The 72,089-nt window shown below is 46.7% G+C and overlaps 2 protein-coding genes across 5 annotated transcripts; both read left to right on the forward strand.

Moving 5' to 3' along the window:
• Positions 1-266: 266 nt before the first annotated feature.
• Positions 267-29,394, forward strand: LOC118944837 (leucine-rich repeat-containing protein 24-like). 4 transcript variants are annotated; one of them, XM_090226055.1, is made up of 11 exons: positions 508-593; positions 663-716; positions 6,940-7,035; positions 9,087-9,284; positions 9,529-9,793; positions 14,690-14,968; positions 16,014-16,182; positions 16,413-16,570; positions 21,379-22,221; positions 23,855-24,094; positions 29,029-29,394. In XM_090226055.1, the coding sequence occupies exons 5-11, from the start codon at positions 9,533-9,535 to the stop codon at positions 29,050-29,052; spliced, it is 1,974 nt and encodes a 657-aa protein (XP_090082181.1). In that variant the 5' UTR covers positions 508-593; positions 663-716; positions 6,940-7,035; positions 9,087-9,284; positions 9,529-9,532; the 3' UTR covers positions 29,053-29,394. The 4 variants fall into 4 exon arrangements, with proteins under 4 accessions (XP_090082182.1, XP_090082181.1, XP_090082179.1 ...); XM_090226056.1 differs by lacking the exons at positions 663-716; positions 6,940-7,035 and having other exon boundaries at positions 267-593; XM_090226053.1 differs by lacking the exons at positions 508-593; positions 663-716; positions 6,940-7,035; positions 9,087-9,284 and having other exon boundaries at positions 9,344-9,793.
• Positions 29,395-41,182: 11,788 nt separating this feature from the next.
• Positions 41,183-64,325, forward strand: LOC110509176 (E3 ubiquitin/ISG15 ligase TRIM25). Its single transcript, XM_036966712.2, has 7 exons — positions 41,183-41,862; positions 48,178-48,273; positions 48,531-48,764; positions 49,239-49,398; positions 49,717-49,782; positions 50,730-50,852; positions 63,943-64,325. Exons 1-7 carry the CDS (start codon positions 41,272-41,274, stop codon positions 64,011-64,013), a joined length of 1,341 nt encoding a protein of 446 aa, XP_036822607.1. The 5' UTR covers positions 41,183-41,271; the 3' UTR covers positions 64,014-64,325.
• The last annotated feature ends 7,764 nt before the right edge of the window (positions 64,326-72,089 follow it).

Genomic DNA, 72,089 nt, shown 5'->3' on the forward strand with positions numbered 1-72,089 from the left:
AGCGACAGAGAGAGACAGAGACAGAGAGAGACAGAGACAGAGAGAGACAGAAAGAGAGACAGAGACAGAGACAGAAAGAGAGACAGAAAGAGAGACAGAAAGAGAGACAGAAAGAGAGACAGAGAGAGACAGAGACAGAGACAGAGAGACAGAGACAGGGAGACAGAGAGACAGAGAGAGAGACAGAGACACAGCGAGAGAGAAAGGATAAATAAAATAAAATACAAAAGGGGGAGGAGTCAACTGCTGCTGGCGACAAACAAGTCAAACAACAACAACTAGTGGAGTTGTCTGGTGGTCCAACTCTGTCCTTATAACATCAATGTGTTGTTGTCATCCTGTTAATAGTGTTCCTAGCCTATTTCATTCTGACATTTCACTGTTAGGATCTCCATCTAGGATGGAGCAGCAGCTGTAGAGTTTTAGCAGAGTTAGAGGACGGACCAAATGTTACTGCTGGATTAAACAGTACCGTGTACTGTACAGTCTGTGGCTCGTAATATTTTCATCCTAAATCCGTCTGGTGAGAGGCGAGAGAAGCCGAGGCCAAGGGAAGATTGGATCTCATCTCGTCTGTGTTGAATATACAACAGGTAAGTATAGCTTAGCTATTATTGTAAATCTGCCATCTAAGCCATGGGACAATACTAATGTCTCCATAGGGATGAATCTGTCCTCAATGCAACTCCTCTCTGAAGTTCAGGATTGATTTCTGGGTAAGTTTTCTGTTCTTCTGAGTTTTTTATTATTATTATAATATATACAACTAACCCACTGGGTGGACGAAACATTAGGAACACCTGCTCTTTCCATGACAGACTGACCAGGTGAATCCAGGTGAAAGCTATGATCCCTTATTGATGTCACTTGTTTAAATCCACTTCAAATCAGTGTAGATGAAGGGGAGGAGACGGGTTAAAGAAGGATTTTTAAGCCTTGAGACAATTGAGTTATGGATTGTGTCTGTGTGCCATTCAGAGGGTGAATGGGAAAGACGAAAGATTTAAGTGACTTTGAACAGGGTATGGTAGTAGGTGCCAGGCGCACCGGTTTGTGTCAAGAACTGCAACACTGATGGGTTTTTCATGCTCAACCGTTTCCTGTGTGTATTAAGAAAGGTCAACCACCCAAAGGACAAAAGTCAACTTGACACAACTCTGGGAAGCATTGGAGTCAACATGGGCCAGCATGTTGTGGAACGCTTTCGACAATTTGTAGAGCCCATGCCCTGATGAATTGAGGCTGTTCTGAGGGGGAAAGCGGGTGCAACTCAATATTAGGAAAGTGTTCCTAATGTTTTGTACTCTCAGTGATTTACTGTCATACATACAGTGCCTTGCGAAAGTATTCGGCCCCCTTGAACTTTGCGACCTTTTGCCACATTTCAGGCTTCAAACATAAAGATATAAAACGGTATTTTTTTTGTGAAGAATCAACAACAAGTGGGACACAATCATGAAGTGGAACGACATTTATTGGATATTTCAAACTTTTTTAACAAATCAAAAACTGAACAATTGGGCGTGCAAAATTATTCCGCCCCTTTACTTTCAGTGCAGCAAACTCTCTCCAGAAGTTCAGTGAGGATCTCTGAATGATCCAATGTTGACCTAAATGACTAATGATGATAAATACAATACACCTGTGTGTAATCAAGTCTCTATATAAATGCACCTTCACTGTGATAGTCTCAGAGGTCCGTTAAAAGCGCAGAGAGCATCATGAAGAACAAGGAACACACCAGGCAGGTCCGAGATACTGTTGTGAAGAAGTTTAAAGCCGGATTTGGATACAAAAAGATTTCCCAAGCTTTAAACATCCCAAGGAGCACTGTGCAAGCGATAATATTGAAATGGAAGGAGTATCAGACCACTGCAAATCTACCAAGACCTGGCCGTCCCTCTAAACTTTCAGCTCATACAAGGAGAAGACTGATCAGAGATGCAGCCAAGAGGCCCATGATCACTCTGGATGAACTGCAGAGATCTACAGCTGAGGTGGGAGACTCTGTCCATAGGACAACAATCAGTCAGTCGTATATTGCACAAATCTGGCCTTTATGGAAGAGTGGCAAGAAGAAAGCCATTTCTTAAAGATATCCATAAAAAGTGTTGTTTAAAGTTTGCCACAAGCCACCTGGGAGACACACCAAACATGTGGAAGAAGGTGCTCTGGTCAAATGAAACCAAAATTGAACTTTTTGGCAACAATGCAAAACGTTATGTTTGGCGTAAAAGCAACACAGCTGAACACACCATCCCCACTGTCAAACATGGTGGTGGCAGCATCATGGTTTGGGCCTGCTTTTCTTCAGCAGGGACAGGGAAGATGGTTAAAATTGATGGGAAGATGGATGGAGCCAAATACAGGACCATTCTGGAAGAAAACCTGATGGAGTCTGCAAAAGACCTGAGACTGGGATGGAGATTTGTCTTCCAACAAGACAATGATCCAAAACATAAAGCAAAATCTACAATGGAATGGTTCAAAAATAAACATATCCAGGTGTTAGAATGGCCAAGTCAAAGTCCAGACCTGAATCCAATCGAGAATCTGTGGAAAGAACTGAAAACTGCTGTTCACAAATGCTCTCCATCCAACCTCACTGAGCTCGAGCTGTTTTGCAAGGAGGAATGGGAAAAAATTTCAGTCTCTCGATGTGCAAAACTGATAGAGACATACCCCAAGCGACTTACAGCTGTAATCGCAGCAAAAGGTGGCGCTACAAAGTATTAACTTAAGGGGGCTGAATAATTTTGCACGCCCAATTTTTCAGTTTTTGATTTGTTAAAAAAGTTTGAAATATCCAATAAATGTCGTTCCACTTCATGATTGTGTCCCACTTGTTGTTGATTCTTCACAAAAAAATACAGTTTTATATCTTTATGTTTGAAGCCTGAAATGTGGCAAAAGGTCGCAAAGTTCAAGGGGGCCGAATACTTTCGCAAGGCACTGTATGTCTGTCCGAGTTACAGTGACTTATTCCACATTTTGTTACGTTACAGCCTTATTCTAAAATTGATCAAATATTTTTTTCCCTCATCAATCTTAAAACTATACTCCATAATGACAAAGCAAAAACGGGTTTTTAGAAATGATTGAATATTTATTTAAAATAAAAAAAAACTTAAATATTACGTTTACATAAGAATTCAGACCCTTTACTCAGAACTTTGTTGAAGCACCTTTGGCTGCAATTACAGCCTCGATTCTTCTTGGGTATGACGCAACAAGATTGGCACACCTGTATTTGGGGAGTTTCTCCCATTCTTCTCTGCAGATCCTCTCAAGCTCTGTTAGGTTGGATCGGGAGTGTCGCTGCACAGCTATTTTCAGGTCTCTCAAGAGATGTTTGATCGGGATCAAGTCCGGGCTCTGGCTGGGCCATTCAAGGACATTTAGAGACTTGTCCCGAAGCCACTCCTGCGTTGTCTTGGCTATGTGCTTAGGGTCGTTGTCCTGTTGGAAGGTGAACCTTCGCCCCAGTCTGAGGTCCTGAGGTCCTGAGGCTCTGGAGGTCCTGAGGCTCTGGAGCAGGTTTTCATCAAGGTTCTCCCATCTCCACAGAGGAACCCTGGAGCCATTAGGGTTGTTGGTCAACTCCCTGACCAAGGCCCTTCTCCTTAGTTTGGTCAGGCGGCCTCCAGCCCGGAGCCCCCAGTCCAGGGCCCGCAACGAGGGTCCCCGCACTGGAGGTGCCACCACAGTGGGGTGAGCCAGTGGTGGAGCGGAGTCTGCGTCCCGGAGCCGCCACCGCGGATGGATGCCCACCCAGACCCTCCCCTATAGGTTCAGGTTTTGTGGCCGGAATCCGCACATTTGGGGGTGGGTACTGTCACTCCCTGATTGGGAACCATACTTAGGTAGCCCTTTTCCCTCCTTTCTGTGTGGGAAGTTGTCTTTGTTTGTTGGCACTATAGCCCTTAAGCTTCACGGTTGTTTTTATATTGTTTATTGTTTTTGTCGGCGTCATCCTAATAAAAAGGAATATGTATGAGCACCTTGGTCCAGTTCTTTCAACAGCAGAACTTCCCACCACCAAAGGACCGTGGTAAAGAGGTTGTGTTATTTATTTGAGGTACTCTTCACTCTTTTGTTTGGGTTTCTACCCTGTGTTTGTTTTGTCTTCGTCCCCTTGCCTTTACACGGCACGCTGTCATTTGGGAAATAAAACCCCCTATTACGCATCCCTGCTCCTGTCTCCCGATGCATTTATTCCAGTGTGACAGCTGCAGACATTTTTTGGTACCCTTCCCAAGATCTGTGCCTCGACACAATCCTGTCTCGGAGCTCAACGGATAATTCCTTCGACCTCGTGGCTTGGTTTTTGCTCTGACATGCACTGTCAACTGTGGGACCTTATATAGACAGGTGTGTGCCTTTCCAAATCATGTCCAATCAATTGAATTTACCACAGGTGGACTCCAAGTAGTTGAATCATCTCATGGATGATCAATGGAAACAGGATGCACCTGAGCTTAATTTAGAGTTTCATCGCAAAGGGTCTGAATACTTATGTAAATAAGTTATTTTATTTTATATTCTTAAATAAATTTGCCACAATTTACAGAACCAGTCAAAAGTTTGGACAACCCTACTCATTCCAGGGTTTTTCATTATTTTGTACTATTTTTTACATTGTAAAACTATGAAATAACAGATATGGAATCATGTAGTAACGAAAGAAGTGTTAAACAAATCAAAATCTATTTTATATTTGAGATTCTTCAAAGTAGCCCCCCTTTGTCTTGATGACAGCTTTACACACTCTTGGCATTCTCTCAACCAGCTTCATGAGGTAGTCACCTGGAATGCATTTCAATGAACAGGTGTGCCTTGTTAAAAGTTAATTTGTGGAATTTATTTCCATCTGAATGCTTTTGAGCCAATCAGTTGTGTTGTGACAAGGTAGGGGTGGTTTCCAGAAGATAGCCCTATTTGGTAAAAAATACCAAAATCAGTATTATGGCAAGAACAGCTCAAATAAGCAAACAGAAATGACAGTCCATCATACTTTAACACATGAAGGTCAGTCAATACGGAACATTTCAAGAACTTTGAAAGTTTCTTCAAGTGCAGTCAAAAAAAACATCAAACGCTATGATGAAACTGGCTCTCATGAGGACCGCCACAGGAAAGGAAGATCCAGAGTTACCTCTGCTGCAGAGGATAAATACATTAGAGTTAACTGCACTTCAGATTGCTTCCCAAATAAATACTTCACAGAGTTCAAGTAACAGACACATCTCAACATCAACTGTTCAGAGGAGACTGTGTGAATCAGGCCTTCATGGTTGAATTGCTGCAAAGAGACCACTACTAAAGGACACCAATAATAAGAAGAGAATTGTTCGGGCAAAGAAACACAAGCAATGGACATTAGACCGGAGGACATTAGACCGGAGGACATTTTTGGTTCCAACCGCTGTGTCTTTGTGAGAAGCAGAGTAGGTGAACGGAGGATCTCCGCATGTGTGGTTCCCACCATGAAGCATGGAGGAGGAGGTGTGCTGGAGTGAGGGTGCATTGCTGGTGACACTGCCAGTGAATTATTTAGAATTCAAGGCACACTTAACCAGCATGGCTACCACATAATTCTGCAGTGATATGCCAATCACATCTGGTTTGGGCTTAGTGGATCTATCATTTGTTTTTCAACAGGACAATGACCCAAAACACAACTCTAGGCTGTGTAAGGGCTATTTGACCATGGACAGTGATGGAATGCTGCATCAGATGACCTGACCTCAACCCAATTGAGATGGTTTGGGATGAGTTGGACCGCAGAATGAAGGAAAAGCAGCATATGTGGGAACTCCTTCAAGACTGTTGGAAAAGCATTCATGAAGCTAGTTGAGAGAATACCAAGAGTGTGCAAAGCTTTCATCAAGGCAAATGGTGGCTACTTTGAATAATCTCAAATCTACTTGTTTAACACATTTTTGGTTACAACTTGACTTCATATGTTTTATTTCATAGTTTTGATGTCTTCACTATTATTCTACAATGTAGAAAATAGTAAAAAATAAAGAAAAACCCTGGAATAAGTAGGTGTGTCCAAACCGTTGACTGGTACTGTATAAAAACCTGTTTTCGCTTTGTCATTATGGGTTATTGTGTGTAGATTGATGAGGAAAATGTTTTCTTTAATCAATTTTAGAATAAGGCTGTAACATAACCAAATGTGGAATAAGACAAGGGGTCTGAATACTTTCTGAATGCACTGTAAATAGTACAGTTAAACAGTAGAGGTAAACAGTAGAGGTAAACAGTAGAGGTAAACAGTAGAAGTAGACAGTAGAGGTAAACAATAGAGGTAAACAGTAGAGGTAGACAGTAGAGGTAGAGAGTAGAGGTAGACAGTAGAGGTAAACAGTAGAGGTAGACAGTAGAGGTAAACAATACAGTTAAACAGTAGAGGTAGACAGTAGAGGTAGACAGTAGAGGTAGACAGTAGAGGTAGACAGTAGAGGTAGACAGTAGAGGTAAACAATACAGTTAAACAGTAGAGGTAGACAGTAGAGGTAGACAGTAGATGTAGACAGTAGAGGTAGACAGTAGAGGTAGACAGTAGAGGTAGACAGTAGAGGTAAACAGTAGAGGTAAAAAGTAGAGGTAAACAGTAGAGATAAACAGTGGAGGTAGACAGTAGAGGTAGACAGTAGAGGTAGACAGTAGATGTAGACAGTAGAGGTAGACAGTAGAGGTAGACAGTAGAGGTAGACAGTAGAGGTAAACAGTAGAGGTAAAAAGTAGAGGTAAACAGTAGAGATAAACAGTGGATTAGAGGTGTTTTATATTGACATGGTGTTAGCTCTCTCTCTCTCTTTGATTCCCAGCTGTATTGTGTCAGGGTGACAGGGTAAACTGTGTCTGTCTATGTAGAGCAGATTATCTCTCCAGCGTTTGACCGTCAGGATTATAACATGTTTACCACAGGATTACAGATTGCAGGGCGGAGAATGAACAAGTTGGCCTACATCCACCAGCCCAGTGACATCACCAGTTACATCAGGACAGCAGATAACTCTGGTGGTAGGGCACCAACACACAGCCTTCATTGACAACAGTTACATCCAGGGGAACCTGGTCCCCCAACACACAGCCTTCATTGACAACAGTTACATCCAGGGGAATCTGGTCCCCCAACACACAGCCTTCATTGACAACAGTTACATCCAGGGGAACCTGGTCCCCCAACACACAGCCTTCATTGACAACAGTTACATCCAGGGGAATCTGGTCCCCCAACACACAGCCTTCATTGACAACAGTTACATCCAGGGGAATCTGGTCCCCCAACACACAGCCTTCATTGACAACAGTTACATCCAGGGGAATCTGGTCCCCCAACACACAGCCTTCATTGACAACAGTTACATCCAGGGGAACCTGGTCCCCCAACAGCAGGCCCTACTTTACTACTGCCTATGTGATTGTGTTGCAGCAGGCCCTACTTTACTACAGGCCTATATGATTGTGTTGCAGCAGGCCCTACTTTACTACAGGCCTATATGATTGTGTTGCAGCAGGCCCTACTTTACTACAGGCCTATATGATTGTGTTGAAGCAGGCCCTACTTAACTATATGATGTGTTGCAGCAGGCCCTACTTTACTACAGGCCTATATGATTGTGTTGAAGCAGGCCCTACTTAACTATATTATGTGTTGCAGCAGGCCCTACTTAACTATATTATGTGTTGCAGCAGGCCCTACTTAACTATATGATTATGTTGCAGCAGGCCCTACTTAACTATATTATGTGTTGCAGCAGGCCCTACTTAAATATATGATTATGTTGCAGCAGGCCCTACTTAACTACAGGCCTATATGATTGTGTTCCAGCAGGCCCTACTTAACTATATGATTATGTTGCAGCAGGCCCTACTTAACTACAGGCCTATATGATTGTGTTCCAGCAGGCCCTATTTAACTATATGATTGTGTTGCAGCAGGCCCTACTTTACCATATGATTGTGTTGCAGCAGGCCCTACTTTACTACAGGTCTATATGATTGTGTTGCAGCAGGCCCAACTTAACTATATGATGTGTTGAAGCAGGCCCTACTTAACTACAGGTCTATATGATGTGTTGCAGCAGGCCCTACTTAACTACAGGTCTATATGATGTGTTGCAGCAGGCTCTACTTTACTACAGGCCTATATTATTGTGTTGCAGCAGGCCCTACTTTACTATATGATGTGTTGCAGCAGGCCCTACTTAACTATATGATGTGTTGCAGCAGGCCCTACTTTACTATATGATGTGTTGCAGCAGGCCCTACTTTACTATATGATGTGTTGCAGCAGGCCCTACTTTACTATATGATGTGTTGCAGCAGGCCCTACTTTACTATATGATGTGTTGCAGCAGGCCCACACATTTCAATATTTGATGTGTTGCAGCAGGCCCACACATTTCAATATTTGATGTGTTGCAGCAGGCCCTACTTTACTATATGATGTGTTGCAGCAGGCCCTACTTTACTATATGATGTGTTGAAGCAGGCCCTACTTTACTATATGATGTGTTGCAGCAGGCCCTACTTTACTATATGATGTGTTGCAGCAGGCCCTACTTTACTATATGATGTGTTGCAGCAGGCCCTACTTTACTATATGATGTGTTGCAGCAGGCCCTACTTTACTATATGATGTGTTGCAGCAGGCCCTACTTTACTATATGATGTGTTGCAGCAGGCCCTACTTTACTATATGATGTGTTGCAGCAGGCCCTACTTAACTATATGATGTGTTGCAGCAGGCCCTACTTTACTATATGATGTGTTGCAGCAGGCCCTACTTTACTATATGATGTGTTACAGCAGGCCCTACTTTACTATATGATGTGTTACAGCAGGCCCTACTTTACTATATGATGTGTTACAGCAGGCCCTACTTAACTATATGATGTGTTGCAGCAGGCCCTACTTTACTAGAACCCAATCACCATTCACTCTCCTCTCTTCCTCTTCTCTTCCCCCTTCCTCCTCTCTTCCCCATTCCTCTTCTCTCCTCTCTTCCTCTTCTCTCCTCCCTTTCTCTTCTCTCCTCCTTTTATCTTCTCTCCTCTCTTTCGCGACAGCCTGCCCCGGCCAAACCCTCCCCTAACTGGCAGACGCTGGGCCAATTCTGCGCCGCCCTATGGGACTCCCGATCACGGCCGGTTGTGATATAGCCCGGGATCGAACCAGAGTCTGTAGTGACGCCTCTAGCACTGAGATGCAGTTCCTTAGACCACAGGGCCACTCGGAAGCCTATATACTGCATCACTAGAACCAAGGTTAACTATCACTGTGTAGAGCATCACTAGAAACAAGGTTAACTATCACTGTGTAGAGCATCACTAGAAACAAGGTTAACTATCACCTTGTAGAGCATCACTAGAAACAAGGTTACCTATCACCTTGTAGAGCATCACTAGAAACAAGGTTGGTTTGGAACACTCTGGGGGCTTTTTCTATGCTTATGTTGATCTCCCATTCTTTACTCTCCACTCCTCTCCTCTGCCCCTCCTCTCCTCTCAGTGTGATGGTTCTCCTTCAGTTCCCCGGGCTGCGCCTGCGCCTGCTCCTCCCCCTCCTCCTCTCTTCCTCCTCCTCCTCCTCCTCCTCTCCTCTCAGTGTGATGGTTCTCCTTCAGTTCCCCAGGCTGCCCCTGCTTCTCCTCCCCCTCCTCCTCCCCCTGTCCTGTGATGCCTGTCCATCAGGATGTCACTGCTACAGCCTGACTGTAGAGTGTGGATCTCTAGGACTCAGAGAGATCCCACAGAGAGTTCCTGACACAACACAGGTAAATATATTGTAAAACACAGGTTTGTTTCGTTATAAATATTCACTTACCTTTGATGATCTTCATCAGAATGCACTACCAGGAATCCCAGCTCCAAAATACATGTTTTGTTTTGTTCGATAAAGTCCATCATTTATTTCCAAATACCTCCTTTTGTTAGCTTTTAGTAATCAAATCCAAACTCACGAGGCGCGGGCAAGTCCAGGCAAAAGTTCAGACGAAAAGTTCAAAAATGTATATTACATTTCGTAGAAACATGTCAAACGATGTATAGAATCAATCTTTAGGATGTTTTTAACATAAATCTTCAATAATGTTCCAACCGGAGAATTCCTCTGTCTTTAGAATTGCAATGGAACGCAGCTACCTCTCACGTGAGCGCGTGTGATCAGCTCATGCCACTCTGGCAGACCCCTTACTCAAACAGTTCTCATTTGCCACCACTTCACAGCAGAAGCCTCATACAAGGTTATATAGACTGTTGACATCTAGTGGAAGCCGTAGGAAGTGCAATATGACCCCATAGACACTGTATATTTGATAGGCAATGAGTTGTAAAACTACAAACGTCAGATTTCCCACTTCCTGGTTGAATTCTTCTCAGGTTTTCACCTGCCATATGAGTTCTGTTATATTCACAGACATAATTCAAGTGTTCGAGTGTTTTCTATCCAATACTACTAATAATATGCATATATTCGCATCTGGGCTTGAGTAGCAGGGAGTTTTCTCTGGGCACGCTTTTCATCCGAACGTGAAAATGCAACCCCCTATCCCAAACAGGTTTTAAGGATCCGCCCCTTATTCAATTTTCGCCTAAAATGACTTGGTAGACTGGTAGACTATAGCAGCTAAATTCTCCTCAGTGTAGTAATGACATGGTAGACTACAGCAGCTAAATTCTCCTCAGAGTAGTAATGACATGGTAGACTACAGCAGCTAAATTCTCCTCAGTGTAGTAATGACATGGTAGACTACAGCAGCTAAATTCTCCTCAGAGTAGTAATGACATGGTAGACTACAGCAGCTAAATTCTCCTCAGTGTAGTAATGACATGGTAGACTACAGCAGCTAAATTCTCATCAGTGTAGTATTGACTTGGTAGACTGGTAGACTACAGCAGCTAAATTCTCCTCAGTGTAGTAATGACTTGGTAGACTGGTAGACTATAGCAGCTAAATTCTCCTCAGTGTAGTAATGACTTGGTAGACTGGTAGACTACAGCAGCTAAATTGTCCTCAGTGTAGTATTGATTTGGTAGACTGGTAGACTATAGCAGCTAAATTGTCCTCGGTGTAGAATTGACTTGGTAGACTGGTAGACTATAGCAGCTAAGTTCTCCTCAGTGTAGTAATGACATGTAGACTATAGTAGCCAAGTTCTCCTCAGTGTAGTAATGACTTGGTTGACTGGTAGAATATAGCAGCTGAATTCTACTCAATGACTTGTAGACTATAGCAGCTAAGTTCTCCTCAGTGTAGTATTGACTTGGTAGACTGGTAGACTATAGCAGCTAAATTGTCCTCAGTGTAGTAATGACTTGTATATTATAGCAGCCAAGTTCTCCTCAGTGTAGTAATGACTTGTAGACTATAGCAGCTAAATTCTCCTCAGTGTAGTATTGACTTGGTAGACTGGTAGACTATAGCAGCTAAATTGTCCTCAGTGTAGTAATGACTTGTAGATTATAGCAGCCAAGTTCTCCTCAGTGTAGTAATGACTTGTAGACTATAGCAGCTAAATTCTCCTCAGTGTAGTATTGACTTGGTAGACTGGTAGACTATAGCAGCTAAATTCTCATCAGTGTAGTAATGACATGGTAGACTGGTAGACATGTAGACTATAGTAGCCAAGTTCTCCTCAGTGTAGTAATGACTTGGTTGACTGGTAGAATATAGCAGCTGAATTCTACTCAATGACTTGTAGACTATAGCAGCTAAGTTCTCCTCAGTGTAGTATTGACTTGGTAGACTGGTAGACTATAGCAGCTAAATTGTCCTCAGTGTAGTAATGACTTGTAGACTATAGCAGCCAAGTTCTCCTCAGTGTAGTAATGACTTGTAGACTATAGCAGCCAAGTTCTCCTCAGTGTAGTAATGACTGGTAGACTACAGCAGCTAAATTCTCCTCAGTGTAGTAATGACTTGTAGACTACAGCAGCTAAATTCTCCTCAGTGTAGTAATGACTTGTTGACTACAGCAGCTAAATTCTCCTCACTGTAGTAATGACTTGTAGACTATAGCAGCCAAGTTCTCCTCAGTGTAGTAATGACTTGTACACTATAGCAGCTAAATTCTCCTCAGTGTAGTAATGACTTGTAGACTATAGCAGCCAAGTTCTCCTCAGTGTAGTAATGACTTGTAGACTACAGCAGCTAAATTCTCCTCAGTGTAGTAATGACTTGGTCGACTGGTAGACTATAGCAGCCAAGTTCTCCTCAGTGTAGTAATGACTTGTACTCTATATCAGCTAAATTGTCCTCAGTGTAGTATTGACTTGGTAGACTGGTAGACTATAGCAGCTAAATTGTCCTCAGTGTAGTAATGACTTGTAGACTATAGCAGCCAAGTTCTCCTCAGTGTAGTAATGACTTGTAGACTGTATCAGCTAAATTCTCCTCCGTGTAGTAATGACTTGTAGACAGGTAGACTATAGCAGCTGAATTCTCCTCAGTGTAGTAATGACTTGTACACTATAGCAGCTGAATTCTCCTCAGTGTAGTAATGACTTGTAGACTATATCAGCTAAATTCTCCTCTGTGTAGTAATGACTTGTAGACTGGTAGACTATAGCAGCCAAGTTTTCCTCAGTGTAGTATTGACTTGGTAGACTGGTAGACTATAGCAGCTGAATTCTCCTCCGTGTAGTATTGACTTGGTAGACTGGTAGACTATAGCAGCTAAATTGTCCTCAGTGTAGTAATGACTTGTAGACTATAGCAGCTAAATTCTCCTCAGTGTAGTAATGACTTGTAGACTATAGCAGCTAAGTTCTCCTCAGTGTAGTAATGACATGGTAGACTACAGCAGCTAAATTCTCCTCAGTGTAGTAATGACTTGTAGACTATAGCAGCTAAATTGTCCTCAGTGTAGTATTGATTTGGTAGACTGGTAGACTATAGCAGCTAAATTGTCCTCGGTGTAGAATTGACTTGGTAGACTGGTAGACTATAGCAGCTAAGTTCTCCTCAGTGTAGTAATGACATGTAGACTATAGTAGCCAAGTTCTCCTCAGTGTAGTAATGACTTGGTTGACTGGTAGAATATAGCAGCTGAATTCTACTCAATGACTTGTAGACTATAGCAGCTAAGTTCTCCTCAGTGTAGTATTGACTTGGTAGACTGGTAGACTATAGCAGCTAAATTGTCCTCAGTGTAGTAATGACTTGTATATTATAGCAGCCAAGTTCTCCTCAGTGTAGTAATGACTTGTAGACTATAGCAGCTAAATTCTCCTCAGTGTAGTATTGACTTGGTAGACTGGTAGACTATAGCAGCTAAATTGTCCTCAGTGTAGTAATGACTTGTAGATTATAGCAGCCAAGTTCTCCTCAGTGTAGTAATGACTTGTAGACTATAGCAGCTAAATTCTCCTCAGTGTAGTATTGACTTGGTAGACTGGTAGACTATAGCAGCTAAATTCTCATCAGTGTAGTAATGACATGGTAGACTGGTAGACATGTAGACTATAGTAGCCAAGTTCTCCTCAGTGTAGTAATGACTTGGTTGACTGGTAGAATATAGCAGCTGAATTCTACTCAATGACTTGTAGACTATAGCAGCTAAGTTCTCCTCAGTGTAGTATTGACTTGGTAGACTGGTAGACTATAGCAGCTAAATTGTCCTCAGTGTAGTAATGACTTGTAGACTATAGCAGCCAAGTTCTCCTCAGTGTAGTAATGACTTGTAGACTATAGCAGCCAAGTTCTCCTCAGTGTAGTAATGACTGGTAGACTACAGCAGCTAAATTCTCCTCAGTGTAGTAATGACTTGTAGACTACAGCAGCTAAATTCTCCTCAGTGTAGTAATGACTTGTTGACTACAGCAGCTAAATTCTCCTCACTGTAGTAATGACTTGTAGACTATAGCAGCCAAGTTCTCCTCAGTGTAGTAATGACTTGTACACTATAGCAGCTAAATTCTCCTCAGTGTAGTAATGACTTGTAGACTATAGCAGCCAAGTTCTCCTCAGTGTAGTAATGACTTGTAGACTACAGCAGCTAAATTCTCCTCAGTGTAGTAATGACTTGGTCGACTGGTAGACTATAGCAGCCAAGTTCTCCTCAGTGTAGTAATGACTTGTACTCTATATCAGCTAAATTGTCCTCAGTGTAGTAATGACTTGTAGACTATAGCAGCCAAGTTCTCCTCAGTGTAGTAATGACTTGTAGACTATATCAGCTAAATTCTCCTCCGTGTAGTAATGACTTGTAGACAGGTAGACTATAGCAGCTGAATTCTCCTCAGTGTAGTAATGACTTGTACACTATAGCAGCTGAATTCTCCTCAGTGTAGTAATGACTTGTAGACTATATCAGCTAAATTCTCCTCTGTGTAGTAATGACTTGTAGACTGGTAGACTATAGCAGCCAAGTTTTCCTCAGTGTAGTATTGACTTGGTAGACTGGTAGACTATAGCAGCTGAATTCTCCTCCGTGTAGTATTGACTTGGTAGACTGGTAGAGTATAGCAGCTAAATTGTCCTCAGTGTAGTAATGACTTGTAGACTATAGCAGCTAAATTCTCCTCAGTGTAGTAATGACTTGTAGACTATAGCAGCTAAGTTCTCCTCAGTGTTGTAATGACTTGTAGACTATATCAGCTAAGTTCTCCTCAGGGGCGTAATGTGACTCAGAGTGTGTATTAATGTCGGGCTGTCCCTCTTCTCCACCCAGACAGTATTCCTGCAGGATAATGCTATTGTCCACATCCGTCGTTTGGACCTGTCAGGGCTGGACCGGCTGCTCTACCTCTACCTGCAGAACAACAGCATCTCAGCCTTGGAGCCTGGGGCTTTCCTGGCTCAGGGCCCGCTGATAGAGTTAGCCCTCAATGGGAACCTCATCCACCTGCTAACCCCCGACACCTTCACCGGCCTGGTCCACCTCCGCATTCTCTACCTGGCGGCCAATCAGATCACACGGCTGCATGATCACACCTTTACTGGGCTGCAGGTCAGTCTCAAACCGTGACCCTTGACCTCTAACCCCTGAACCCTACACAAACATGACATTTGAAGGTCTGCAGATCAGTAGGAAACACTACCCTTGGCCCTTAACCCTTGGCCCTTAACCCTTGGCCCTGAACCCTTGGCCCTTAAACCCTTGGCCCTTAACCCTTGGCCCTTAAACCCTTGGCCCTTAACCCTTGGCCCTTAACCCTTGGCCCTTAACCCTTGGCCCTGAACCCTTAACCCTTGGCCCTTAAACCCTTGGCCCTTAACCCTTGGCCCTGAACCCTGAACCCTTGGCCCTTAAACCCTTGGCCCTTAACCCTTGGCCCTTAACCCTTGGCCCTTAACCCTTGGCCCTGAACCCTTGGCCCTTAAACCCTTGGCCCTTAACCCTTGGCCCTTAACACTTGGCCCTTAACCCTTGGCCCAGAACCCTTAACCCTTGGCCCTTAAACCCTTGGCCCTTAAACCCTTGGCCCTTAAACCCTTGGCCCTTAACCCTTGGCCCTGAAACCTTGGCCCTTAACCCTTGGCACTGAACCCTTAACCCTTAACCCTTGTTCTACAATGTCCGTGCCCCATTGTGGAAATCTAATGAATAATAATAAAAAGTTGTCATCCAAATCCGACTGTTTAAACTAGAGATATTTATATCAAACAGCAAAATTATCCTTGGTGGGACTTTCTTAAAACAATTCCATATGTTAGTTTAGAACCGGGATTAGACTGTAGAGAGTTAACCCTACAGAACCCCCCCTCCCTCCAACGGTTTAGAACCGGGATTAGAATGTAGAGGGTTAACCCTATAGAACCCCCCCCTCCCTCCAACGGTTTAGACAGGGATTAGACTGTAGAGGGTTAACCCTACAGAAACCCCCCTCCCTCCAACGGTTTAGACAGGGATTAGACTGTAGAGGGTTAACCCTACAGAACAGAGTCTACACCTGACCCCTAGCCTCTAACCCCCCTCACAGAGTCGACACCTGACCCCTAACCTCTAACCCCCCCACAGTCTACACCTGACCCCTAACCTCTACCCCCCACAGAGTCTACAGGAGCTACACCTCCAGGAGAACAGTATAGAGGTGCTGGGTGACCAAGCTCTGGCTGGACTCTCCTCCCTGGCTCTCCTGGACCTCAGCAGGAACCAGCTCCACACCCTCGGACCAGCCTCCCTACAGCCCCTCGTCAGCCTGCAGGTCCTCAGAGTCACAGGTACAGGGAAGGGCACGTCCTAAACTCCCTCCGTAGCTAGCTTGTAAAATGTTGCTAGTGGTGATATAGCACAACTAGTCCCGGCGGGTCGCCAGGTGTGTTTGTGATCAGAGGACCACTGGTTCAATCCCAGTAAGGGGACAGTGAAGGAATAGAAAGCAGGAATATCATTTTAAACACAACTGACTGGGACCGGAGACAGAATTACATAAATGAACCCTCCTCTACAGAGAACCCGTGGCGGTGTGACTGTGCGCTCCAGTGGCTGAGGTCGTGGATTGATGCTGAGGGTCAGAGGTTTCTGAGCTGGTCAGAGCGTCGTCTGCTGTGTGCCGAACCCCCCCGCCTGGCCTACCTCAGTCTGCTGGAGGTGGCAGCTAACAGCCTGGTCTGTACTACACACACCACACACCTGTACTACACACACCTGTACTACACACACACACACACACACACACACACACACCTGTAGACACACCTGTACACACACCTGTACACACACCTGTACACACACCTGTACTACACACACACACCTGTACACACACACCTGTACTACACACACACACACACACACACACACACACACACCTGTGCACACACACACACACACACACACACCTGTGCACACACACACACACACACACACACACACACACACCTGTGCACACACACACACACACACACACACCTGTGCACACACACACACACACACACACACACACACACACACACACACACACACACACACACACACACACACACACACACACCTGTGCACACACACACACACACACACACACACACACACACCTGTGCACACACACACACACACACACACACACACACACACACACACACCTGTACACACACTCACACCTGTACACACACACACACCTGTACTACACACACACACACACACACACACACACACACACACACACACACACACACACACACACACACACACACACACACACACACACACACACACACACACACACACACACACACACACCTGTACAAACACACCTGTACTACACACACACACCTGTACAACACACACACACACACACCTGTACTACACACCTGTACACACACACACATGTACACACACACACACCTGTAAACACACCTGTACACCAGAGGGCCATCCTCCTCTGTGAATTTCATAAAAATTAAAATTGTGGAATATTTTTTAAGTAATAATTTTTTAGATAAAACCATACTAAATATATTCACATCACCAAATAACTGATTAAAACACTGTTTTGTGATGACGTTCTACAGTAGCCTCAACAGCACTCTGTAGGGTAGCACCATGGCTTGAGGACAGCTAGCTTCCATCCTCCTCTGGCTACATTGACTTCAATACAAAACCTAGGAGGTTCATGGCTCTCACCCCCTTTCAAGGTCCTAAAAAAATATCATAACCGCCATCGATAAGAGACATTACTGTGCAGCCGTATTCATCGACCTCGCCAAGGCTTTCGACTCTGTCAATCACAACATTCTTATTGTCAGACTCAACAGCCTTGGTTTCTCAAATGACTGCCTCGCCTGGTTCACCAACTACAGTGCCTTGCGAAAGTATTCGGCCCCCTTGAACTTTGCGACCTTTTGCCACATTTCAGGCTTCAAACATAAAGATATAAAACTGTATTTTTTTGTGAAGAATCAACAACAAGTGGGACACAATCATGAAGTGGAACGACATTTATTGGATATTTCAAACTTTTTTAACAAATCAAAAACTGAAAAATTGGGCGTGCAAAATTATTCAGCCCCCTTAAGTTAATACTTTGTAGAGCCACCTTTTGCTGCGATTACAGCTGTAAGTCGCTTGGGGTATGTCTCTATCAGTTTTGCACATCAAGAGACTGACATTTTTTCCCATTCCTCCTTGCAAAACAGCTCGAGCTCAGTGAGGTTGGATGGAGAGCATTTGTGAACAGCAGTTTTCAGTTCTTTCCACAGATTCTCGATTGGATTCAGGTCTGGACTTTGACTTGGCCATTCTAACACCTGGATATGTTTATTTTTGAACCATTCCATTGTAGATTTTGCTTTATGTTTTGGATCATTGTCTTGTTGGAAGACAAATCTCCGTCCCAGTCTCAGGTCTTTTGCAGACTCCATCAGGTTCTTCCAGAATGGTCCTATATTTGGCTCCATCCATCTTCCCATCAATTTTAACAATCTTCCCTGTCCCTGCTGAAGAAAAGCAGGCCCAAACCATGATGCTGCCACCACCATGTTTGACAGTGGGGATGGTGTGTTCAGCTGTGTTGCTTTTACGCCAAACATAACGTTTTGCATTGTTGCCAAAAAGTTCAATTTTGGTTTCATCTGACCAGAGCACCTTCTTCCACATGTTTAGTGTGTCTCCCAGGTGGATTGTGGCAAACTTTAAATGACACTTTTTATGGATATCTTTAAGAAATGGCTTTCTTCTTGCCACTCTTCCCATAAAGGCCAGATTTGTGCAATATACGACTGATTGTTGTCCTATGGACAGAGTCTCCCACCTCAGCTGTAGATCTCTGCAGTTCATCTAGAGTGATCATGGGCCTCTTGGCTGCATCTCTGATCAGTCTTCTCCTTGTATGAGCTGAAAGTTTAGAGGGACGGCCAGGTCTTGGTAGATTTGCAGTGGTCTGATACACCTTCCATTTCAATATTATCGCTTGCACAGTGCTCCTTGGGATGTTTAAAGCTTGGGAAATCTTTTTGTATCCAAATCCGGCTTTAAACTTCTTCACAACAGTATCTCGGACCTGCCTGGTGTGTTCCTTGTTCTTCATGATGCTCTCTGCGCTTTTAACGGACCTCTGAGACTATCAGAGTGCAGGTGCATTTATACGGAGACTTGATTACACACAGGTGGATTGTATTTATCATCATTAGTCATTTAGGTCAACATTGGATAATTCAGAGATCCTCACTGAACTTCTGGAGAGAGTTTGCTGCACTGAAAGTAAAGGGGCTGAATAATTTTGCACTCCCAATTTTTCAGTTTTTGATTTGTTAAAAAGGTTTGAAATATCCAAAAAATGTCGTTCCACTTCATGATTGTGTCCACTTGTTGTTGATTCTTCACAAAAAAATACAGTTTTATATCTTTATGTTTGAAGCCTGAAATGTGGCAAAAGGTCGCAAAGTTCAAGGGGGCCGAATATTTTCGCAAGGCACTGTACTTCTCTGACAGAGTTAATTGTGTCAAATCGGAGGGCCTGTTGTCCAGACCTCTTGCACTCTATGGGGGTGCTACAGGGTTCAATTCTCGGGCCGACTCTCTTCTCTGTATACATCAATGATGTCACTCTTGCTGCTGGCGATTATCTGATCCACTTCTACACAGACGACACCATTCTGTATACATCTGGCCCTTCTTTGGACACTGTGTTAACTAACCTCCAGACCAGCTTCAATGCCATACAACACTCCTTCCGTGGCCTCCAACTGCTCTTAAATGCAAGTAAAACGAAATGCATGCGATTCAACCAATCGCTGCCCGCACCTGCCCGCCCGACTAGTATCACTACCCTGGACGGTTCTGACTTAGAATATGTGGACAACTACAAATACCTAGATGTCTGGTTAGACTGTAAACTCTCCTTCCAGACTCACATTAAGCATCTCCAATCCAAAATGTAATTATTTCGCAACAACGCATCCTTCACTCATGCTGCCAAACATACCCTCGTAAAACTGACCATCCTACCGATCCTTTGGCTTTGGCAATGTCATCTATAAAATTGCCCCCAACACTCTACTCAACACATTGGATGCAGTCTAACACAGCACCATCCGTTTTGTCACCAAAGCCCCAGATATTATCCACCACTCTCGTTGGCTGGCCATCGCTTCATACTCGACGCCAAACCCACCCATTCATCTCTCTCCTCCGCCTGTCTGTCTCCCTTTCTATCAGTCTCAATCACATTCACCTCTAGGTGGGCCAGGCTTCCTAATGAGATGCGATAGGGTGGGCCAGGCCTCCTAATGAGATGCGGTAGGGTGGGCCAGGCCCCCTAATGAGATACTGTAGGGTGGGCCAGGCCTCCTAATGAGATGCAATAGGGTGGGCCAGGCCCCCTAATGAGATGCGGTAGGGTGGGCCAGGCCTCCTAATGAGATGCGATAGGGTGGGCCAGGCCTCCTAATGAGATGTGGTAGGGTGGGCCAGGCCTCCTAATGAGATGCGATAGGGTTGGCCAGGCAAACCTAATGAGATGTGGTAGGGTGGGCCAGGCCTCCTAATGAGATACAGTAGGGTGGGCCAGGCCTCCTAATGAGATGCAATAGGGTGGGCCAGGCCCCCTAATGAGATGTTGGACTAATGACTACACCCTAGATCAGCTAGATACAGGTAAGAGTGTGCATGCAGGTATTGAATGTCTCTGTCTGTCATCTCAAATTTGTCTCTCGACCTGTGTGCACCTACGTTGTAAACTTTCATTCATAGGCCAGGTTGTATCAACCTCATGAAGAGTACAGGGAACAGTAGAGTATCATGTAGCAACCTAAACCTATTGATGTTACATTGACCTGGGTGGATATGAATGACAGTAACCTAAATCTATTGATGTTACATTGGACTGGGTGAATGACAGTAACCTAAACCTATCATTGTTACATTGAGCTGGGTGGATATGAATGACAGTAACCTAAACCTATTGATGTTACATTGAACTGGGTGAATGACAGTAACCTAAACCTGTCACTGTTACATTGAACTGGGTGGATATGAATGACAGTAACCTAAACCTGTCACTGTTACATTGAACTGGGTGAATGACAGTAACCTAAACCTGTCACTGTTACATTGAGCTGGGTGGATATGAATGACAGTAACCTAAACCTGTCACTGTTACATTGAACTGGGTGGATATGAATGACAGTCATCCAATATGCTGTAATAGAAATAAGGCCGTGCTCATGAAAACAAGTCTTAAACCGCACTTACCACCACTACTGTACACACACACACACACACACACACACACACACACACACACACACACACACACACACACACACACACACACACACACACACACACACACACACACACACACACGTACACGCACACCTGTACACACACGCACACAGAGAAACACACACACATCCCATAACACACACACACACTTGTACACGTTCCTCCACATGTCATCCATGGTGATCTTGATCCTACAGGTGTGTATCCCTCCTGTGTTACACCTGGAGCCCAGCCATCTCACTGTGCAGCTGGGAGAGAGTCTCAGAGTGGCCTGTCAGGCCTCTGGATACCCCCGGCCCCTGGTCACCTGGAGAAAGATCTCAATGGGCAGGGCACTGCTAGGGCCCAGAGGACTGCTGCAGGAGCTGGGAGGAGAGGGGGACATGAGGAGACAGGAGCTGGGAGGAGAGGGGGTGAAGAGGAGACAGGAGCTGGGAGGAGAGGGGGTGAAGAGGAGACAGGAGCTGGGAGGAGAGGGGATGAAGAGGAGACAGGAGCTGGGAGGAGAGGGGGTGAAGAGGAGACAGGAGCTGGGAGGAGAGGGGATGAAGAGGAGACAGGAGCAGGGAGGAGAGGGGGACATGAGGAGACAGGAAAGAGGAGGAGGGGTAGCAAGGGATGTGCGGGGGCCAGTTGGCGTGGCGACAGAGGACGAAGTGGAGGGGGGAGAGAGGGAGAGCTTCGACCCAGACACAGGAAGTGGAATGCTGTACCTAAGCAACGTGACGGTGGCTCACGCCGGGCACTACGTGTGCGAGGCCTTGAACCCTGGGGGCGTGGCCCATATGACCTTTCACCTCGCCATCAACATGACATCATCAACCGCACTCTGGCCTCGGCTGCACTCCGCCTCGTCGTCCCTCTACCTGGGGGAGGTGGTCGGGGTCAGCCAAGAGCCCCTGTACGAGGTGGGCAGTATGGACTTCTCGGCTCTGGGCCCGGCCACTCAGACAGTCATCGCAGTGAGCATCTCTCTGCTGGTTCTGATTGTTCTGCTTCTACTGCTTATGATCTACAGTCGCCAGCAGCAACACAAACAGGTCTGGACATGTCTTACTACTCAATACACCCTTCAGTATGTAGTACTAACTGCATACTACTCAGTACACCCATCAGTACTTAGTACTAACTGCATACTACTCAATACACCCTTCAGTATGTAGTGCTAACTGCATACTACTCAATACACCCTTCAGTATGTAGTACTAACTGCATACTACACAGTACACCCTTCAGTATGTAGTACTAACTGCATACTACTCAATACGCCCTTCAGTGTGTAGTACTAACTGCATACTACTCAATACACCCTTCCGTATGTAGTACTAACTGCATACTACTCAATACACCCTTCAGTATGTAGTACTAACTGCATACTACTCAGTACACCCTTCAGTATGTAGTACTAACTGCATACTACTCAGTACTCCCTTCAGTATGTAGTACTAACTGCATACTACTCAATACACCCTTCAGTATGTAGTGCTAACTGCATACTACTCAATACACCCTTCAGTATGTAGTACTAACTGCATACTACACAATACACCCTTCAGTATGTAGTACTAACTGCATACTACTCAGTACACCCTTCAGTATGTAGTACTAACTGCATACTACTCAGTACACCCTTCAGTATGTAGTACTAACTGCATATTACTCAGTACACCCTTCAGTATGTAGTACTAACTGCATACTACTCAGTACACCCTTCAGTATGTAGTACTAACTGCATACTACTCAGTACACCCTTCAGTATGTAGTACTAACTGCATACTACTCAGTACACCCTTCAGTATGTAGTACTAACTGCATACTACTCAATACACCCTACAGTATGTAGTACTAACTGCATACTACTCAATACACCCTTCAGTATGTAGTACTAACTGCATACTACTCAGTACACCCTTCAGTATGTAGTACTAACTGCATACTACTCAATACACCCTACAGTATGTAGTACTAACTGCATACTACTCAATACACCCTACAGTATGTAGTACTAACTGCATACTACTCAATACACCCTTCAGTATGTAGTACTAACTACATACTACTCAGTACACCCTTGTGTTAATGTGTGTTGTGTTGATGTGTTTTGCCAAATGTTTGTTATAGAGTGTAAAGCAGAACATGTGCCAGTAGTACTGCAGATCTGGTGTCTGGTTCTACTAAATGAGTTACAGGTGTGGGTCATGGGACAGTTTTAGTGTGTAAACAATTGGGAAAAACTGCAATGTATTAATATGTGTTGTGTTAATGTGTGTTGTGTTAATGTGTGTTGTGTTAATGTGTTAATGTGTTAATGTGTGTTGTGTTAATGTGTGTTGTGTTAATGTGTGTTGTGTTAATATGTTAATGTGTTAATGTGTGTTGTGTTAATGTGTGTTGTGTTGTGTTAATGTGTGTTGTGTTAATGTGTTAATGTGTTCATGTGTGTTGTGTTAATATGTGTTGTGTTAATGTGTGTTGTGTTAATGTGTGTTGTGTTAATGTGTTAATGTGTTAATGTGTGTTGTGTTAATGTGTTAATGTGTGTTGTGTTAATGTGTGTTGTGTTAATGTGTGTTGTGTTAATGTGTGTTGATGTGTGTTGTGTTGATGTGTGTTGTGTTGATGTGTGTTGTGTTAATGTGTGTTGTGTTAATGTGTTAATATGTGTATTACCAGCCATTCTGCAGCAGTAGTAGAAACAGCAGTAAGGAAGAGAGGATCCTGTACGTTAATAACTACTCAGACGGCCCCACCACCTTCTCTCAGCTGGAAGAGTACCGCGACGGCGCTGGACACGAGAGGTACATCCTCAACTGCTCCCGCCCCGGCTCCGCCCTGCCAACACAGGCAGGGCTCCCAGCCAATCAGCAGGGGGTGCTGGTACTACAGGAAGGTATTCATGCCCAGGTTAGGAAGGTAATTAACCTTTTACATTATGCAACAGAAAAGTCCTATAAAATACTCAAAATAGGATTGTTAAACACAGTGGAGCTAAAACTTTTTTTTGGCTTTATATTCTAACATTTTTGGTTTAAGATCAAATGTTTTATATGAGGCGACAGTACAGAATGTCACCTTTTATAAGTGGAAATTTTCATACAAAACTGTTTTACCGTTTAGAGAAGAATGTACTTTATGTGTCTCTCCTTTTGAAGGTGTCATACATGTTTAAAAAATGTATTTATAGCGTTTTACATTTAGTCAAAAGTTTAGTATTTGGTCCTATATTCCTAGAACGCAATGATTGCATCAACTTTCTGACTCTACAAACTTGGATGCATTTGCAGTTTGTTTGTTTGTGTTTTGGATTATGTTGTGCCCAATAGAAATTAATGGTAAACAATGTATTGTGTAATTTTAGAGTACATCTTATTGTAAATAAGAATATAATGTTTCTGAACACTTCTACGTGAATTTTGTTGTTCCCATGATTACAGGTAATCATGAATGAATCATGAATAATGATGAGTGAGAAAGTTAGACGCACAAAGACCATGCCTCCAAAACATGATAACCTCTCACCATTACTAATAACATGGGAGGTTAGCATGTGTATTAATATGGAACCCCATTAGCTACTCTTCCTGGGGTCCACAAAACATACAAAACATGATAACCTCTGACCATTACCAATAACAGGGGAGGTTAGCATGTGTATTAATATGGAACCCCATTAGCTACTCTTCCTGGGGTCCACAAAACATACAAAACATGATAACCTCTGACCATTACCAATAACAGGGGAGGTTAGCATGTGTATTAATATGGAACCCCATTAGCTACTCTTCCTGGGGTCCACAAAACATACAAAACATGATAACCTCTGACCATTACCAATAACAGGGGAGGTTAGCATGTGTATTAATATGGAACCCCATTAGCTACTCTTCCTGGGGTCCACAAAACATACAAAACATGATAACCTCTGACCATTACCAATAACAGGGGAGGTTAGCATGTGTATTAATATGGAACCCCATTAGCTACTCTTCCTGGGGTCCACAAAACATACAAAACATGATAACAAAAGTAACAGTAATATCTAACAATTCACAACTATACACAAGAATCTAAAGTAAAATTATGGAGTTTATATTAAATATTAGGACGAGCAATGTTGGAGGGGCAATGACTAAAATACAGTAGAATAGAATACAGTATATACATATGAGATGAGTAAAGCAGTATGTAAACATTATTAAAGTGACCAGTGATTCCATGTCTATGTATATAGGGCAGCAGCCTCTAAGGTGCAGGGTTGAGTAGCCTGCTAGTGATGGCTATTTAACAGTCTGATGGCCTTGAGATAGAAGCTGTTTTTCAGTCTCTCTGTCCCAGCTTTGTTGCACCTGTACTGACCTCGCCTTCTGGATGATAGCGGGGTGAACAGGTCGTAGCTCCGGTGGTTGATGTCCTTGATGATCTTTTTGGCCTTCCTGTGACATCGGGTGCTGTAGGTGTCCTGGAGGGCAGGTAGTTTGCCCCCGGTGATGCGTTGGGCAGACCGCACCACCCTCTGGAGAGCCCTGCGGTTGTGGTCAGTGCAGTTGCTGTACCAGTGTACGTTATTGTGTGTACGTTATCACAATCACACCATGCGTAACCATGGTAACATCATGAAACATACACCACCACTATTCTTCTTCCTGTCTGCACAATGTACTGAGAACCCAGCTGGCTGTATGGATGGGGACAGTATATCTGGAAAGAGACATGATTCCATGAAACAGAGTATGTTAGTCACAGATGGAAGGAGATCCTCGCCTTGAGCTCATAGACTTTATTGGACTGAACATTAGCGGGTAATATACTTGGAAGCGGTAGATGGTGTGCACACCTCCTGAGTCGGACTAGAAGTCCATTCCGAATACATCGTCTCTGCCGGCGGCGTCTTGGAGAAGCCTCTGGGAGAAAAGTTATTTCCGGCTGTATGTAATAACACAAAAAACATTCTGGGCCAATAATGTAAGAAATAATACGCCAAAAAACGAAATGCTGCAAAGTTTAGGAGCAGAACTGCCATTTTTAGTCGGCTCCATCTTGCACTTCATGGCTCTGTATAAAACTTTGCGTAGCTGTGAATTCGTTTTGGACTTGGGGACTGTGAAGAGACCCCTGCTGGCGTATGTATGGGTGTCTGAAGAGACCCCTGGTGGTATGTCTAGTGGGGTATGTATGGGTGTCTGAGCTGTGTGCCAGTAGTTTAAATGTGTGGGTGTCTGAGCTGAATGTTATCTAATTATGCAGACAATCTGGAATTTTCATCACAGTAATATTTCTCATAAAGTCTAGCAGAGAAGCAGCTCATTTCTCGTCAACCAGGAAAGACTATCATTCATGTTGTTGATGACTTCTGTGTGTGCAGTTAAGGGCCAGGCGTGCTGCTCTGTTCTGAGCCAGCTGCAGCTTTGCTAGGTCTTTCTTTGCTGCACCTGACCATATTACCAAACAATATTTAAGATGGGACAAGACCAGAGTCTGAACAACGAGCACTGTTGATTTTTGTGTCAAAAACACAAAACATCTTTTAATAGCTGACTTACCTCTCCCCCATCTTCACAACAACTTTGTCAATATGACTTGACCATGATGATTGATCATCCAATGTTATACCTAGCAGTTTAGCTTCCTCAACTTCATCAATGGTCATATCCTTTATGCACAACTCCAGTTGAAGTTTAGGTCTAACTGACTAACTCCACATTTAGAATTTCAGTGAGCTCACTGACTTTTGGTACTGACATGTAGATTGGGGAATCATCCGCCTACATAGTAATTCTAGCTTTGTGTAAGACCAGTGACAAATCATTTGTAAAAAAATAAATAATTGATAAGAGTAACGGCCCAAAGCAACTGCCTTGAGGGACGCCGCACTGGATATATCTGATGTTAGAGAAGCTTCTATTGAAGAACATTTTATGATCAATAATATCAAAGGCTGAACTGAAATCTAACAATACAGCTCCAAATATCATCTTATTATCCGTTTATTTTAACTAGTCATCAGTCATCTGAGTGCAAGTTGATTGCCCTTCTCTATATGCACGCTGAAAGTAGGTAGTTACATTTTTCTCAGAATAATATACTGAAGAAAAATATAAACGCAACATGCAACAATTTCCAGGATTTTACTGAGTTACAGTTCATACAAGGAAATCAGTCCATTTAAATAAATCCATTAGACCCACATCTATGGATTTCACCAGTCGGTGGCGTGGTGTGGCTTGTGATCAGGAAGTGAAGGTCCAGACTGTTGTGGAGTTTGTGCATGGTCCACCAGGCACAATACAGGAGCACAAACTTGTTCTTGTTTGGGCCTCTGCAGTTATCACTATTCAGGTCCACACGTGTTTCCCCAACTCCATAGTTGGTGAAGAAATGGTACATGACTGTGCTGCTGCCTTTGCTGGATGACCTTCATCAATCAAGTAGTTGACTTGTTGTGGTATTCCTTCACTTTACCAGACAAGCCACACTTATGAGGATTTAAAAAGTAGATGGGACCTGGCTACATGGGGTCAGAAGGAGAATAGATGGGACCTGGGTCAGAAGGATAGTAGATGGGACCTGGCTGCATAGGGTCAGAAGGATAGTAGATGTGACCTGGCTACATAGGGTCAGAAGGATAGTAGATGGACCTGGCTACATAGGGTCAGAAGGATAGTAGATGGGACCTGGCTACATAGGGTCAGAATGATTGTAGATGGGACCTGGCTACATAGGGTCAGAAGGATAGTAGATGGACCTGGCTACATAGGGTCAGAAGGATAGTAGATTGTTTCCCTGCACTCAGCCCCTCCCAAGCTTCATTATGGCTCCACCCCTCATGTCTCCTTTGTAACTAATGTTCCTATACTTCTGAGTAAAACCATGTTCCAAGTTTAACCCCGAATCCAACAGACGTTAGCAAGTTATTGATTTCATTAACCTTATTTCTACGGCTACATACATTAATATGGGCTGTTTCCAGCCCTTTCCTGTGTAGCTGAGTGTGTGTGTGTGTGTGTGTGTGTTGTTGGGCTGCAGCCACTGACCCTCTCTCATTCCTCCCGGTATTTTGGGAATGAGAGTGGACAATAAGCCTGTCAAAGCTGATGTAAGCAATGTTCCCATGCTCTCTGGCAGCTTTCATAGCTGGGATAATTGATTTTCCTCCTCTGGTGCACAGCTTCAGAGAAGTCCTTGTTGAGGAAGATGTTGGTTCCTCTCAAGTTCTTGGCTCTCTCCAGAACAGCCATCTTGTTTCCCAGACCTGTGGGCGTGCTACACCTCAATCTTGGTATGATTTTATCTGAAGCTCCTCAGTGAACATGTTTCTTACTTTCTCCTCAGACTCGGCCCAGTTATTATATAAAAACTATGCTATGACATCTACAACGATGATATTCCTCCTGGATTGTCCTTCTGCGTTTTCTCAGTCATCTGTAATAACGATTCACAGAGAGTGCTTGGCAGCACTTACAGTTTGTCGTCATCTTGCTGCAAGTGTCTTTGAGGACATCCACCTCTCCCTGGGAGAACTGCACACTGTTCTTCAGGTCCTGGACATCTCTGGTCAGATCGTCTGTTCTTTAATTAGTTGAGTCCACCAGTATTTGGACAAAACTCTAGAAGCTATTTTCCTGTTGTTGTAACAACTGCTTTTAGAAATCCTTTTTGTTTGTTTAAAAGAGTGTTCACCTGTGACAGAGAAACACTCACCACCTTTTGGGTTTGAATGTCATGGTAACAATGTAGGCTCAGGCTACACAGTTCCCCCTATGTAACTTTCTCACTCATCATTATTCACAATTTGTTCATGATTATTTTTAAAGGGACTAGAGACCCACAGTTTCCTCTACCATAAACAGATGGCCTACGAGATCCACTGCTGAGAGGATATCCACTGAGGGGAGAGATCCACTGCTGAGATGAGATCCACTGAGGGGAGAGATCCACTGCTGAGATGAGATCCACTGAGGGGAGAGATCCACTACTGAGAGGAGATTCACTGAGGGGAAAGATCCACTGCTGAGAAGAGATCCACTGAGGGGAGAGATCCACTACTGAGAGGAGATTCACTGAGGGGAGAGATCCACTGCTGAGAGGAGATCCACTGAGGGGAGAGATCCACTGCTGAGAGGAGATCCACTGAGGGGAGAGATCAATGGTAAACATACCCTGAAGAATGGTTAACTCCACAGAATAAATAATGGTTAACTCCACAGAATAAATAAATGCAGCCTCAGGATATGCAGTTGCAGTTTTTACAATCACCAAAGAAAATTATATTGGAGGGTAATGCAGTCGGCATTTGATGGTGAGGTAATCCAATCGGGAGAATATATCCCGAGAGGGCCATGATTCCGTTAAACATAGTATGTTACAGTCCCTGATGTTGCTCTGGAAGGAGATTCTCGTCCTGAGATCTGCTTTATTGTCCAGGGACTGGACGTTAGTGAGTAATATACTCTGAAGCCGAGGATGGTTTATGCTCTACCGTCTACACACACCATCCTATATAACTACTATCCTATATAACTACTGTCTATACACACACCATCCTATATAACCACTGTCTATAGACACACCATCCTATATAACTACTGTCTATACACACCATTCTATATAACTACTGTCTATAGACACCATCCTATATAATTACTATCTATACACACCATCCTACATAACTACTGTCTATACTGTCAATACACACCATCCTATATAACTACTGTCTATACTGTCAATACACATCATCCTATATAACTACTGTCTATACACACCATCCTATATAACTACTGTATATACACACCATCCTATATAACTACTGTCTATACAGTTGTCATGACGTTGGCCTGTTGGGGGAGGTTTATGACCCCCATAAATACCTTTCTCCATTTTCCTCTCTCTACTCTACCAATGTGACTATTGAAAATAATTTTGTTAACATAGAGAGTCTGTTAACATAGAGAGTCTGTGTTCAATGTGAAGGTGACGATCGACACGCCGAAAGGATGAATTGCGACTATACCAGCCAGAATATAGCACAAGCTTAAAAGTATGGCAACTTGGTATGAACTTTGAACTCTTATTTACTCCAGAAGTGATACCTCCTAGCCGTTGAGTTAGCAACAGCCGCTGTAAACATGGGCTAGGAAAGGACGGACGATGTATTGAGTCTAACACACACACAACGATACTACAACGTATCCAGTTTACCACCAGAGACATTCTTCAGAGGACAAGAAATCCCTGCTGGGCAAACCAGCCTTCCATCTACGACCAACCTACTGAAGCGCAGCTTAGAGTAAATATTTCTTGCATTTTCCTTTTCCAAATGGGCGGTTATTTAGAAGGCATAAGATACTGTATTTACGATAGCATGGCTCCTCCCTTTGTTCCTCAGTCTTCCCGCTCTTTCACTCAAAACCCTTTCTTTGTGTAACCAACTGTCATATCTGTTCCGTCCACTAGGGACATTTTCCTTTATGACATAATTTGTAATCAATGTATGATCCATTCGGTGTTTATGTAATTCTGTGTGATTATTTAGGTATTTAGTAAATAAATATTTAAACCAAATTTTGTATTGCTGATTCAACTTGTTAGCCAGGGTTTGTGAAGACCAATAATTTACAACTTTCAGATGAGACTGAATAAGGTGACAATTAAATATTGACTGCTATTGATGTAAAAGTTTACTAGGTCTTTAAGAGTTTATTTGGAAGATAACAGCTCTATAAACATTATTTCGTGGTGCCCCGACTTTCTAGTTAATTACATTCACCTGAGTAGCGTGACCTGGAAATATTACAGAGAAATAATTGTATAGAATAGCGTGTCATATCACATAATCCGGCATAGCCAAAGACACGACACCTTCTATACACACCATCCTATTATAACTACTGTCTACAGACACCATCCTACATAACTACTGTCTATACACACCATCCTATATAACTACTGTCTATACACACCATCCTATATAACTACTGTCTATACACACCATCCTATATAACTACTGTCTACAGACACCATCCTATATAACTACTGTCTATACACACCATCCTATTATAACTACTGTCTACAGACACCATCCTACATAACTACTGTCTATACACACCATCCTATATAACTACTGTCTATACACACCATCCTATTATAACTACTGTCTATACACACCATCCTATTATAACTACTGTCTATACTGTCTATACACACCATCCTATATAACTACTGTCTATACACACCATCCTATTATAACTACTGTCTATACACACCACCCTATTATAACTACTGTCTATACTGTCTATACACACCATCCTATATAACTACTGTCTATACACACCATCCTATTATAACTACTGTCTATACTGTCTATACACACCATCCTATATAAATACTGTCTATAGACACCATCCTATATAACTACTGTCTATAAAAACCATCCTATTATAACTACTGTCTATACTGTCTATAGACACACCATCTTATATAACTACTGTCTATAGACACCATCCTATATAACTACTGTCTATACACACCATCCTATATAACTACTGTCTATACACACCATCCTATATAACTACTGTCTATACACACCATCCTATTATAACTACTGTCTATACTGTCTATACACACCATCCTATATAACTACTGTCTATACACACCATCCTATATAACTACTGTCTATACTGTCTATACACACCATCCTATATAACTACTGTCTATACACAACATCCTATTATAACTACTGTCTATACTGTCTATACACACCATCCTATATAACTACTGTCAATACACACCATCCTATTATAACTACTGTCTATACACACCATCCTATAAAACTACTGTCTATATACACCATCCTATATAACTACTGTCTATACACACCATCCTCTATAACTACTGTCTATACACACCATCCTCTATAACTACTGTCTATACACACCATCCTATATAACTACTGTCTATATACACCATCCTATATAACTACTGTCTATACACACCATCCTATATAACTACTGTCTATACTGTCTATAGACACCATCCTATATAACTACTGTCTATACACACCATCCTATATAACTACTGTCTATAGACACCATCCTATATAACTACTGTCTATAGACACCATCCTATATAACTACTGTCTATACACACCATCCTATATAACTACTGTCTATACTGTCTATACACACCATCCTATATAACTACTGTCTATACACACCATCCTATATAACTACTGTCTATACACACCATCCTATATAACTACTGTCTATACACACCATCCAATATAACTACTGTCTATACTGTCTATACACACCATCCTATATAACTACTGTCTATACACACCATCCTATATAACTACTGTCTATACACACCATCCTATATAACTACTGTCTATAGACACCATCCTATATAACTACTGTCTATACACACCATCCTATATAACTACTGTCTATACACACCATCCTATTATAACTACTGTCTATAGACACCATCCTATATAACTACTGTCTATACACAGCATCCTATATAACTACTGTCTATACAAACCATCCTATATAACTACTGTCTATACACACCATCCTATTATAACTACTGTCTACAGACACCATCCTATTATAACTACTGTCTATACACACCATCCTATATAACTACAGTCTATACTGTCTATACACACCATCCCATATACCTACTGTCTATAGACACCATCCTATTATAACTACTGTCTATACACACCATCCTATATAACTACTGTCTATAGACACCATCCTATTATAACTACTGTCTATAGACACCATCCTATTATAACTACTGTCTATACACACCATCCTATATAACTACTGTCTATACTGTCTATACACACCATCCTATATAACTACTGTCTATACACACCATCCTATATAACTACTGTCTATACACACCATCCTATATAACTACTGTCTATACACACCATCCTATATAACTACTGTCTATACACACCATCCTATATAACTACTGTCTATACACACCATCCTATATAACTACTGTCTATACTGTCTATACACACCATCCTATATAACTACTGTCTATACACACCATCCTATTATAACTACTGTCTATAGACACCATCCTATTATAACTACTGTCTATACACACCATCCTATATAACTACTGTCTATACACACCATCCTATATAACTACTGTCTATACACACCATCCTATTAACTACTGTCTATACTGTCTATACACACCATCCCACATAACTACTGTCTATACACACCATCCTATTATAACTACTGTCTACAGACACCATTCTATTATAACTACTGTCTATACTGTCTATACACACCATCCTATATAACTACTGTCTATACACACCATCCTATTATAACTACTGTCTATAGACACCATCCTATTATAACTACTGTCTATACACACCATCCTATATAACTACTGTCTATACTGTCTATACACACCATCCCATATACCTACTGTCTATAGACACCATCCTATTATAACTACTGTCTATACACACCATCCTATATAACTACTGTCTATAGACACCATCCTATATAACTACTGTCTATACTGTCTATACACACCATCCTATATAACTACTGTCTATACACACCATCCTATATAACTACTGTCTATACACACCATCCTATATAACTACTGTCTATACACACCATCCTATATAACTACTGTCTATACACACCATCCTATATAACTACTGTCTATACACACCATTCTATATAACTACTGTCTATAGACACCATCCTATATAATTACTATCTATACACACCATCCTACATAACTACTGTCTATACTGTCAATACACACCATCCTATATAACTACTGTCTATACTGTCAATACACATCATCCTATATAACTACTGTCTATACACACCATCCTATATAACTACTGTATATACACACCATCCTATATAACTACTGTCTATACAGTTGTCATGACGTTGGCCTGTTGGGGGAGGTTTATGACCCCCATAAATACCTTTCTCCATTTTCCTCTCTCTACTCTACCAATGTGACTATTGAAAATAATTTTGTTAACATAGAGAGTCTGTTAACATAGAGAGTCTGTGTTCAATGTGAAGGTGACGATCGACACGCCGAAAGGATGAATTGCGACTATACCAGCCAGAATATAGCACAAGCTTAAAAGTATGGCAACTTGGTATGAACTTTGAACTCTTATTTACTCCAGAAGTGATACCTCCTAGCCGTTGAGTTAGCAACAGCCGCTGTAAACATGGGCTAGGAAAGGACGGACGATGTATTGAGTCTAACACACACACAACGATACTACAACGTATCCAGTTTACCACCAGAGACATTCTTCAGAGGACAAGAAATCCCTGCTGGGCAAACCAGCCTTCCATCTACGACCAACCTACTGAAGCGCAGCTTAGAGTAAATATTTCTTGCATTTTCCTTTTCCAAATGGGCGGTTATTTAGAAGGCATAAGATACTGTATTTACGATAGCATGGCTCCTCCCTTTGTTCCTCAGTCTTCCCGCTCTTTCACTCAAAACCCTTTCTTTGTGTAACCAACTGTCATATCTGTTCCGTCCACTAGGGACATTTTCCTTTATGACATAATTTGTAATCAATGTATGATCCATTCGGTGTTTATGTAATTCTGTGTGATTATTTAGGTATTTAGTAAATAAATATTTAAACCAAATTTTGTATTGCTGATTCAACTTGTTAGCCAGGGTTTGTGAAGACCAATAATTTACAACTTTCAGATGAGACTGAATAAGGTGACAATTAAATATTGACTGCTATTGATGTAAAAGTTTACTAGGTCTTTAAGAGTTTATTTGGAAGATAACAGCTCTATAAACATTATTTCGTGGTGCCCCGACTTTCTAGTTAATTACATTCACCTGAGTAGCGTGACCTGGAAATATTACAGAGAAATAATTGTATAGAATAGCGTGTCATATCACATAATCCGGCATAGCCAAAGACACGACACCTTCTATACACACCATCCTATTATAACTACTGTCTACAGACACCATCCTACATAACTACTGTCTATACACACCATCCTATATAACTACTGTCTATACACACCATCCTATATAACTACTGTCTATACACACCATCCTATATAACTACTGTCTACAGACACCATCCTATATAACTACTGTCTATACACACCATCCTATTATAACTACTGTCTACAGACACCATCCTACATAACTACTGTCTATACACACCATCCTATATAACTACTGTCTATACACACCATCCTATTATAACTACTGTCTATACACACCATCCTATTATAACTACTGTCTATACTGTCTATACACACCATCCTATATAACTACTGTCTATACACACCATCCTATTATAACTACTGTCTATACACACCACCCTATTATAACTACTGTCTATACTGTCTATACACACCATCCTATATAACTACTGTCTATACACACCATCCTATTATAACTACTGTCTATACTGTCTATACACACCATCCTATATAAATACTGTCTATAGACACCATCCTATATAACTACTGTCTATAAAAACCATCCTATTATAACTACTGTCTATACTGTCTATAGACACACCATCTTATATAACTACTGTCTATAGACACCATCCTATATAACTACTGTCTATACACACCATCCTATATAACTACTGTCTATACACACCATCCTATATAACTACTGTCTATACACACCATCCTATTATAACTACTGTCTATACTGTCTATACACACCATCCTATATAACTACTGTCTATACACACCATCCTATATAACTACTGTCTATACTGTCTATACACACCATCCTATATAACTACTGTCTATACACAACATCCTATTATAACTACTGTCTATACTGTCTATACACACCATCCTATATAACTACTGTCAATACACACCATCCTAATATAACTACTGTCTATACACACCATCCTATAAAACTACTGTCTATATACACCATCCTATATAACTACTGTCTATACACACCATCCTCTATAACTACTGTCTATACACACCATCCTCTATAACTACTGTCTATACACACCATCCTATATAACTACTGTCTATATACACCATCCTATATAACTACTGTCTATACACACCATCCTATATAACTACTGTCTATACTGTCTATAGACACCATCCTATATAACTACTGTCTATACACACCATCCTATATAACTACTGTCTATACACACCATCCTATATAACTACTGTCTATACTGTCTATACACACCATCCTATATAACTACTGTCTATACACACCATCCTATATAACTACTGTCTATACACACCATCCTATATAACTACTGTCTATAGACACCATCCTATATAACTACTGTCTATAGACACCATCCTATATAACTACTGTCTATACACACCATCCTATATAACTACTGTCTATACACACCATCCTATTATAACTACTGTCTATAGACACCATCCTATATAACTACTGTCTATACACAGCATCCTATATAACTACTGTCTATACAAACCATCCTATATAACTACTGTCTATACACACCATCCTATTATAACTACTGTCTACAGACACCATCCTATTATAACTACTGTCTATACACACCATCCTATATAACTACAGTCTATACTGTCTATACACACCATCCCATATACCTACTGTCTATAGACACCATCCTATTATAACTACTGTCTATACACACCATCCTATATAACTACTGTCTATAGACACCATCCTATTATAACTACTGTCTATACACACCATCCTATATAACTACTGTCTATACACACCATCCTATATAACTACTGTCTATACACACCATCCTATATAACTACTGTCTATACACACCATCCTATATAACTACTGTCTATACACACCATCCTATATAACTACTGTCTATACACACCATCCTATATAACTACTGTCTATACTGTCTATACACACCATCCTATATAACTACTGTCTATACACACCATCCTATTATAACTACTGTCTATAGACACCATCCTATTATAACTACTGTCTATACACACCATCCTATATAACTACTGTCTATACACACCATCCTATTAACTACTGTCTATACTGTCTATACACACCATCCCACATAACTACTGTCTATACACACCATCCTATTATAACTACTGTCTACAGACACCATTCTATTATAACTACTGTCTATACTGTCTATACACACCATCCTATATAACTACTGTCTATACACACCATCCTATTATAACTACTGTCTATAGACACCATCCTATTATAACTACTGTCTATACACACCATCCTATATAACTACTGTCTATACTGTCTATACACACCATCCTATATAACTACTGTCTATACACACTATCCTATTACAACTACTGTCTATACACACCATCCTATATATCTACTGTCTATACACACCATCCTATATAACTACTGTCTATACACACCATCCTATATAACTACTGTCTATACTGTCAATACACACCATCCTATATAACTACTGTCTATACTGTCTATACACACCATCCCACATAACTACTGTCTATACACACCATCCTATTATAACTACTGTCTACAGACACCATTCTATTATAACTACTGTCTATACTGTCTATACACACCATCCTATATAACTACTGTCTATACACACCATCCTATTATAACTACTGTCTATAGACACCATCCTATTATAACTACTGTCTATACACACCATCCTATATAACTACTGTCTATACTGTCTATACACACCATCCCATATACCTACTGTCTATAGACACCATCCTATTATAACTACTGTCTATACACACCATCCTATATAACTACTGTCTATAGACGCCATCCTATTATAACTACTGTCTATACACACCATCCTATATAACTACTGTCTATACACACCATCCCACATAACTACTGTCTATACACACCATCCTATTATAACTACTGTCTACAGACACCATTCTATTATAACTACTGTCTATACTGTCTATACACACCATCCTATATAACTACTGTCTATACACACCATCCTATTATAACTACTGTCTATACACACTATCCTATTATAACTACTGTCTATACACACCATCCTATATATCTACTGTCTATACACACCATCCTATATAACTACTGTCTATACACACCATCCTATATATCTACTGTCTATACTGTCAATACACACCATCCTATATAACTACTGTCTATACTGTCTATACACACCATCCTATATAACTACTGTCTATACACACCATCCTATATAACTACTGTCTATACACACCATCCTATATAACTACTGTCTATACTGTCTATACACACCATCCTATATAACTACTGTCTATACACACCATCCTATATAACTACTGTCTATACACATCATCCTATATAACTACTGTCTATACACACCATCCTATATAACTACTGTCTATACACACCATCCTATATAACTTCTGTCTATACACACCATCCTATATAACTACTGTCTATACACACCATCCTAAATAACTTCTGTCTATACTGTCTATTCACACCATCCTATATAACTACTGTCTATTATGGTTCCCCATTAGCTGCTGTCTTCCTGGGGTTTATTATGGATCCCCATTAGCTGCTGTCTTCCTGGGGTTTATTATGGATCCCCATTAGCTGCTGTCTTCCTGGGGTTTATTATGGATCCCCATTAGCTGCTGTCTTCCTGGGGTTTATTATGGATCCCCATTAGCTGCTGTCTTCCTGGGGTTTATTATGGTTCCCCATTAGCTGCTGTCTTCCTGGGGTTTATTATGGATCCCCATTAGCTGCTGTCTTCCTGGGGTTTATTATGGATCCCCATTAGCTGCTGTCTTCCTGGGGTTTATTATGGATCCCCATTAGCTGCTGCCTTCCTGGGGTCCATCAAAATGAAGGCAGTTTATACAATTTGAAAAACATTACAATACATTCACAGATTTCACAACACACTGTGTGCCCTCCACCACTAACACATATCTACATTACTAAATCTATGTGTACGTATAGTGTGTATGTTGTAGTGTGTGAGTGTGTGTATAGTGTGTATGTTATAGTGTGTGTGTGTGTGTGTATAGTGTGTATGTTATCGTGTGTGTGTGTGTATAGTGTGTATGTTATAGTGTGTGTGTGTGTGTGTGTATAGTGTGTATGTTATAGTGTGTGTGTGTGTATAGTGTGTATGTTGTAGTGTGTGTGTGTGTGTAGTGTGTATGTTATCGTGTGTGTGTATAGTGTGTATGTTATAGTGTGTGTGTGTGTATAGTGTGTATGTTATAGTGTGTGTGTGTGTGTGTATAGTGTGTATGTTATAGTGTGTGTGTGTATAGTGTGTATGTTATAGTGTGTGTGTGTGTGTGTGTAGTGTGTATGTTATCGTGTGTGTGTATAGTGTGTATGTTATAGTGTGTGTGTGTGTGTGTGTGTTATAGTGTGTGTGTGTGTGTATAGTGTGTATGTTATAGTGTGTGTGTGTGTGTATAGTGTGTATGTTATAGTGTTGTGTGTGTATAGTGTGTATGTTATAGTGTTGTGTGTGTATAGTGTGTATGTTATAGTGTGTGTGTGTGTGTATAGTGTGTATGTTATCGTGTGTATAGTGTGTATGTTATAGTGTGTGTGTGTGTATAGTGTGTATGTTATAGTGTGTGTGTGTGTATAGTGTGTATGTTATCGTGTGTGTGTGTATATAGTGTGTATGTTATCGTGTGTGTGTGTGTATGTTATCGTGTGTATAGTGTGTATGTTATAGTGTGTGTGTATATAGTGTGTATGTTATCGTGTGTGTGTGTGTGTATAGTGTGTATGTTATCGTGTGTGTGTGTGTGTATAGTGTATATGTTATCGTGTGTGTGTGTGTATAGTGTGTATGTTATAGTGTGTATGTTATCGTGTGTATAGTGTGTGTGTGTGTGTGTGTGTGTGTGTGTGTGTATAGTGTGTATGTTATAGTGTGTGTGTGTGTGTGTGTGTCTATAGTGTGTATGTTATAGTGTGTGTGTGTGTGTATAGTGTGTATGTTATACTGTGTGTGTGTGTCTATAGTGTGTATGTTATAGTGTGTGTGTGTGTGTATATTGTGTATGTTTTAGTGTTTGTGTGTGTGTATAGTGTGTATGTTATCGTGTGTATAGTGTGTATGTTATAGTGTGTATGCTATTGTGTGTATAGTGTGTATGTTATAGTGTGTGTGTGTGTATAGTGTGTATGTTATCGAGTGTGTGTGTGTGTGTATAGTGTGTATGTTATCGTGTGTGTGTGCATGTGTCTGTGTATATGTTTGTGTTGCTTCACAGTCACCGTTGTTCCATAAGGTTTAAAAAAAAATCAAATTTGCATCAGTGGCTTGATGTGGAATAGAGTTCCATGTAGTCATGGCTCTATGTAGTACTGTGCACCTCCCATAGTCTGTTCTGGACTTGGGGACTGTGAAGAGACCTCTGGTGGCATGTCTTGTGGGGTATGTAGGGTGTCCGAGCTGTGTGCCAGTAGTTTAAACAGACAGCTCGATGCATTCAACATGTCAATACCTCTCATAAATACAAGTAGTGATGAAGTCAATCTCTCCTCCACTTTGAGCCAGGAGAGATTGACATGCATATTATTAATATTAGCTCTCTGTACATCCAAGGGCCAGCCGTACTGCCCTGTTCTGAGCCAATTGCAAAAGTCTTTGTGTCTTGTCGAAGGACACCTGGATAGTTCATCAGATTGACTTCATAGCCTTCATTGGAAAGGTTATCAACCTGACTGCATTTGTGGAAAGAACTGCCAAATTGAAGATCATTTGTGGAAGCAGCAACAGAGTTTTTATTAAATTGAAGTTTAAGGTTGGAAGAGATTTGGGGGAGGGTCTATTATAAGTTAGTAGGGCTCTTTTTTATTTTCTCAGAAGTACTGAGTTAGTTAGGAGGATTAAGAAATGTGGAGCTGATGTTGTAACCCGGGATTGACCACACACTCCAGCACGGTAGGTGGCGACATGTACCTTTAACGTTGGTGTGCGGACCGTCAGCGTCTGCCTTCTTCCGACGACATCCCCACAACACACACCCTCCACTTCCTGTAAACAAAGCTCGTCTCTTTAACTCGCTGTTTGTGTTCACAAAATGGCTCAAGCTGGACTCTTCCTCGACCAAGACCAATTCAACTGTTCCATATGTCTGGATGTGCTGAGGGATCCTGTGACCATCCCGTGTGGTCATAGCTACTGTTCGGTCTGTATTAAAGGCTACTGGGACCAGGACGATTTTCTGGGTTTTTACTGCTGTCCGCAGTGCCGCCAGAGCTTCAACCCGAGGCCTCTCCTGGGCAGAAACACCATGCTATCCGAGGTGGTGGACAAGTTCAAGAAGACAGGACTTCAAGCTGCTCCCCCGGAACAGTGCTACGCCGGACCGGAGGACGTGGAATGTGACGTGTGCACCGGGAGGAAGAACCGAGCCGTAAAATCCTGTCTGGTGTGTCTGGCCTCTTACTGCGACACCCACCTCCTGCCTCACTACGAATCAGCTCCGTTTAAGAAACACAAGTTGGTCCAGGCCTCCAAGAAACTACAGGAGACGATCTGTCCGCATCACGACAAGCTGCTGGAGGTGTACTGTCGGACCGACCAACACTGTATATGTTACCTGTGTATGACGGCGGAGCATAAGGGCCATGACACGGTCCTGGTGGAGACTGAGATCCAGCAAAAACAGGTAGGATATCGGCACGGCCGTTCTCTATTGATGATTAACTGCTCGTTGTCACCCAAGACAAACTTATAGGATTGATCTAACCATAGAAGTAGAAATGAGATAATTTCTAATGGACATTGACCTTTTTTTTTGTCGTGATAAAAGGTCAGACATTTTGGTCAACCATTGCCCTTATGAATAATGACTCTGTTCCGTTACATTACACATGAAGCCTAAATCACACCGAGAGACGGGGGTCGGGATTTGCGTGGAAGAGTAGAGTGTCAATTCACATACACTGCGTCGCACATGGCAATTTAGTTGTCATGTGAATCCATAATAAACTGTTGTGTTTGTTAAGTTCGCTATGTAGCCCTTATGCATTATTGTTGTGTGTACCTTTTGGCTCACCTTCTGTCCTATGGGAGCCACCGTACCTGCCTGCTCTAAACAGTTATGATGTTAGTTCACAGGATGTGTGGGGACAGTTGTAACTAATACACACCAGAGCAGTTCATAAACAGTTCAGCTAGTCTGGTTCTTTCTTCATAATAGTATTCTCTCTTGAAATCAGAGTTTGTGGAGTTTCCCAGCCGTGTGTGTGTGTGTGTGTGTGTACACACTACCATTCAAAAGTATGGGGTCACTTAGAAAATACCTTGTTTTTGGAAGAAAAGCTATCCATTAAAATAACATCAAATGTTAATGGTCACATACACATGGTTAGCAGATGTTAATGGTCACATACACATGGTTAGCAGATGTTAATGCGAGTGTAGCGAAATGCTTGTGCTTCTAGTTCCGACAATGCAGTAATAATCAACGAGTAATCTAACCTAACAATTTCACAACAACTACCTTATAAACACAAGTGTAAAGGAATTAATAAGAATATGTACATAGAAATATATGGTTGAGCGATGGCCGTGCGGCATAGTTTAGTAGGATGGAGGCTGTATGGGTCTGTAACTACTACAGTGTAGTTTAGTAGGATGGAGGCTGTATGGGTCTGTAACTACTACAGTGTAGTTTAGTAGGATGGAGGCTCCATAGCTGTATGGATCTGTAACTACTACAGTGTAGTTTAGTAGGATGGAGGCTGTATGGGTCTGTAACTACTACAGTGTAGTTTAGTAGGATAGAGGCTCCATAGCTGTATGGATCTGTAACTACTACAGTGTAGTTTAGTAGGATGGAGGCTCCATAGCTGTATGGATCTGTAACTACTACAGTGTAGTTTAGTAGGATGGAGGCTGTATGGATCTGTAACTACTACAGTGTAGTTTAGTAGGATGGAGGCTGTATGGGTCTGTAACTACTACAGTGTAGTTTAGTAGGATGGAGGCTGTATGGATCTGTAACTACTACAGTGTAGTTTAGTAGGATGGAGGCTGTATGGATCTGTAACTACTACAGTGTAGTTTAGTAGGATGGAGGCTCCATAGCTGTATGGATCTGTAACTACTACAGTGTAGTTTAGTAGGATGATGGCTCCATAGCTGTATGGATCTGTAACTACTACAGTGTAGTTTAGTAGGATGGAGGCTGTATGGGTCTGTAACTGCTACAGTGTAGTTTAGTAGGATGGAGGCTGTATGGATCTGTAACTGCTACAGTGTAGTTTAGTAGGATGGAGGCTGTATGGATCTGTAACTGCTACAGTGTAGTTTAGTAGGATGGAGGCTCCATAGCTGTATGGATCTGTAACTACTACAGTGTAGTTTAGTAGGATGGAGGCTGTATGGGTCTGTAACTACTACAGTGTAGTTTAGTAGGATGGAGGCTGTATGGATCTGTAACTACTACAGTGTAGTTTAGTAGGATGGAGGCTGTATGGGTCTGTAACTACTACAGTGTAGTTTAGTAGGATGGAGGCTGTATGGATCTGTAACTACTACAGTGTAGTTTAGTAGGATGGAGGCTCCATAGCTGTATGGATCTGTAACTACTACAGTGTAGTTTAGTAGGATGATGGCTCCATAGCTGTATGGATCTGTAACTACTACAGTGTAGTTTAGTAGGATGGAGGCTGTATGGGTCTGTAACTGCTACAGTGTAGTTTAGTAGGATGGAGGCTGTATGGATCTGTAACTGCTACAGTGTAGTTTAGTAGGATGGAGGCTGTATGGATCTGAAACTACTACAGTGTAGTTTAGTAGGATGGAGGCTCCATAGCTGTATGGATCTGTAACTACTACAGTGTAGTTTAGTAGGATGGAGGCTGTATGGGTCTGTAACTACTACAGTGTAGTTTAGTAGAATGGAGGCTGAATGGATCTGTAACTACTACAGTGTAGTTTAGTAGGATGGAGGCTGTATGGATCTGTAACTACTACAGTGTAGTTTAGTAGGATGGAGGCTGTATGGATCTGTAACTACTACAGTGTAGTTTAGTAGGATGGAGGCTGTATGGATCTGTAACTACTACAGTGTAGTTTAGTAGGATGGAGGCTGTATGGATCTGTAACTACTACAGTGTAGTTTAGTAGGATGGAGGCTGTATGGATCTGTAACTACTACAGTGTAGTTTAGTAGGATGGAGGCTGTATGGGTCTGTAACTACTACAGTGTAGTTTAGTAGGATGGAGGCTGTATGGATCTGTAACTACTACAGTGTAGTTTAGTAGGATGGAGGCTGTATGGGTCTGTAACTGCTACAGTGTAGTTTAGTAGGATGGAGGCTGTATGGGTCTGTAACTGCTACAGTGTAGTTTAGTAGGATGGAGGCTGTATGGGTCTGTAACTGCTACAGTGTAGTTTAGTAGGATGGAGGCTCCATAGCTGTATGGATCTGTAACTACTACAGTGTAGTTTAGTAGGATGGAGGCTGTATGGATCTGTAACTACTACAGTGTAGTTTAGTAGGATGGAGGCTGTATGGGTCTGTAACTGCTACAGTGTAGTTTAGTAGGATGGAGGCTGTATGGGTCTGTAACTGCTACAGTGTAGTTTAGTAGGATGGAGGCTCCATAGCTGTATGGATCTGTAACTACTACAGTGTAGTTTAGTAGGATGGAGGCTGTATGGATCTGTAACTACTACAGTGTAGTTTAGTAGGATGGAGGCTGTATGGATCTGTAACTACTACAGTGTAGTTTAGTAGGATGATGGCTCCATAGCTGTATGGATCTGTAACTACTACAGTGTAGTTTAGTAGGATGATGGCTGTATGGGTCTGTAACTGCTACAGTGTAGTTTAGTAGGATGATGGCTCCATAGCTGTATGGATCTGTAACTACTACAGTGTAGTTTAGTAGGATGATGGCTGTATGGGTCTGTAACTGCTACAGTGTAGTTTAGTAGGATGATGGCTCCATAGCTGTATGGATCTGTAACTACTACAGTGTAGTTTAGTAGGATGATGGCTGTATGGGTCTGTAACTGCTACAGTGTAGTTTAGTAGGATGATGGCTCCATAGCTGTATGGATCTGTAACTACTACAGTGTAGTTTAGTAGGATGGAGGCTGTATGGATCTGTAACTACTACAGTGTAGTTTAGTAGGATGGAGGCTGTATGGGTCTGTAACTGCTACAGTGTAGTTTAGTAGGATGGAGGCTGTATGGATCTGTAACTACTACAGTGTAGTTTAGTAGGATGGAGGCTGTATGGGTCTGTAACTACTACAGTGTAGTTTAGTAGGATGGAGGCTGTATGGATCTGTAACTACTACAGTGTAGTTTAGTAGGATGATGGCTCCATAGCTGTATGGATCTGTAACTACTACAGTGTAGTTTAGTAGGATGGAGGCTGTATGGGTCTGTAACTGCTACAGTGTAGTTTAGTAGGATGGAGGCTGTATGGATCTGTAACTGCTACAGTGTAGTTTAGTAGGATGGAGGCTGTATGGATCTGTAACTACTACAGTGTAGTTTAGTAGGATGGAGGCTGTATGGATCTGTAACTACTACAGTGTAGTTTAGTAGGATGGAGGCTCCATAGCTGTATGGATCTGTAACTACTACAGTGTAGTTTAGTAGGATGATGGCTCCATAGCTGTATGGATCTGTAACTACTACAGTGTAGTTTAGTAGGATGGAGGCTGTATGGGTCTGTAACTGCTACAGTGTAGTTTAGTAGGATGGAGGCTGTATGGATCTGTAACTGCTACAGTGTAGTTTAGTAGGATGGAGGCTGTATGGATCTGTAACTACTACAGTGTAGTTTAGTAGGATGGAGGCTCCATAGCTGTATGGATCTGTAACTACTACAGTGTAGTTTAGTAGGATGGAGGCTGTATGGGTCTGTAACTACTACAGTGTAGTTTAGTAGAATGGAGGCTGAATGGATCTGTAACTACTACAGTGTAGTTTAGTAGGATGGAGGCTGTATGGATCTGTAACTACTACAGTGTAGTTTAGTAGGATGGAGGCTGTATGGATCTGTAACTACTACAGTGTAGTTTAGTAGGATGGAGGCTGTATGGATCTGTAACTACTACAGTGTAGTTTAGTAGGATGGAGGCTGTATGGATCTGTAACTACTACAGTGTAGTTTAGTAGGATGGAGGCTGTATGGATCTGTAACTACTACAGTGTAGTTTAGTAGGATGGAGGCTGTATGGGTCTGTAACTACTACAGTGTAGTTTAGTAGGATGGAGGCTGTATGGATCTGTAACTACTACAGTGTAGTTTAGTAGGATGGAGGCTGTATGGGTCTGTAACTGCTACAGTGTAGTTTAGTAGGATGGAGGCTGTATGGGTCTGTAACTGCTACAGTGTAGTTTAGTAGGATGGAGGCTGTATGGGTCTGTAACTGCTACAGTGTAGTTTAGTAGGATGGAGGCTCCATAGCTGTATGGATCTGTAACTACTACAGTGTAGTTTAGTAGGATGGAGGCTGTATGGATCTGTAACTACTACAGTGTAGTTTAGTAGGATGGAGGCTGTATGGGTCTGTAACTGCTACAGTGTAGTTTAGTAGGATGGAGGCTGTATGGGTCTGTAACTGCTACAGTGTAGTTTAGTAGGATGGAGGCTCCATAGCTGTATGGATCTGTAACTACTACAGTGTAGTTTAGTAGGATGGAGGCTGTATGGATCTGTAACTACTACAGTGTAGTTTAGTAGGATGGAGGCTGTATGGATCTGTAACTACTACAGTGTAGTTTAGTAGGATGATGGCTCCATAGCTGTATGGATCTGTAACTACTACAGTGTAGTTTAGTAGGATGATGGCTGTATGGGTCTGTAACTGCTACAGTGTAGTTTAGTAGGATGATGGCTCCATAGCTGTATGGATCTGTAACTACTACAGTGTAGTTTAGTAGGATGATGGCTGTATGGGTCTGTAACTGCTACAGTGTAGTTTAGTAGGATGATGGCTCCATAGCTGTATGGATCTGTAACTACTACAGTGTAGTTTAGTAGGATGATGGCTGTATGGGTCTGTAACTGCTACAGTGTAGTTTAGTAGGATGATGGCTCCATAGCTGTATGGATCTGTAACTACTACAGTGTAGTTTAGTAGGATGGAGGCTGTATGGATCTGTAACTACTACAGTGTAGTTTAGTAGGATGGAGGCTGTATGGGTCTGTAACTGCTACAGTGTAGTTTAGTAGGATGGAGGCTGTATGGATCTGTAACTACTACAGTGTAGTTTAGTAGGATGGAGGCTCCATAGCTGTATGGATCTGTAACTACTACAGTGTAGTTTAGTAGGATGGAGGCTGTATGGATCTGTAACTACTACAGTGTAGTTTAGTAGGATGGAGGCTCCATAGCTGTATGGATCTGTAACTGCTACAGTGTAGTTTAGTAGGATGATGGCTCCATAGCTGTATGGATCTGTAACTGCTACAGTGTAGTTTAGTAGGATGATGGCTCCATAGCTGTATGGATCTGTGACAGATGATTGTATCATATTTTAGTTAAAGTTTTTTTTTCTCGCTGATTAAAGATAAGGGCCATATGTTTCGAAAGCGGTATTACGTGTGATTATCGTTGACGTTTCTAAACGTTAAAACACAGGTTTGTAGTTAACAAGAGTCAGTCGTGGGTGAAGCTAATGGCTGAGAACTGCAGCGAGAAGGCAGAGTGCTGCCTAGAGCATTAGATAGCTAGGTTTACCAGTACTGTGATGATATTGTGTCAAATAATGCATTTTGTGTCAGACCTACACACGGTATGTCAAAGAGCTGAGAGATGATGGCGACATTTTTGTGAAGACAGTGGCTTTAATAGCATGATAGCATGATTTAAAAGTCCTGGAAAATGATCATCAGCCCCAGACTACCCTTTAAAGTTATAGCTGAAGTCAATGTTTATGTCATGAAGCAATGTTAATGATCTGTCTGTCTGCCTGTCTCTTCTGTCCGTCTGTACATTTATCTTCAGAGCCAGCTGGGGGAACTGAAGAGGAGGTCTCAGCAGAGGATCCAGGAGAGGGAGAAGGACGTGCAGGAGCTGAGACAGGCCATCAGCTCTCTAACTGTGAGTATCTGTCTGTCTAACGATGGGAGAAGGACTTGCAGTTGCAGATTCTCCAATTGTGAGTAGCAATATGGGGAATGGACTGGGCCACACTAGTCCTGATACTAAACCTCTGTCTGTTTCTGTTAGTATTCATTGAACTTATTTGATCATTAAAATATGTAACACGGCTTCCGCCTTACACAATATTGCATTAGTACTTTAGATATATTCAGGACCTATATAGACATCTGCTGTGTGTCTGTGTCCCCCTCCAGCGTTCCGCGAGGTCGGCCGTGGAGGACACTGAGAGGGTGTTTACAGAGCTGATCCGCTCCATGGAGCTGAAGAGGTTTGAGGTGAGGGAGTTGATCAAAGCCCAGGAGAAGACTGCTGTCAGCCAAGCTGAAGGACTGCTGGCCAAACTGGAGCAGGAGATGTCTGAGTTGAGGAGGAGAGATGCAGAGTTGGAGCAGCTTTCACACACTGAGGACCACATCTTCTTCCTACAGGTGACTGATGTAGAGTAGGTCCTGTCAATACCATCCTCAGCCTGAGGTGACTGATGTAGAGTAGGTATCCATCTCTCCTGGCCAGGCTATTTCTCCCTCTCCTGGCCAGGCTATGTCTCTCTCTCCTGGCCAGGCTATATCTCTCTCTCCTGGCCAGGCTATGTCTCTCTGACATGGCCAGGCTATGTCTCTCTGACCTGGCCAGGCTATGTCTCTCTGACCTGGCCAGGCTATGTCTCTCTGACCTGGCCAGGCTATATCTCTCTGACCTGGCCAGGCTATATCTCTCTGACCTGGCCAGGCTATGTGTCTCTCTCCTGGCCAGGCTATGTCTCTCTCTCTCCTGGCCAGGCTATGTCTCTCTCTCCTGGCCAGGCTATGTCTCTCTCTCCGTGCCAGGCTATGTCTCTCTCTCCTGGCCAGGCTATGTCTCTCTGATGTCTCTCTAACCCATCTGTCTCTGTGTTGTTGTAGAGCTGTCAGTCTCTGAGCTCCTCTCCTGTGATTGGAGGCCTGCCAGCTGTGACCTTCGACCCCAACTTCACCTTTAACATGGTGATGTCATCGGTAGCTGACTTCAGAGGGCTCCTGGAGGAGGTGTGTCAGGGGAGCTTCATCAGCATCTACGAGAAAGGTACACAACCATTTATCTCCTGAGAGAGGTACATAACCATTTATCTCCTGAGAGAGGTACATAACCATTTATCTCCTGAGAACCTATTCTTTACTCTTCTCTCAAGTTAAAAGTTAAAGTGGGACTTCTTAAAATATGTATATCATAAAAAAAATTAAAAATTCAGACACCAAAACCATTTGATACTGGAAGTTAAACAAAAATAGTCAGCGCCTGTCCTCAAAAGGCCTGATTTGATTTATGTATTCCTCTGAGAACTAGGCAGGATCCATACAGTACCTTGAGTAAATACAGCAGACTGTCTGTGTTCCTCCCCAGTGAGAGAGGTGTCTATAGTAGAGTCACCAGAACCCCCCAGCTGTTTCCAGACTGATCCAACAGCATGTGAGTTACTGTGCACCTCTAATCTACCTCTACTCTACCTCTAATCTACCTCTACTCTACCTCTAATCTACCTCTAATCTACCTCTAATCTACCTCTACTCTACCTCTAATCTACCTCTACTCTACCTCTACTCTACCTCTACTCTACCTCTAATCTACCTCTAATCTACCTCTAATCTACCTCTACCTCTAATCTACCTCTACTCTACCTCTACTCTACCTCTACTCTACCTCCTATCTCTACTCTACCTCTACTCTACCTCTAATCTACCTCTAATCTACCTCTACTCTACCTCTAATCCACCTCTACTCTACCTCTAATCTACCTCTACTCTACCTCCTATCTCTACTCTACCTCTACTCTACCTCTACTCTACCTCTACTCTACCTCTAATCTACCTCCTATCTACCTCTAATCTACCTCTACTCTACCTCTACTCTACCTCTAATCCACCTCTACTCTACCTCTAATCTACCTCTACTCTAACTCTACACTACCTATACTCTACCTCTACTCTACCTCTAATCTACCTCCTACCTCTACTCTACCTCCTACCTCTACTCTACCTCTACTCTACCTCTACTCTACCTCTACTCTAATCTACCTCTACTCTACCTCCTATCTACCTCTAATCTACCTCTAATCTACCTCCTACCTCTACTCTACCTCTATTCTACCTCTACTCTACCTCTAATCTACCTCTAATCTACCTCTTATCTACCTCTTATCTACCTCCTATCTCTAATGTAATGATTCAACCCTTTCTCATCCATTGCAGTGCTTTTAAAAATGTTTTTAGCCTTTATTTAATTTAGGTCAGTTGGTTCTGTGTTTCTGGCACTGGGCCTAGGAGTTGTTTCTGGACTAGAGTCTGTTTGGGACCGGGCCTAGCAGTTGTTTGTGGGCATTGCCTATGTTCTGACCCGTTCTGTCTCCTCCTACCTAGTGGTGGCTCCTCCGCCAGCTCTGGCTGCAGTAGAGCAGAGCTCCAGTGGGGGGGGTCTCAACCCGTTCCTCAGCCCGGGAGCTGCAGTCCCCACATTCGGGGGCTTCGCGTTCTCACCCTTCGGTAAGTAGAAACCTAATAGTAGATAATGCTGAAACCAACTCTACAACTCTATTGGTCAAATCCAGTACTAGACGATGATAGTTGGGTTTTAGTCTGATGTGGAGACTTGCTCTACCTGTTGTTTTGAGGGAGACCTGTCGGATCAACCTGAAAGGTAGGTGTAGGAGCTAGTTGTACTTTAACATGGCTCAGCCATCCCCTACAGCAGTGTTGCTCAACTCCGGTCCCCCTTCCCACAGCCCAACTCCGGTCCCCCTCAACAGCCCAACTCCGGTCCCCCTCAACAGCCCAACTCCAGGACCCCTCAACAGCCCAACTCTGGTCCCCCTCAACAGTCCCCCTCAACAGCCCAACTCCGGTTCCCCCCCACAGCCCAACTCCGGTTCCCCCCCACAGCCCAACTCGGGCCCCCCCACACAGCCCATCCGGTCCCCCTCAACAGCCCAACTCCCCCTCAACAGCCCAACTCCAGGCCCCTAAACAGCCCAACTCCGGTTCCCCTCAACAGTCCCCCCCAACAGCCCAACTCCGCCCCCCCCCCACAGCCCAACTCCAGTCCCCCCCAACAGCCCAACTCCGGTCCCCCTCCCCCCTAACATCCCCCCCCCCCCCCCAACAGCCCAACTCCAGGGATCCAGTCCCCCACAACAGCCCAACTCCAGTCCCCCTCAACAGCCCAACTCCGGTTCCCCTCAACAGTCCCCCTCAACAGCCCAACCCCCCCCCCCCCCCCCCCCACATCCCATCCGGTCCCCCTCAACAGCCCAACTCCGCCTCCACCCCCCTCCCCTCCCACAGCCCAACTCCGGTCCCCCTCCCCCCCAACAGCCCAACTCCGGTCCCCCTCAACAGCCCAACTCCGGTCCCCCCCTACAGCCCAACTCCGGTCCCCCTCAACAGCCCAACTCCGGAACAGCCCAACTCCGGTCCCCCCCCACAGCCCAACTCCGCCCCACCCCCCAACAGCCCAACTCCAGTCCCCCCCAACAGCCCAACTCCGCCCCCCCCCCCCACAGCCCAACTCCAGTCCCCCCCCACAGCCCAACTCCAGTCCCCCCCAACAGCCCAACTCCGGTCTCCCCCCCCAACAGCCCAACTCCGGAACAGCCCAACTCCAGTCCCCCTCCCCCCCAACAGCCCAACTTCGGTCCCCCTCAACAGCCCAACTCCAGAACAGCCCAACTCCGGTCCCCCTCCCCCCTAACAGCCCAACCCCCCCCCCCCCCCCCCCCAACAGCCCAACTCCAGTGATCCAGTCCCCCTCAACAGCCCAACTCCAGTGATACAGTCCCCCTCAACAGCCCAACTCCTGTCCCCCACAACAGCCCAACTCCGGTCCACCCCCTCAAAAGCCCAACTCCAGGACCCCTCAACAGCCCAACTCCGGTTCCCCTCAACAGTCCCCCTCAACAGCCCAACCCCCCCCCCCCCCCCCCCCACATCCCATCCGGTCCCCCTCAACAGCCCAACTCCGCCTCCACCCCCCTCCCCTCCCACAGCCCAACTCCGGTCCCCCTCCCCCCCAACAGCCCAACTCCGGTCCCCCTCAACAGCCCAACTCCGGTCCCCCTCAACAGCCCAACTCCGGAACAGCCCAACTCCGGTCCCCCCCCACAGCCCAACTCCGCCCCACCCCCCAACAGCCCAACTCCAGTCCCCCCCAACAGCCCAACTCCGCCCCCCCCCCCCACAGCCCAACTCCAGTCCCCCCCCACAGCCCAACTCCAGTCCCCCCCAACAGCCCAACTCCGGTCTCCCCCCCCAACAGCCCAACTCCGGAACAGCCCAACTCCAGTCCCCCTCCCCCCCAACAGCCCAACTTCGGTCCCCCTCAACAGCCCAACTCCAGAACAGCCCAACTCCGGTCCCCCTCCCCCCTAACAGCCCAACCCCCCCCCCCCCCCCCCCCCCCAACAGCCCAACTCCAGTGATCCAGTCCCCCTCAACAGCCCAACTCCAGTGATACAGTCCCCCTCAACAGCCCAACTCCTGTCCCCCACAACAGCCCAACTCAGGTCCACCCCCTCAAAAGCCCAACTCCAGGACCCCTCAACAGCCCAACTCCGGTTCCCCTCAACAGTCCCCCTCAACAGCCCAACTCGGGTCCCCCCCACATCCCATCCGGTCCCCCTCAACAGCCCAGCCCAACTCCAGTCCCCCACAACAGCCCAACTTCAGTCCCTCACAACAGCCCAACTCCATTCCCCCTCAACAGCCCAACTCCAGTGATCCAGTCCCCCTCAACAGCCCAACTCCGGTCCCCCTCAACAGCCCAACTCCGGTCCCCCTCAACAGCCCAACTCCGGTCCCCCTCAACAGCCCAACTCCATTCCCCCTCAACAGCCCAACTCCAGTGATCCAGTCCCCCTCAACAGCCCAACTCCAGTGATCCAGTCCCCCTCAACAGCCCAACTCCGGTCCCCCTCAACAGCCCAACTCCGGTCCCCCTCAACAGCCCAACTCCGGTCCCCCTCAACAGCCCATCTCCGGTCCCCCTCAACAGCCCATCTCCGGTCTCCCCTCCACAGCCCAACTCCGGTCCCCCCCAACAGCCCAACTCCGGTCCCCCTCAACAGCCCAACTCCGGAACAGCCCAACTCCGGTCCCCCCCCACAGCCCAACTCCGCCCCACCCCCCCCCCCCCCCCCCACAGCCCAACTCCAGTCCCCCCCCACAGCCCAACTCCAGTCCCCCCCAACAGCCCAACTCCGGTCTCCCCCCAACAGCCCAACTCCGGAACAGCCCAACTCCAGTCCCCCTCCCCCCCAACAGCCCAACTTCGGTCCCCCTCAACAGCCCAACTCCAGAACAGCCCAACTCCGGTCCCCCTCCCCCCTAACAGTCCAACCCCCCCCCCCCCCCCCCCCCAACAGCCCAACTCCAGTGATCCAGTCCCCCTCAACAGCCCAACTCCAGTGATACAGTCCCCCTCAACAGCCCAACTCCTGTCCCCCACAACAGCCCAACTCCGGTCCACCCCCTCAAAAGCCCAACTCCCCCTCAACAGCCCAACTCCAGGACCCCTCAACAGCCCAACTCCGGTTCCCCTCAACAGTCCCCCTCAACAGCCCAACTCGGGTCCCCCCCACATCCCATCCGGTCCCCCTCAACAGCCCAGCCCAACTCCAGTCCCCCACAACAGCCCAACTTCAGTCCCTCACAACAGCCCAACTCCATTCCCCCTCAACAGCCAAACTCCAGTGATCCAGTCCCCCTCAACAGCCCAACTCCGGTCCCCCTCAACAGCCCAACTCCGGTCCCCCTCAACAGCCCAACTCCATTCCCCCTCAACAGCCCAACTCCAGTGATCCAGTCCCCCTCAACAGCCCAACTCCAGTGATCCAGTCCCCCTCAACAGCCCAACTCCGGTCCCCCTCAACAGCCCAACTCCGGTCCCCCTCAACAGCCCAACTCCGGTCCCCCTCAACAGCCCATCTCCGGTCCCCCTCAACAGCCCATCTCCGGTCCCCCCCAACAGCCCAACTCCGCCCCCCCCCCACAGCCCAACTCCAGTCCCCCCCAACAGCCCAACTCCGGTCCCCCTCCCCCCAACAGCCCAACTCCAGGGATCCAGTCCCCCACAACAGCCCAACTCCAGTCCCCCTCAACAGCCCAACTCCGGTTCCCCTCAACAGTCCCCCTCAACAGCCCAAACCCCCCCCCCCCCACATCCCATCCGGTCCCCCTCAACAGCCCAACTCCGCCTCCACCCCCCTCCCCTCCCACAGCCCAACTCCGGTCCCCCTCCCCCCCAACAGCCCAACTCCGGTCCCCCTCAACAGCCCAACTCCGGTCCCCCCCAACAGCCCAACTCCGGTCCCCCTCAACAGCCCAACTCCGGAACAGCCCAACTCCGGTCCCCCCCCCACAGCCCAACTCCGCCCCACCCCCCTCCCCCCAACAGCCCAACTCCAGTCCCCCCCAACAGCCCAACTCCGCCCCCCCCCCCCCCCACAGCCCAACTCCAGTCCCCCCCCCACAGCCCAACTCCAGTCCCCCCCAACAGCCCAACTCCGGTCTCCCCCCCAACAGCCCAACTCCGGAACAGCCCAACTCCAGTCCCCCTCCCCCCCAACAGCCCAACTTCGGTCCCCCTCAACAGCCCAACTCCAGAACAGCCCAACTCCGGTCCCCCTCCCCCCTAACAGCCCAACCCCCCCCCCCCCCCCAACAGCCCAACTCCAGTGATCCAGTCCCCCTCAACAGCCCAACTCCAGTGATACAGTCCCCCTCAACAGCCCAACTCCTGTCCCCCACAACAGCCCAACTCCGGTCCACCCCCTCAAAAGTCCAACTCCCCCTCAACAGCCCAACTCCAGGACCCCTCAACAGCCCAACTCCGGTTCCCCTCAACAGTCCCCCCCCACAGCCCAACTCCAGTCCCCCCCAACAGCCCAACTCCGGTCTCCCCCCCAACAGCCCAACTCCGGAACAGCCCAACTCCAGTCCCCCTCCCCCCCAACAGCCCAACTTCGGTCCCCCTCAACAGCCCAACTCCAGAACAGCCCAACTCCGGTCCCCCTCCCCCCTAACAGCCCAACCCCCCCCCCCCCCCCCAACAGCCCAACTCCAGTGATCCAGTCCCCCACAACAGCCCAACTCCGGTCCACCCCCTCAAAAGCCCAACTCCCCCTCAACAGCCCAACTCCAGGACCCCTCAACAGCCCAACTCCGGTTCCCCTCAACAGTCCCCCTCAACAGCCCAACTCGGGTCCCCCCCACATCCCATCCGGTCCCCCTCAACAGCCCAGCCCAACTCCAGTCCCCCACAACAGCCCAACTTCAGTCCCTCACAACAGCCCAACTCCATTCCCCCTCAACAGCCCAACTCCAGTGATCCAGTCCCCCTCAACAGCCCAACTCCGGTCCCCCTCAACAGCCCAACTCCGGTCCCCCTCAACAGCCCAACTCCATTCCCCCTCAACAGCCCAACTCCAGTGATCCAGTCCCCCTCAACAGCCCAACTCCAGTGATCCAGTCCCCCTCAACAGCCCAACTCCGGTCCCCCTCAACAGCCCAACTCCGGTCCCCCTCAACAGCCCAACTCCGGTCCCCCTCAACAGCCCATCTCCGGTCCCCCTCAACAGCCCATCTCCGGTCTCCCCTCCACAGCCCAACTCCGGTCCCCCCCAACAGCCCAACTCCGGTCCCCCTCAACAGCCCAACTTCGGAACAGCCCAACTCCGGTCCCCCCCCACAGCCCAACTCCGCCCCCCCCCCACAGCCCAACTCCAGTCCCCCCCAACAGCCCAACTCCGGTCCCCCTCCCCCCTAACAGCCCCCCCCCCCCCAACAGCCCAACTCCAGGGATCCAGTCCCCCACAACAGCCCAACTCCAGTCCCCCTCAACAGCCCAACTCCGGTTCCCCTCAACAGTCCCCCTCAACAGCCCAAACCCCCCCCCCCCCACATCCCATCCGGTCCCCCTCAACAGCCCAACTCCGCCTCCACCCCCCTCCCCTCCCACAGCCCAACTCCGGTCCCCCTCCCCCCCAACAGCCCAACTCCGGTCCCCCTCAACAGCCCAACTCCGGTCCCCCCCAACAGCCCAACTCCGGTCCCCCTCAACAGCCCAACTCCGGAACAGCCCAACTCCGGTCCCCCCCCCACAGCCCAACTCCGCCCCACCCCCCTCCCCCCAACAGCCCAACTCCAGTCCCCCCCAACAGCCCAACTCCGCCCCCCCCCCCCCCCCCCACAGCCCAACTCCAGTCCCCCCCCCACAGCCCAACTCCAGTCCCCCCCAACAGCCCAACTCCGGTCTCCCCCCCAACAGCCCAACTCCGGAACAGCCCAACTCCAGTCCCCCTCCCCCCCAACAGCCCAACTTCGGTCCCCCTCAACAGCCCAACTCCAGAACAGCCCAACTCCGGTCCCCCTCCCCCCTAACAGCCCAACCCCCCCCCCCCCCCAACAGCCCAACTCCAGTGATCCAGTCCCCCTCAACAGCCCAACTCCAGTGATACAGTCCCCCTCAACAGCCCAACTCCTGTCCCCCACAACAGCCCAACTCCGGTCCAACTCCCCCTCAACAGCCCAACTCCAGGACCCCTCAACAGCCCAACTCCGGTTCCCCTCAACAGTCCCCCCCCACAGCCCAACTCCAGTCCCCCCCAACAGCCCAACTCCGGTCTCCCCCCCAACAGCCCAACTCCGGAACAGCCCAACTCCAGTCCCCCTCCCCCCCAACAGCCCAACTTCGGTCCCCCTCAACAGCCCAACTCCAGAACAGCCCAACTCCGGTCCCCCTCCCCCCTAACAGCCCAACCCCCCCCCCCCCCCCCCAACAGCCCAACTCCAGTGATCCAGTCCCCCACAACAGCCCAACTCCGGTCCACCCCCTCAAAAGCCCAACTCCCCCTCAACAGCCCAACTCCAGGACCCCTCAACAGCCCAACTCCGGTTCCCCTCAACAGTCCCCCTCAACAGCCCAACTCGGGTCCCCCCCACATCCCATCCGGTCCCCCTCAACAGCCCAGCCCAACTCCGGTCCCCCTCAACAGCCCAACTCCGGTCCCCCTCAACAGCCCAACTCCATTCCCCCTCAACAGCCCAACTCCAGTGATCCAGTCCCCCTCAACAGCCCAACTCCAGTGATCCAGTCCCCCTCAACAGCCCAACTCCGGTCCCCCTCAACAGCCCAACTCCGGTCCCCCTCAACAGCCCAACTCCGGTCCCCCTCAACAGCCCATCTCCGGTCCCCCTCAACAGCCCATCTCCGGTCTCCCCTCCACAGCCCAACTCCGGTCCCCCCCAACAGCCCAACTCCGGTCCCCCTCAACAGCCCAACTTCGGAACAGCCCAACTCCGGTCCCCCCCCACAGCCCAACTCCGCCCCACCCCCCACCCCCCCCACAGCCCAACTCCAGTCCCCCCCCCACAGCCCAACTCCAGTCCCCCCCAACAGCCCAACTCCGGTCTCCCCCCAACAGCCCAACTCCGGAACAGCCCAACTCCAGTCCCCCTCCCCCCCAACAGCCCAACTTCGGTCCCCCTCAACAGCCCAACTCCAGAACAGCCCAACTCCGGTCCCCCTCCCCCCTAACAGTCCAACCCCCCCCCCCCCCAACAGCCCAACTCCAGTGATCCAGTCCCCCTCAACAGCCCAACTCCAGTGATACAGTCCCCCTCATCAGCCCAACTCCTGTCCCCCACAACAGCCCAACTCCGGTCCACCCTCTCAAAAGCCCAACTCCCCCTCAACAGCCCAACTCCAGGACCCCTCAACAGCCCAACTCCGGTTCCCCTCAACAGTCCCCCTCAACAGCCCAACTCGGGTCCCCCCCACATCCCATCCGGTCCCCCTCAACAGCCCAGCCCAACTCCAGTCCCCCACAACAGCCCAACTTCAGTCCCTCACAACAGCCCAACTCCATTCCCCCTCAACAGCCCAACTCCAGTGATCCAGTCCCCCTCAACAGCCCAACTCCGGTCCCCCTCAACAGCCCAACTCCGGTCCCCCTCAACAGCCCAACTCCGGTCCCCCTCAACAGCCCAACTCCATTCCCCCTCAACAGCCCAACTCCAGTGATCCAGTCCCCCTCAACAGCCCAACTCCAGTGATCCAGTCCTCCTCAACAGCCCAACTCCAGTGATCCAGTCCCCCTCAACAGCCCAACTCCGGTCCCCCTCAACAGCCCAACTCCGGTCCCCCTCAACAGCCCATCTCCGGTCCCCCTCAACAGCCCATCTCCGGTCCCCCTCAACAGCCCATCTCCGGTCCCCCTCAACAGCCCATCTCCGGTCCCCCCCAACAGCCCAACTCCGCCCCCCCCCCCCACAGCCCAACTCCAGTCCCCCCCAACAGCCCAACTCCGGTCCCCCTCCCCCCTAACAGCCCCCCCCCCCCCCAACAGCCCAACTCCAGGGATCCAGTCCCCCACAACAGCCCAACTCCAGTCCCCCTCAACAGCCCAACTCCGGTTCCCCTCAACAGTCCCCCTCAACAGCCCAAACCCCCCCCCCCCCCACATCCCATCCGGCCCCCCTCAACAGCCCAACTCCGCCTCCACCCCCCTCCCCTCCCACAGCCCAACTCCGGTCTCCCTCCCCCCCAACAGCCCAACTCCGGTCCCCCTCAACAGCCCAACTCCGGTCCCCCCCAACAGCCCAACTCCGGTCCCCCTCAACAGCCCAACTCCGGAACAGCCCAACTCCGGTCCCCCCCCCACAGCCCAACTCCGCCCCACCCCCCTCCCCCCCAACAGCCCAACTCCAGTCCCCCCCAACAGCCCAACTCCGCCCCCCCCCCCCCCCACAGCCCAACTCCAGTCCCCCCCCCACAGCCCAACTCCAGGCCCCCCCAACAGCCCAACTCCGGTCTCCCCCCCAACAGCCCAACTCCGGAACAGCCCAACTCCAGTCCCCCTCCCCCCCAACAGCCCAACTTCGGTCCCCCTCAACAGCCCAACTCCAGAACAGCCCAACTCCGGTCCCCCTCCCCCCTAACAGCCCACCCCCCCCCCCCCCCCAACAGCCCAACTCCAGTGATCCAGTCCCCCTCAACAGCCCAACTCCAGTGATACAGTCCCCCTCAACAGCCCAACTCCTGTCCCCCACAACAGCCCAACTCCGGTCCACCCCCTCAAAAGCCCAACTCCCCCTCAACAGCCCAACTCCAGGACCCCTCAACAGCCCAACTCCGGTTCCCCTCAACAGTCCCCCTCAACAGCCCAACTCCAGTCCCCCTCCCCCCCAACAGCCCAACTTCGGTCCCCCTCAACAGCCCAACTCCAGAACAGCCCAACTCCGGTCCCCCTCCCCCCTAACAGCCCAACCCCCCCCCCCCCCCCCCCCAACAGCCCAACTCCAGTGATCCAGTCCCCCTCAACAGCCCAACTCCAGTGATACAGTCCCCCTCAACAGCCCAACTCCTGTCCCCCACAACAGCCCAACTCCGGTCCACCCCCTCAAAAGCCCAACTCCCCCTCAACAGCCCAACTCCAGGACCCCTCAACAGCCCAACTCCGGTTCCCCTCAACAGTCCCCCCCCACAGCCCAACTCCAGTCCCCCCCAACAGCCCAACTCCGGTCTCCCCCCCAACAGCCCAACTCCGGAACAGCCCAACTCCAGTCCCCCTCCCCCCCAACAGCCCAACTTCGGTCCCCCTCAACAGCCCAACTCCAGAACAGCCCAACTCCGGTCCCCCTCCCCCCTAACAGCCCAACCCCCCCCCCCCCCCCCCAACAGCCCAACTCCAGTGATCCAGTCCCCCTCAACAGCCCAACTCCAGAACAGCCCAACTCCGGTCCCCCTCCCCCCTAACAGCCCCCCCCCCCCCCCCCCCCCCCCCCCAACAGCCCAACTCCAGTGATCCAGTCCCCCACAACAGCCCAACTCCGGTCCACCCCCTCAAAAGCCCAACTCCCCCTCAACAGCCCAACTCCAGGACCCCTCAACAGCCCAACTCCGGTTCCCCTCAACAGTCCCCCTCAACAGCCCAACTCGGGTCCCCCCCACATCCCATCCGGTCCCCCTCAACAGCCCAGCCCAACTCCAGTCCCCCACAACAGCCCAACTTCAGTCCCTCACAACAGCCCAACTCCATTCCCCCTCAACAGCCCAACTCCAGTGATCCAGTCCCCCTCAACAGCCCAACTCCGGTCCCCCTCAACAGCCCAACTCCATTCCCCCTCAACAGCCCAACTCCAGTGATCCAGTCCCCCTCAACAGCCCAACTCCAGTGATCCAGTCCCCCTCAACAGCCCAACTCCGGTCCCCCTCAACAGCCCAACTCCGGTCCCCCTCAACAGCCCAACTCCGGTCCCCCTCAACAGCCCATCTCCGGTCCCCCTCAACAGCCCATCTCCGGTCTCCCCTCCACAGCCCAACTCCGGTCCCCCCCAACAGCCCAACTCCGGTCCCCCTCAACAGCCCAACTTCGGAACAGCCCAACTCCGGTCCCCCCCCACAGCCCAACTCCGCCCCACCCCCCACCCCCCCCACAGCCCAACTCCAGTCCCCCCCCCCACAGCCCAACTCCAGTCCCCCCCAACAGCCCAACTCCGGTCTCCCCCCAACAGCCCAACTCCGGAACAGCCCAACTCCAGTCCCCCTCCCCCCCAACAGCCCAACTTCGGTCCCCCTCAACAGCCCAACTCCAGAACAGCCCAACTCCGGTCCCCCTCCCCCCTAACAGTCCAACCCCCCCCCCCCCCCCCCAACAGCCCAACTCCAGTGATCCAGTCCCCCTCAACAGCCCAACTCCAGTGATACAGTCCCCCTCATCAGCCCAACTCCTGTCCCCCACAACAGCCCAACTCCGGTCCACCCCCTCAAAAGCCCAACTCCCCCTCAACAGCCCAACTCCAGGACCCCTCAACAGCCCAACTCCGGTTCCCCTCAACAGTCCCCCTCAACAGCCCAACTCGGGTCCCCCCCACATCCCATCCGGTCCCCCTCAACAGCCCAGCCCAACTCCAGTCCCCCACAACAGCCCAACTTCAGTCCCTCACAACAGCCCAACTCCATTCCCCCTCAACAGCCCAACTCCAGTGATCCAGTCCCCCTCAACAGCCCAACTCCGGTCCCCCTCAACAGCCCAACTCCGGTCCCCCTCAACAGCCCAACTCCATTCCCCCTCAACAGCCCAACTCCAGTGATCCAGTCCCCCTCAACAGCCCAACTCCAGTGATCCAGTCCCCCTCAACAGCCCAACTCCAGTGATCCAGTCCCCCTCAACAGCCCAACTCCGGTCCCCCTCAACAGCCCAACTCCGGTCCCCCTCAACAGCCCATCTCCGGTCCCCCTCAACAGCCCATCTCCGGTCCCCCTCAACAGCCCATCTCCGGTCCCCCTCAACAGCCCATCTCCGGTCCCCCCCAACAGCCCAACTCCGCCCCCCCCCCCCACAGCCCAACTCCAGTCCCCCCCAACAGCCCAACTCCGGTCCCCCTCCCCCCTAACAGCCCCCCCCCCCCAACAGCCCAACTCCAGGGATCCAGTCCCCCACAACAGCCCAACTCCAGTCCCCCTCAACAGCCCAACTCCGGTTCCCCTCAACAGTCCCCCTCAACAGCCCAAACCCCCCCCCCCCCACATCCCATCCGGCCCCCCTCAACAGCCCAACTCCGCCTCCACCCCCCTCCCCTCCCACAGCCCAACTCCGGTCTCCCTCCCCCCCAACAGCCCAACTCCGGTCCCCCTCAACAGCCCAACTCCGGTCCCCCCCAACAGCCCAACTCCGGTCCCCCTCAACAGCCCAACTCCGGAACAGCCCAACTCCGGTCCCCCCCCCACAGCCCAACTCCGCCCCACCCCCCTCCCCCCCAACAGCCCAACTCCAGTCCCCCCCAACAGCCCAACTCCGCCCCCCCCCCCCCCACAGCCCAACTCCAGTCCCCCCCCCACAGCCCAACTCCAGGCCCCCCCAACAGCCCAACTCCGGTCTCCCCCCCAACAGCCCAACTCCGGAACAGCCCAACTCCAGTCCCCCTCCCCCCCAACAGCCCAACTTCGGTCCCCCTCAACAGCCCAACTCCAGAACAGCCCAACTCCGGTCTCCCTCCCCCCCAACAGCCCAACTCCGGTCCCCCTCAACAGCCCAACTCCGGTCCCCCCCAACAGCCCAACTCCGGTCCCCCTCAACAGCCCAACTCCGGAACAGCCCAACTCCGGTCCCCCCCCCACAGCCCAACTCCGCCCCACCCCCCTCCCCCCCAACAGCCCAACTCCAGTCCCCCCCAACAGCCCAACTCCGCCCCTCCCCCCCCCACAGCCCAACTCCAGTCCCCCCCCCACAGCCCAACTCCAGGCCCCCCCAACAGCCCAACTCCGGTCTCCCCCCCAACAGCCCAACTCCGGAACAGCCCAACTCCAGTCCCCCTCCCCCCCAACAGCCCAACTTCGGTCCCCCTCAACAGCCCAACTCCAGAACAGCCCAACTCCGGTCCCCCTCCCCCCTAACAGCCCACCCCCCCCCCCCCCCCCCCAACAGCCCAACTCCAGTGATCCAGTCCCCCTCAATAGCCCAACTCCAGTGATACAGTCCCCCTCAACAGCCCAACTCCTGTCCCCCACAACAGCCCAACTCCGGTCCACCCCCTCAAAAGCCCAACTCCCCCTCAACAGCCCAACTCCAGGACCCCTCAACAGCCCAACTCCGGTTCCCCTCAACAGTCCCCCTCAACAGCCCAACTCCAGTCCCCCTCCCCCCCAACAGCCCAACTTCGGTCCCCCTCAACAGCCCAACTCCAGAACAGCCCAACTCCGGTCCCCCTCCCCCCTAACAGCCCACCCCCCCCCCCCCCCCAACAGCCCAACTCCAGTGATCCAGTCCCCCTCAACAGCCCAACTCCAGTGATACAGTCCCCCTCAACAGCCCAACTCCTGTCCCCCACAACAGCCCAACTCCGGTCCACCCCCTCAAAAGCCCAACTCCCCCTCAACAGCCCAACTCCAGGACCCCTCAACAGCCCAACTCCGGTTCCCCTCAACAGTCCCCCTCAACAGCCCAACTCGGGTCCCCCCCACATCCCATCCGGTCCCCCTCAACAGCCCAGCCCAACTCCAGTCCCCCACAACAGCCCAACTTCAGTCCCTCACAACAGCCCAACTCCATTCCCCCTCAACAGCCCAACTCCAGTGATCCAGTCCCCCTCAACAGCCCAACTCCGGTCCCCCTCAACAGCCCAACTCCGGTCCCCCTCAACAGCCCAACTCCATTCCCCCTCAACAGCCCAACTCCAGTGATCCAGTCCCCCTCAACAGCCCAACTCCAGTGATCCAGTCCCCCTCAACAGCCCAACTCCGGTCCCCCTCAACAGCCCAACTCCGGTCCCCCTCAACAGCCCAACTCCGGTCCCCCTCAACAGCCCATCTCCGGTCTCCCCTCCACAGCCCAACTCCGGTTCCCCTTCCCACAGTCCAACTCCGCCCCCCCCCCCCCCCCACAGCCCAACTCCAGTCCCCCTCAACAGCCCAACTCCGGTCTCCCCTCCACAGCCCAACTCCAGTGATCCGGTCCCCCCCAACAGCCCAACCTCTGTCCCAGGTTGTATCTAGTTTTACAGTAAAGTGAAGACACGTCACTATACAGCTGTGTCCCAGGTCTTCCTAGAGTTGTGCTGACTAACTGTTCTGTCGTCTCAGGATCCAAGCTCTCCTCCTCCAACGGCTCCAGACAGAGGATGATGCAGCGGAAGTCACGCAGGAAGCTGTGACTCAGGCAGAGAGAACGGTTTTGCTGAAGAGAGGGAGAGGGGATGCCCAAGCAGAGGTTGTGACTGTGGGAAGACCGGTTGGAGAGAACCAGACGGGACCTCTCTCTTGTCAGACATAATGTATTCATTCATGTATAATGTATTCATTCATCAGCACCTTTTGCTTTCAACAGTGATACAGTATAACTTTTTAAAGACATGATTTACAATTATGTTCGTTTTTTTCTCAGACATATTTAATTATAATAAATCAGTCTGTAATGAATGCTTTTAAGTGACACGATGAAATAAATACACAGATCTGCTTTTAAACTCGTCTGTCGTGCTTCTTCATTCGGGTGGTGTATTCATTAGTGGGACACTTGCTAAATGTTTACGTCTGTTTGCTTCCTAGTCCTATAGCTGGCATCACAACACAAACACAGGCCTATGGAGGAAGTTCCTGAACAATGCGGGCAGTGTCCTGTCCCACAGAGAATAAAGCACTGAGCGTGTTAACTACACTTTAACAAAAGTTGGAGCGATGTGTTCGGGTTAGCATGTAGTTGGAGAACAGGTTCACGTGCCGTTTCACAACGTATGCGGGAATGTCTACCTGTCCTTGTCTCCATGGTAACCATGGTTAGTCTGGGGTCTAACACACGCCTGTTATAGTGGGGTCTAACACGCCTGTTATAGTGTAGACTGGTTAGTCTGGGGTCTAACACACGCCTGTTATAGTGTGGACTGGTTAGTCTGGGGTCTATCACACGCCTGTTATAGCCTGTTATAGTGTAGACTGGTTAGTCTGGGGTCTAACACACGCCTGTTATAGTGTAGACTGGTTAGTCTGGGGTCTATCACACGCCTGTTATAGCCTGTTATAGTGTAGACTGGTTAGTCTGGGGTCTAACACACGCTTGTTATAGTGTAGACTGGTTAGTCTGGGGTCTAACACACGCCTGTTATAGTGTAGACTGGTTAGTCTGGGGTCTATCACACGCCTGTTATAGTGTGGACTGGTTAGTCTGGGGTCTAACACACGCTTGTTATAGTGTAGACTGGTTAGTCTGGGGTCTAACACATGCCTGTTATAGTGTAGACTGGTTAGTCTGGGGTCTATCACACGCCTGTTATAGTGTAGACTGGTTAGTCTGGGGTCTAACACACGCCTGTTATAGTGTAGACTGGTTAGTCTGGGGTCTAACACACGCCTGTTATAGTGTAGACTGGTTAGTCTGGGGTCTATCACACGCCTGTTATAGTGTAGACTGGTTAGTCTGGGGTCTATCACACGCCTGTTATAGTGTGGACTGGTTAGTCTGGGGTCTAACACACGCCTGTTATAGTGTAGACTGGTTACTCTGGGGTCTGCCTATAATAGGCTGACCTCTCTGAAACCAGACTAACCAGTCCATACTATAACAGGCGTGTGTTAGACCCCAGACTAACCAGTCTACACTATAACAGGCGTGTGTTAGACCCCAGACTAACCAGTCTACACTATAACAGGCGTGTGTTAGACCCCAGACTAACCAGTCCACACTATAACAGGCGTGTTAGACCCCAGAGTAACCAGTCTACACTATAACAGGCGTGTGTTAGACCCCAGACTAACCAGTCTACACTATAACAGGCGTGTGTTAGACCCCAGACTAACCAGTCTACACTATAACAGGCGTGTGTTAGACCCCAGACTAACCAGTCTACACTATAACAGGCGTGTGTTAGACCCCAGACTAACCAGTCTACACTATAACAGGCGTGTGTTAGACCCCAGACTAACCAGTCCACACTATAACAGGCGTGTTAGACCCCAGAGTAACCAGTCTACACTATAACAGGCGTGTGTTAGACCCCAGACTAACCAGTCCACACTATAACAGGCGTGTGTTAGACCCCAGATTAACCAGTCCACACTATAACAGGCGTGTGTTAGACCCCTGACTAACCAGTCCACACTATAACAGGCGTGTTAAACCCCAGACTAACCAGTCCACACTATAACAGGCATGTGTTAGACCCAGTCCACACTATAACAGGCGTGTGTTAGACCCAGTCTACACTATAACAGGCGTGTTAAACCCCAGACTAACCAGTCTACACTATAACAGGCGTGTGTTAGGCTGATATAGTGACACAGACCTTAAGGACAAAACAAACCAATGTCAGTAAATGATCCTGTAGTGGCTAAGGTTCCTGGAATCTAAAAAGCACTTCTATCGACACAATACAGGTTGGTCACTTTCAGCCAGACACAACAATACAGGTTGGTCCCATACAGCCAGACACAACAATACAGGTTGGTCCCATACAGCCAGACACAACAATACAGGTTGGTCCCATACAGCCAGACACAACAATACAGGTTGGTCCCATACAGCCAGACACAACAATCCAGGTTGGTTCCTTACAGCCAGACACAACAGTACAGGTTGGTTCCTTACAGCCAGACACAACAATACAGGTTGGTCCCATACAGCCAGACACAACAATACAGGTTGGTCCCTTACAGCTAGACACAACAATACAGGTTGGTCCCATACAGCCAGACACAACAATACAGGTTGGTCCCATACAGCCAGACACAACAATCCAGGTTGGTTCCTTACAGCCAGACACAACAGTACAGGTTGGTTCCTTACAGCCAGACACAACAATACAGGTTGGTCCCTTACAGCCAGACACAACAATACAGGTTGGTCCCATACAGCCAGACACAACAATCCAGGTGGTTCCTTACAGCCAGACACAACAATACAGGTTGGTTCCTTACAGCCAGACATAACAATACAGGTTGGTCCCTTACAGCTAGACACAACAATACAGGTTGGTCCCTTACAGCTAGACACAACAATACAGGTTGGTCTCATACAGCCAGACACACCAATACAGGTTGGTCCCTTACAGCCAGACACAACAATACAGGTTGGTCCCATACAGCCAGACACAACAATGCAGGTTAGTTCCATACAGTCAGACACAACAATACAGGTTGGTCCCATACAGCCAGACACAACAATACAGGTTGGTTCCATACAGCCAGACACAACAATACAGGTTGGTCCCTTACAGCCAGACAACAATACAGGTTGGTCCCTTACAGCTAGACACAATACAGGTTGGTCCCTTACAGCCAGACACAACAATACAGGTTGGTCCCTTACAGCTAGACACATTACAGGTTGGTCCCTTACAGCTAGACACAATACAGGTTGGTCCCTTACAGCCAGACACAACAATACAGGTTGGTCCCATACAGCCAGACACAACAATATAGGTTGGTTCCATACAGCCAGACACAACAAAACAGGTTGGTCCCATACAGCCAGACACAACAATACAGGTTGGTTCCATACAGCCAGACACAACAATACAGGTTGGTCCCTTTCAGCCAGACACAACAATACAGGTTGGTTCCATACAGCCAGACACAACAATACAGCTTGGTCCCTTACAGCTAGACACAACAATACAAGTTGGTCCCTTACAGCTAGACACAACAATACAGGTTGGTTCCATCGACTCTGTCAATCGCAGTATTCTCATCGGCAGACTCAATAGCCTTGGTTTCTCAAATGATTGCCTCGCCTGGTTCACCAACTACTTCTCTGATAGAGTTCACTATGTCAAATCAGAGGGCCTGTTGTCCGGGCCTCTGGCAGTCTCTATGGGGGTGCCACAGGGTTCAATTCTCGGGACGACTCTCTTCTCTGTAAACATCAATGATGTCGCTCTTGCTGCTGGCGATTCTCTGATCCACCTCTACGCAGACGACACCATTCTGTATACTTCTGGCCCTCCCTTGGACACTGTGTTAACTAACCTCCAGACGAGCTTCAATGCCACACAACTCTCCTTCCGTGGCCTCAAACTGCTCTTAAATGCAAGTAAAACTAAATGCATGCTCTTCAACCGATCGCAACCAGCACCTGCCCGCCTGTCCAGCATCACTACTCTGGACGGCTCTGACTTCAAATATGTGGACAACTACAAATACCTAGGTGTCTGGTTAGACTGTAAACTCTCCTTACAGACTCACATTAAGCATCTCCAATCCAAAATTAAATCTGGAATCGGCTTCCTATTTCGCAACAAAGCCTCCTTCACTCATGCTGCCTAACATACCCGCATAAAACTGACTATCCTGCCGATCCTCGACTTCGGTGATGTCTTTTACAAAATAGCCTCCAACACTCTACTCAACAAATTGGATGCAGTCTATTACAGTGCCATCCGTTTTGTTACCAAAGCCCCATATACTACCCACCACTGCGACCTGTATGCTCTCGTAGGCTGTCCCTTGCTTCATAGTCGTCGCCAAACCCACTGGCTCCAAGTCATCTACAAGTCTTTGCTAGGTAAAGCCCCGCCTTAACTCAGCTCACTGGTCACCATAGCAACACCCAGCAGGTACATTTCACAGGTCACCCCCAAAGCCAATTCCTACTTTGGCCGCCTTTCCTTCCAGTTCTCGGCTGCCAATGACTGGAACGAATTGCAAAAATCACTGAAGTTGGAGACTCATTTCTCCCTCACTAACTTTAAGCATCAGCTGTCAGAGCAGCTCAGAGATCATTGCACCTGTACATAGTCAATCTGTAAATAGCCCATCCAACTACCTCATCCCCAACCTTAACGACCCAGCAGGTGTAAATTAAAACTTGTTCTCAACTGGCCTACCTGGTTAAATAAAGGTGAAATAAAATACATAAACAAGATAGATGAGGGAAGTTAATGCCTGTATTATTCTCATACATGTAGCCCATACATTCATTCTTTGTAATGATTAGATTTTCATTGCTTTAAACTAGTAGCTCATCTTGACCGTGTGTTGTTCCTTCTCTCTGCAAGACATCAGTTACAAGGCAAGCATATCTTCAAACTGAGGACAGACACATATACACTAGACATATACACTAGACATATACACTAGACATATACACCAGACATATACACTAGACATATACACTAGACATATACACCAGACATATACACCAGACATATACACTAGACATATACACCAGACATATACACCAGACATATACACCAGGCATATACACTAGACATATACACCAGACATATACACCAGACATATACACTAGACATATACACTAGACATATACACTAGACATATACACCAGACATATACACCAGGCATATACACTAGACATATACACTAGACATTTACACTAGACATATACACTAGACATATACATATACACCAGACATATACGCCAGACATATACCTAGACATATACACTAGACATATACACCAGACATATACACCAGACATATACACTAGACATATACACTAGACATATACACCAGACATAGACACTAGACATATACATATACACTAGACATATACACTACACATATACACCAGACATATACACTAGACATATACACTAGACATATACACTAGACATATACACCAGACATATACACTAGACATATACACTACACATATACACCAGACATATACACTAGACATATACACTAGACATATACACTAGACATATACACCAGACATATACACTAGACATATACACTAGACATATACACTAGACATATACACCAGACATATACATATACACCAGACATATACACTAGACATATACACTAGACATATACACTACACATATACACCAGACATATACACCAGACATATACACTAGACATATACACTAGACATATACACCAGACATATACACCAGACATATACACTAGACATATACACTAGACATATACACTAGACATATACACTAGACATATACACTAGACATATACACCAGACATATACACTAGACATATACACTAGAAATATACACTAGACATATACACCAGACATATACACTAGACATATACATATACACCAGACATATACATATACACTAGACATATACACTAGACATATACACTACACATATACACCAGACATATACACCAGACATATACACTACACATATACACTAGACATATACACTAGACATATACACTAGACATATACACTACACATATACACTAGACATATACACCAGACATAGACACTAGACATATACATATACACTAGACATATACACCAGACATATACACTAGACATATACATATACACTAGACATATACACCAGACATAGACACTAGACATATACACTACACATATACACTACACATATACACCAGACATATACACCAGACATATACACTAGACATATACACTAGACATATACACCAGACATATACACTAGACATATACACTAGACATATACACTACACATATACACCAGACATATACACCAGACATATACACTAGACATATACACTAGACATATACACCAGACATATACACTAGACATATACACTAGACATACACATATAGACATATACACTAGACATATACACCAGACATATACACTAGACATATACACTAGACATATACACCAGACATATACACCAGACATATACACCAGACATATACACTAGACATATACACCAGACATATACACCAGACATATACACCAGGCATATACACTAGACATATACACCAGACATATACACCAGACATATACACTAGACATATACACCAGACATATACACCAGACATATACACTAGACATATACACCAGAAATATACACTAGACATATACACCAGACATATACACTAGACAGGTCAAGGCTTTGTGCATGAATGGATTTGAGATGTTAGTTACGCTCAAAAATATGTTGGGTTGTTAAGGTTGGGTTGTTGGTGCTGGGTCGTTAAGGTTGGGTTGTTGGTGCTGGGTCATTAAGGTTGGGTTGTTAAGGTTAGGTTGTTGGTGCTGGGTCATTAAGGTTGGGTTGTTAAGGTTAGGTTGTTGGTGCTGGGTCATTAAGGTTGGGTTGTTGGTGCTGGGTCGTTAAGGTTGGGTTGTTGGTGCTGGGTCATTAAGGTTGGGTTGTTGGTGCTGGGTCGTTAAAGTTGGGTTGTTGGTGCTGGGTCATTAAGGTTGGGTTGTTAAGGTTAGGTTGTTGGTGCTGGGTCATTAAGGTTGGGTTGTTGGTGCTGGGTCATTAAGGTTGGGTTGTTGGTGCTGGGTCGTTAAAGTTGGGTTGTTGGTGCTGGGTCATTAAGGTTGGGTCATTAAGGTTGGGCTGTTGGTGCTGGGTCATTAAGGTTGGGTCATTAAGGTTGGGCTGTTGGTGCTGGGTCATTAAGGTTGGGTCATTAAGGTTGGGCTGTTGGTGCTGGGTCATTAAGGTTGGGTTGTTGGTGCTGGGTCATTAAGGTTGGGTTGTTGGTGCTGGGTCATTAAGGTTGGGTCATTAAGGTTGGGCTGTTGGTGCTGGGTCATTAAGGTTGGGTTGTTGGTGCTGGGTCATTAAGGTTGCGTTGTTGGTGCTGGGTCATTAAGGTTGGGTCAGTAAGGTTGGGCTGTTGGTGCTGGGTCATTAAGGTTGGGCTGTTGGTGCTGGGTCATTAAGGTTGGGCTGTTGGTGCTGGGTCATTAAGGTTGGGTTGTTGGTGCTGGGTCATTAAGGTTGGGCTGTTGGTGCTGGGTCATTAAGGTTGGATATTCGAACCAGCCTGTGAGTTAATTCTCCCGCCACCAGTGCGTGAGTCTACCAGAACGTGAGAAAGTGTTGAGATGTGAAAACTTCTAGTTCTCTTGCGACTGACTGAGTGGAAAACGTCTACGGTTCTTTTGACAGACTAAGGGTGTTTTGGCCCTCTGACAACCGTAAAAACGGTAGATAATTAACAAATGTTATGCATTATGAATTTGATGGTCATTCAGGTCAAATAGGTTGTCCTATCACAAGGCCAGCAGCATATCACCATGCATCCCATTGCTGGCTTGCTTCTGAAGCTCTGCAGGGTTGGTCCTGGTCGGTCCCTGGATGGGAGACCAGATGGTGTTGGAGGGCAGGAAGTAGGCACCCTTTCCTCTGGTCTACAAAAATATCCCAATACCCCAGAGAAGTGATTGGTGACAATGTACCCTTTTTTTAACTAGGCAAGACAGGTAAGAACAATTTCTTATTTACAATGACGGCCTACACCGGCCAAACTTGGACGACGCTGAGCCAATTGTGCGCCGCCCAATGGGACTC

Source organism: Oncorhynchus mykiss, chromosome 28, assembly GCF_057628025.1.
Source record: "Oncorhynchus mykiss isolate SJ-2025 chromosome 28, ASM5762802v1, whole genome shotgun sequence".
Taxonomy (NCBI): domain Eukaryota; kingdom Metazoa; phylum Chordata; class Actinopteri; order Salmoniformes; family Salmonidae; genus Oncorhynchus; species Oncorhynchus mykiss.

What these genes read in the sequence shown, in the direction of transcription:
- LOC118944837 (XM_090226053.1), top strand. Translation starts at nt 9,464, where the DNA reads ATGCTTATGTTGATCTCCCATTCTTTACTCTCCACTCCTCTCCTCTGC. An exon ending in GAGTTCCTGACACAACACAG is followed by an intron (nt 9,794 to 14,689) that starts GTAAATATATTG and finishes TTCTCCACCCAG; the next exon opens with ACAGTATTCCTGCAGGATAA. An exon ending in ACACCTTTACTGGGCTGCAG is followed by an intron (nt 14,969 to 16,013) that starts GTCAGTCTCAAA and finishes TACCCCCCACAG; the next exon opens with AGTCTACAGGAGCTACACCT.
- LOC110509176 (XM_036966712.2), top strand. Translation starts at nt 41,272, where the DNA reads ATGGCTCAAGCTGGACTCTTCCTCGACCAAGACCAATTCAACTGTTCC. An exon ending in CATCAGCATCTACGAGAAAG is followed by an intron (nt 49,399 to 49,716) that starts GTACACAACCAT and finishes GTTCCTCCCCAG; the next exon opens with TGAGAGAGGTGTCTATAGTA. An exon ending in CCAGACTGATCCAACAGCAT is followed by an intron (nt 49,783 to 50,729) that starts GTGAGTTACTGT and finishes CCTCCTACCTAG; the next exon opens with TGGTGGCTCCTCCGCCAGCT.